At 49.1% G+C, this 70,534-nt stretch overlaps 1 protein-coding gene and 2 long non-coding RNA genes across 3 annotated transcripts; 1 reads left to right on the top strand and 2 right to left on the bottom strand.

The window, feature by feature from the left end:
* Positions 1–20,139: 20,139 nt before the first annotated feature.
* On the bottom strand, positions 20,140–28,233 carry CIMIP1 (ciliary microtubule inner protein 1). Its single transcript, XM_045883899.1, has 4 exons — positions 28,166–28,233; positions 26,160–26,241; positions 24,608–24,709; positions 20,140–20,690 (listed from the first exon to the last, which is right to left on the bottom strand). Exons 1-4 carry the CDS (start codon positions 28,231–28,233, stop codon positions 20,529–20,531), a joined length of 414 nt encoding a protein of 137 aa, XP_045739855.1. The 3' UTR covers positions 20,140–20,528.
* Positions 28,234–39,413: 11,180 nt separating this feature from the next.
* Positions 39,414–42,773, bottom strand: LOC135361698 (uncharacterized). Its single transcript, XR_010405380.1, has 3 exons — positions 42,549–42,773; positions 41,727–42,350; positions 39,414–41,581 (listed from the first exon to the last, which is right to left on the bottom strand). It is a non-coding gene; the product is annotated as an uncharacterized LOC135361698 (long non-coding RNA).
* Positions 42,774–56,878: 14,105 nt separating this feature from the next.
* LOC135361697 (uncharacterized) lies at positions 56,879–60,949 on the top strand. Its single transcript, XR_010405379.1, has 3 exons — positions 56,879–56,954; positions 59,869–59,994; positions 60,796–60,949. It is a non-coding gene; the product is annotated as an uncharacterized LOC135361697 (long non-coding RNA).
* Positions 60,950–70,534: the final 9,585 nt, after the last annotated feature.

The raw sequence follows: 70,534 nt of genomic DNA, 5'->3' as shown, positions 1-70,534 counted from the left end.
CGCGGGCCGCGCCTCTGCTCCTGCAACTCCGCGTCTGCCCAGCAGGGGGCGGCGTGGGCACGCGCATCCCCAGCCCGCGGCCGGGACACTTCCCTTCCCACTGGCACGGCGGTTCCCACTTCTTGCAAACAGCCCGACCAAGTGACAGCTGACAAGGCTGCTCTTTAACCCCTTGCTGACAGCTCCTACTCCGGGGGAGGGAGGAGGAGAGGGAGGAGGCTCCGAGTTCTGTTTTGGTAAGCAGCGCTCTTTTTTCTTTTTTTCTTCCCGGAATGGAACTGAAACAAGTTCACACGTTCACACATACAAAATATGTATGGATGTTTACTATGTGCCTGGTTCTTTACAGCCTGTCCCCGCTGACTCTGCTCAGCAGCCCTCAGAGGTGGTCAGTCCTGCAAGCCCCGCTCGGTAGAGCTGTGCACCCCTTGGCTCAGCGGAGGGTCCCCCTGGACAAGGGGCTGCGTGGACTACAGACTAGAGTCTCCCCTGCTCTGAGTGTGTCCTCCCTGTTGTCTGTCTTCCAAACAGTGGCCCATGGGGACCTGGTTCTGTGTGGTTTCCACTGAACTCTGAGGGGTTTGCCGACTCCCAACACCTGCCTGGCTTGTTGCATGAACATCGAGGGACGAGGACGTTCTGCCCTTGGCCACAAGGAGGTCTGGGAGCACGGTGGGGACCCGGATCATGAGTTGTCGGCGCGGCCCCCTGCCCGCACAGGTCATGGGCAACTGCTCCCTGCACTCCCTACTCCAGCCCAGGCCCAAGTGCCAGGGGGTTAATGTCCCCCTTGGAGTCAGGTCCTTGCCCCACCAGTGAGATGACCCGGTGGTGTTTGGCACCTCACCCCAGGTCCCATGTGGGCTTGAGCCTCAGGGGCCCAGGCTGGTGGTTGGCCTTGATAACACCTCCTCTGTCCCACTATCACCCCCACCAGGAATAACATTTATTGGTGCACTTATTGAGCACTTACTGTATGCCAGGCACTATGTGAAGGGCTTTGTGGTGTTTGAATCCTTCTGGAATCCTTATGGAATCCTGGCCCCATTTAACGGATGAGGAAGGGGGCCAGGGTCACAGGGCTGCTAGGATTCAGACCCAGGCCTGCTGGCCTGAGATAGTCGACTGGGTGACAGAGTGAAGAAATGAGAGAGCCAGGAGAAGATGAATGAATGGTGAGGCCTGTGCTCCTCCCAGCACAGGGGCTTGGGATGGCTCTAGGAAGGGTGACGTCATGGATGGGGGGGCGTGCTTACAGGAGGCGGGGGAGGGGGCAGGCACATCATAGCTCTCAGAGGCACCTGGGGAGCGGGGATTGACCTCCACCCCGGGCCAACGCTGGTGGTGGGGTCTTCTGTTCATCCATGTGCGTTTTATATTTTACTCATTTTCTGCTAAGGCAGTATGCATTGCTTTTCATGATGTGAAAAGAAAACCATAAAACACTAAGACTCTTAGATAAAAGCACATTTAGACATAAATTAACTGAGAAAATGTAGCTAAAGTGAGCTCTTAGCAGGATGCTTAGTCAAAAGTGGTTTCTGGGATGAAGACACGTAGATGGCTGGGTGGTTGAATCTGGTTGAGGAGGGTCTGTCCGCTGTCCCCTCCAGAAGGCCAGGGTGCGCTGTTCCTCCAAGGAGTCCGCCCTCAGGGACACAATCGCTACTACCCTTCATGTCGTGATGACCACGTGCCATCTCCACAGTAACCCCATGAGGTGGCTCTTGCTATTTTTACTAGCATTCCCATTTCCCGGGAAAACAGTGGCCCATGGAAGTTAAGTAAATTGCTAAAGGCCACACAGCACAGAAGATGTGGACCAGGATTCCAAACTCAGAGTTTGGCCCCAGAGTCAGCTCTCGACCCCTCAGGGATGCTGCCCCTCCTGACTCGCTGCCCCCCCGTCTGCCTCGGAATGGGACTCCAGCAGGTCTGTGCAAAATGCAGACGTTTCTAGAGCCAGTGGAGATTCACTCTAGACAAGTCAGAACCTTTGAGGTCCACAGAGAGTGTGGTATCCTCCCAAGAATGTGTTCAGGGTGAGCAGACCTGCATATGTGAGGCCCTACAGCCCACTCCTGCCTCTGCAAGCTCAGAGGGGGAAACTGAGGCACGGGGATGCCAAGACCCTGTCCACAGCCGGCCACCAAGGGAGCAGCCCTCCTGCATTTACTCGCTGTGGATGGTGCCTGCCCCTGGCCCCCCAGGTGAGTGGACCACGGCTGAGCTTTGAGGTCTTCCAGGTGCAATGGGTGGCACAGTGGCAGCCAGCAGGGGCCGGGGGGGCAGTGGTGGGGCACACGTCCTGCCTCTCTGGTTTCCTCTGACCCCACTCTCCCCTGCAGGGGTCTCCACCCGCTGCTCATCCCACTGCCAGACTTCACCACCCCCACACACTTGGCCAAATTCTTGGCTTAATGATGACCTTCTCGGGGTCCTTGCAAGATGTCCCCACGCTAGAGTAGGGCCCTGTCACCTCTTCTGCCTCAGAGAGCTGGTCAAAGTTTGCCATTCTCCCTTCGGGTCTGTGGCTGGTGGACTGACCAGTGATCACGAGGCCGTCAGCTCCAAGGGGGCCGGGGCACCCAGCCTTGCTTGGAGCATGGTCGGCACACAGTAGGCGCTCAGCCGTGCGCTGGGTGCGTGAATGACGGGACGAGCAAAGGAAGGGATGGACGCAGGTGCATGCTCCGGCTGGGAGGCGCTGCAGGGTGGCTGGCAGAGGGGCCCAGGGTCGCCAGCTGGGGCAACTCTTCTTTTCTCACTGAAGAAAACTGTGATAATCAAGGAAGGAGCCCTTGGTTCTTGCTCCCCAGGGAAAGCGGATACTCTTTTGCTGCTTGACTGTCCCAGCCCATACCTGGCAGGAGAGCTTTTCTCCCTCTGGCAGGTGGGGGGCCTTGCGTCCTGTCTTCCCCGGGGGTCCTGGACGCCTCCCAGCCCTGGGCCAGAGCCCCGGTGCACACGGCAGGATGGCGAGGTTCCTGACTGCGGTGGGGGCCGGACCGGGCGGGTGCGAGCTGTTCCGTTGCAGAGCCTGGAGTAGAGCCTGGCTGGGGAGGGGTCTGCTGGGGCTGTGCTTCACGAAGGGCTTCGTTCCCTGGGGCGTGGGGGGCTTGGGGCTCCTCCAGGTGCAGGAAAACACCCCAGGCAGCAAGGGAAGTTTCTGGGCCCAGGAGCCTCCTGGTCCTCCCACGGTGAGGACAGGGGCGTGAGCACCTCCCGCGGGGCCCTCCCTAGGCAGGAAGAAGGGGATGCCAGGTGTCGGGAAGGTGATGGTCTGGCTGGTGCCCTCAGGCTTGTGCTGGCTCAGCAGGCCAGAGAGGGGGAGCGGGAGGGGGCAGAGAAAGATGGGGAATGGCAGGGGCCTGCCGGGTTTTCTGTGGGCGTCTGGCTGGTGACCTTTTAGAGGAATGGATTCAGAAGTGACTGCTATTTGTCGAGGCCCCAGTTCAGAGACATCCTCTGCGTGAAATGTCAGGCCCCCACTGTCACCCAGGATGTGGGAAGTGCATCCCGGCAGGATTCAGGCTGCCTGAGATGTGACAGGCTCCAGAGCCCTCAGAAAACAAGCGTGTGGCCTCCAGGTTTATTGGAATATTAATTTTCGATGTGTTCTTGCTGTTTCCTTTCTATCTTTCCCAGAAGATAGCGGGACTTTGTTCCTGTCCTCCTTCAGGATTTTGGGACAAGGGGAGGAGCACAGAATTTGCTTAATGACAACTCCACTCTGGTTTTTACTTTTGAAAGGGGGATGATTTGGAAGGGCCACGGCTGGGGAAATGAGAGCCGGGGAGGGGTTTTCAGGGCTGGGGAACCCCAGGCCCAGCCCTTGCAGCCCCCGGGCAAGTGGTAGGATCTCGGCTGGCATGAGCTGGACCCTGGAAGCCGAGCCCCCGTGTCTCCAGACCCCTGTACCCCATATCTGGCCATTGCCCTCAACAGACTGCTAAGGTCTGTGTCAATCAACGGCAGGGTCCAGAGCCAAATCATCATGGTGTGAAGCACGCTCACCCCCTTTGCTGGGGCCTGTGGGCAAGCCCCTTGTGGGTTGGGACTGGGATAGTCACTCTCCCTGACTCCCTCACTTGCTCTTCTCCAGATCACCAGCTCCTAAGAGCTTTGGGGGGACCCTGCTTAAGACAGGTCAGGGACAAGGCCTGTGGTCCTCAGGGCAGGTAAGTGCATCCTTGGTCCCAGCGCTGGGATGGCTCTGAACTCTGCCAGCCTCACTGCCAACATGAAGGGTCCCCAGCCAATAGGTGCGTACTGTGTATCATTGACCCTCACCACAGCCTGAGGCCAAGTGCCCCCGTGGGGGCCCGTATCTCCCGACCTGATGGAAGGTGGGGCTTGAAACCAGGCCAGCCCCAGCTGGTGACCCAAGGGGGACAGCACACGTGGCCCGCCCAGGACGATTCTGCCTGAGACAAATGCTCAACTGGACAACGGTGTCATGGACTGTGCTTAGTGAGGGGGTGGCTGGTATTGGAAGTACGTGGCCCAGTGTGGCACCTGCTGTGTGTAGAAACGCCCTTCACCCCTCCCAGCACTTGCAGGGGTAACTTGACCAACTGGTCACCCAGAAGGCAGCTCATCTCTGGGATCGTGTGGTTCCCCGGACACAGAGCTGGGATTTAAACTCGTGCAGTCTGGTTCCAGGCTCATTGCCCAGTGCACACCACAGATGCTTCTCGGGAGCTGCCCCTTTCCTGGGAAATCAGACGCTCCCCTCCCGCTGGAAGTTCAAAAGAAGAAAAGTAAAGAAAGAAAACCAATCCATCCCTGTCTACCCCTTCCCTCTCCTCCTTCCTCCCTCCCCTCTCTCTGTCTCTCTGTCCCTCTATCCTCCTGTCCTTGGCATGTCTCCCTCTTTTTGTCTGCTTCTGTCTCTTGCTCCCTCCTGCCTAGTCTCTTTCTGTCTGTTTCTCCCTCTTTGTCTCTTTCTCTCTCCTTCTCCCCACTGCCAACCTGGGGTGGTGCTGGAGGTGGGGCTGTACCTGGGCTCTGTCCCATGATGGGGACTTGACCTCTTCTATTTTAAGGGGAAAGTACAGGGGTAATTAGCTTATAGGATCCTCTGTGTTTGGGCAGACGCTGACAGACTAAAAACAAGGTCTCCTGAGCTGATGCTGTTGGACCCATTCAAAGGGCCAGGGATGCTGGGCCTGGACTGGGGGCTGGGGGCTCTGGAAAGCCATTCTGGCCATTGTCATGGGCCTTTCCAGCCTTCCTGGGCTCCCCTCTAGGTGTCTGTGAGCCCAGGGAGGGAAGGTAGGGGCTAGCATCTTCTCCAAAGACTCAGTAACAGACGAGTGCATTCAGATTCTTTCCAAAAAGATTAGAGAAGTGTTTGCCCTCTGCAAGCCCATGTCTTTTTTCCTGCTCCCAAGCCTGAGAACAGTTTGGTCTGGGTTGGTAGCATCCTCTGTCCTCTGTTTTCTTTCCTGAGCTCTCAACGTCCACAGGAGCAGGTGTGGACCCTCTGCTCCCTGAGCTGGGTGGGTCTGCAGTGATACGCTGCGTGCATGCCCTGCTTTAGATCTTGGTGTCCAGAGGGGATCCTGAGACGGCAGGAAGGCTATTTCTGTGTGCATGAGATGGAAGCTGTAATGAGCCCTTGCAATCCACCTCCCGTGTGTTGGATTTCCTTCAGGGACGTCTTAACATCCCAGGGTAGGGAGGTTTGGATCCACAGACAGACTCACCCATCTGGCGGCTTGCAACCTGAAGCCAAGGCCTGGGTCTGCATTTCGAAGATTTGGCAGGAGATTAAATGTATCTGATGGATTTACGCATTTATGATTTATATTTAAACTTCTCTAAAACGGAAGTGCACACATCCCAAGTGTTTAGCTAATGCAGTTTCACAACTGAACATGCTCGGGTCACCGTCGTCCAGATTAAGCCACAGCCCATGCGCAGCTACCCCCTCCCTCCTGGGCCCCCCAGTCCCCATCCCCACAAAGACCCCGTCACCCTGACTTCTCTCTGCATCCTTCAGTTTGCCTACTTTTGCACTTTATGTAAATGGAATCACACAGCACATTCTCTTTTGTGTCTGGCTTCTTTGGACCAGCATGCCTAGGATTTATTTTTATCTCTGATCCCACCAGCGCAGTTTTCCAAAGCAGGGAAGGATTCCATGAAGCAGGTCCCCTGGGTGGTGGTGGCTTACAGAAATAGTGCCCAGGTGGCCAACACAGGTGATCAAGATCCAGGGTGGCAAACTGGAGGCTCAGGGGCCTGTCGTGTCCTCCGTCTGGTTTCATCTGACCTGTGTGGTGCGTAATAGATACTTTAGTATATATCTCCAAGTTGAAAAACTGTAAAAGAATAATTTCACGGGGCGCCTGGGTGGCTCAGTCGTTAAGCATCTGCCTTCGGCTCAGGTCATGATCCCAGGGTCCTGGGATCGAGCCCCACATCGGGCTCCCTGCGCTGCGGGAAGCCTGCTTCTCCCTCTCCCACTCCCCCTGCTTGTGTTCCTTCTCTCGCTATCTCTCTCTGTCAAATAAATAAATCTTAAAAAAAAAAAAAAAAGAATAATTTCACACACGATGCCCAGAGTTGACAACTTAAAAAAAATAAAACAACCTCTGGTCATCTTTGTTGTTGTTGTTATTGAGGTGAAACTCACATTACATAAAAAGAACCAGTTTAAAATGCACAATTCAGTACTGCTTAGCACATTCAAGATGTTGTGCAATCTTCCCCTCTCCTCCTAAACCGTTCTCATCCTCCAGAAGGAAATCCTGTCTCCACTGCCCATCGGCACCTGCCCCTGCTGCCTCCAGCATCTGCTAACCACGAACCAACCTGCTCTCTGTCTCCTCAGGTTTATCTCTTTGGGACCATACGTAATGCCCTCTGGGTCCATCCCTCTTGTTGCAAATGGCAAGATTTCATTCTTTTTGATGGCTGAGTAATATTCCATTGTGTATATACACCCCATCTCCTTTATCCATTCATCCGCCGATGGACACTTGGGTTGCTTCCGTATCTTGGCTATCGTAAACAATGCTGCAGTAAACAGAGTGCATAAACTTTTTTTGAATTAGTGTTTTCAGTTTCTTTGGTAAATACCCAGTAGAGAACTCCTGGATCCTATGGTAATTCTATTTTTATTTTTGCACACTGTTTTCCCTATGGTAGGTGTCTGGCCTTTCGTGTCTGACTTCTCTCACTTCGCATTATGTTTCTGAGGTTCACCCATCTTGTAGCGCCTGTCAATGCTTCCTGCACTTCATTTTTTTTTTTTTAATGACTTCTGGTCATTTTTGCTTCAAGCCTTTTTTTAAAACATGAAGATGACTGATAAGGTGGAAGAGTCCTCTTTTTTCCACAGAATATCTGTTCCCTGTTTTTCAGCTCCAGACATGAAATCAGCCCTGTACAGTTTTCTTTTTAAAGTGGGGACTGATGGGCAACCTGAGGTCTGTACTTCGGATCCTTTGGGGGAATCAGAAGTCTCGGCTACACTGGGCTCTGTGCTGGCGCTCACCCCGGGGGGCTCTGTGCCACTCACGACAGCCACGACAGCCACGGACTTCAGCTGGATGGCGCTGCCCCCCAGGCGGGCATGAGTTCTGCAGGCTGCCCCAGGCCCACCTGGCCCACTTCACTTTCCTGCTCCCCCCACAACGCCCGGCCACCATCCCAGCCTTGGAGTTTGTAGCCCCTGAAGGACATCTGTCTGTGTCCCATGGCACGTCTCTGCTGAGGTTTCTCTCTTCGCAGATCAATGAAGAAAATGAAGACATCACATCTTTTCCATCAAGGTTTGGTTTAAGAACGGGCCTCTATTTGGAGAGACTGTGTTTACTTTCTCAGTGTTAAATTGTTCTTTTATGAGATGATTGCGATAGTAAGTGCTGTTGTCCGGGGATGGGGAGACCTGTTCTGTCAAGGGCCAGAAAGTAGATATTTTCAGCTTTGCAGGATCTACAATGTCTGTCGCAACCGCCCCGCTTGGCCATGTAGCAGGAAAGCGGACCCATCAGTATGCAAACAAATGAGCCTGGCTGTGTCCCAATACAACTTCACTGACAAAAAGAGGTGGCAGGCCAGACCTGGCCAGCCCTCATTTAATAAATGGCGGTAAAGGTTATATATTTTCAGTATTCTTTACTCACGGGTGCCTGGGTGGCTCAGTCGGTGAAGCGTCTGCCTTCGGCTCAGGTCATGATCCCAGGGTCCTGGGATCGAGTCCCACATTGGGCTCCCTTCTCAGCGGGGAGTCTGCTTCTCCCTCTCCCTCTGCCCCTCCCCCAGTGCTCTCTCTCTTGCAAAAATAAATAAAATCTTAAAAGAAAAGTTCAGTAATTAAAAAAATATTCTTTACTTGCAAAACTAAAATTTAGCAGTGATAGAAGTTGCTAGTCCCTGCAGTGGACACTGTTACTGCTAATGAACATCCCCCCCGCCCCCCCCCCCCCCGCCTTCCAGTAGGGGTGGTTGGGAGACTTTAGGTAATGAGCCATGAACAGAAGTGACATGTGTCACCTCCAGGCCAGCACACAGTGACATTTGTCACAGGCCGCACCATCTACCACAACCATCACCCCCGCAAACGGTGTGATCACGGGCCACATGCCCATTCTGTCACCGAGGTGGTGGGGGCGGAAGGGGCAAGGCCCAAGGATCGCTGTCAGGAGCCGAGAGGAAGCCAGGGCTCGTGGCTGCAGCCGATTCTGGAATCAAGAATTTCATTTTTGGCATGTCAACTTCGAGATTCCTCTTAGACATCCAAATGCAGGTGTCAGAAAAGTACTGGGAAATACGGGTTTACTTTAGAAATTGCAAACTGGATTGCTGGCATATTTGGTTTCACGGGCAGAGAGTCCTTAACAGTAATTTAAACACAAAAAGCTAAAAAAAAAAAAAAAAAGATTTTAAAACCTGTAAACATTTGGGAGATTTCACATTTTTAAGATCCAGAGCGTCCCGCCTCCTTTGAGGAATGGGCAGATCCGGCCACGCTGGGCGCCAGCTCGCCAAGGTGGTGACCTGCGGGAGGGGCCACACTCTCTTCCCGCAGGACCCGGGATCTATAGGTGGCCACCGTCTCTGCCCTTCCCAGGAGGGTCCTGGATCCTGAGTTGGTCTGTCAGTTGCCGTTGATTGCTTCACTCAGGCTGCCCTGGTGGAGAGGAAGCTTAGCTATTTCTCCATACCCATATCTCTACTGGAACTGGGGAAACAACAGTGCAAGAGAGTCATGTTTGGAGGAAATTCGGAAGACGTATGCTTTTCTCTTCCACTTGGTGCATTTTCTCGTGTGTTGGAGGGTAACCTTGCTGTATCAGCCTGCAGATGAATTTCAGCTGCCACCTGCCTCCTGGTGAGCAGCCTGCATGCCCAAGATCAGGGTGGGTCCCGGCACCGTCTTTGTAGCTCCCTTAGCTTTTGTTGGTGCAAGTGTGTGAATATGCTCCTGCGTTTCAGTGTAATTCTTTTATAAAGACGAGCAGGAAACAGCGATCACTGAAACCAGGGATGGGAAGTGAAGGTCTCCCATTGCAAGTGACATGGGTCCTCCGGAACGATATCTCCAGTAAATATATATTCATTTGTTACGGGGAATTGGCTCATGCAGTTACGGAGGCTAAGAAGTCCCATGATCTGCCATCGGCAAGCTGGAGATCCAGGAAAGCTGGTGATGGAACTCCACTCTGAGTCTGGACGCCCGGGGGAGCCTGGGGAGCCGGCGGGGTAAATCCCTGTCTAGGGGCAGGAAAACATGAGAGGAGATGTTCTCGCTCAAGCAGGCAGACAGGAAGAAGGTGCGGCGAATCTCTCCTTCCTCCACCTGCTCTTCTCTTCTGGCCCTCTGTGGATTGGGTGAGCCCGCCCCCCATCGGGGAGGGCAATCTACTCTCCTGAGTCCACTGGTTCAGATGCTAATCTCATCCAGAAACACCCTCACACTCCCCCAGAAATAATGTCTCATCTGGGCACCTCTGGGGGCTGGTCCACTTGTACGAAATCCACCATCACGGAGCTGTTGGACAACGTGGTACACCCCTGGCCCAAGTGGGTGCTCACAGGAGGGAAGTGTGATGGTTTTTGTCTAGTTTTGAAAAAAACACCAACAAGAGTCACCTGTGGGGTTCTGGCATGGAATAGTATGGCTGAAGGCTAAGGGTGAGCAGGGACTTTGTGAAAATGTTTTCACTTTTTGAGAACAGAACCTTCCTAATGCCATGTAAAGTGAAAGCTAGGATTTTAAACATTAAACTTTCACACGTGTTTTTCGGAAAGCATTGCATTTGAACATCAGAGGTGACTGTATTTTATTATAAAGCTGCATCGTAAAGATTATATTGGACTGTGACTATCTCAAGGGCTGAGTGGCTCTGACTTCGTCACCAGCAGTACCTTTCTTCTTTCAACAAATATTAAACACCTATTGTGTGCCTAATTGTTCTGGACGCTGTGTGTAATGGTGAGAAAAGCCAGACATGATTCCTGGCTGACCAGGAATACCAAGCTGTTGGGGACTAAGATATGAGTCAGAATGTTGCTCAGATCAGTGGGGAATTGTTTCGTGATGAGCTGGTACAAAGGATGGTGTGTGTCAAGGACAGAGTGGGGCCACCAGCTGAAAGCTGAGCATGGTTTGCGGTTTAACGAGGACATGGGGAAGGAAGTCTTGTCAGCTCTGGGATTCCTTCGAGTTTACTCAGAGGCTACAAAATTAGCATGTCACTGATCCATGGATGCTGGCAGAAGACTCGGGTCTCTGGGGGTCAGAGATGAAGCACTTCACTGCATGAGCATCAGCTGACATGCCCTCAGGTGCCATAGGGCCAGTGTGGTGGGTGCGTGTCACCCTGAGCTGGGACACGCTGAGCTTGGGAACCAGCCATTTTATAGCAAGCAGTAAGGAGGCCTACATACCTATCCCGCAAGCATAACTGGACAAAGGGGCAGGCAAATAGCGCACCGGGACTTATGCTCTTGGCACACCCAGTGTATTAGCTTTTAGCTTTTTACTGCTGCTGTGATAAATCATCCCACATTTAAGGGTTTAAAACAGCACCCATTTATCATTTCCTAGCTCTGGTCAGAAATCCAGATGGGCGTTGCTGTTCTCTGCTTAGGGTCTCACGAGGCCAAAATCACGGTGTCGGCCAGTCTGAACTCTTCTCTGGAGTCCTGGGGGACAGTCCTCTTCTAGGCTAATTCAGAGTTTTGGCAGAATACAGTTCCACGTGACTAGAAGACTGGGGTCCCTGTTTTCTTGCTGGTTGTTGGCCGGGAGGGGTTTGTAGCTTCTAGAGGCTACTGCCTTCCTGCTCACGTGGCCTCCTCCATCCTGAAAGTGCCGGTGACGTGTTCAGTCTTCCTCGTGCTTCACATCTCCTGACTTCCCCTTCTGCCTCCAGCCAGAGAACTCTCTCCACTTTTCAGGGCTCAAGTGATTATGCTGGTCCCCTCAGGGTAGTCCAGATAATCCTCCTATCTCATGGTCAAAGGTGCCATGAAACAGGCACCTCTGTGTCCTCAGAGTCCCAGGTTCTGGGGAGGAGCGTTCGGAATCCTGGGGGCAGGGAGGGGATTTTTAGAATCCTAGCACTCGTGTGCTCTGGGCAGAGGGAACAGCTGTGTCCGGCAAGTAGTTCGCTCTCAGTGAGCTTGTGGAATGTTCCCAAAGTGGTTTTGTGGCATCTCTGGGGTCAGGCAGAGTGGGGCTTGCCATCTGGCTCCACGGCTGTGTGACCTTGGGCAAGTCACTTCACCTTGTAGAGCTTCTGTCTGTCTCCCTGTGCTAGGGGCTCAGGGGAGGACTGAGTGTGCGGGGCTGCTGACAAGAGGCAGTGAACGCAGCCCAGTACCAGGCTGGCCAGCCCACCGCCTTGCAGAGACAGGATGGACTCCCCCCAAACCAGCCCGACGTAGAGCCTGGTTGCTGTGCACACAGCAGAAGGCCAGGAAGACATTTATGACTTACATAATGAGGATTCCCAGGGAGAGAAAGGAGCTTCCTGAGCTGGTCTTGAAGTGGCAGGGGAGAATGCTGGCAGGGCAGACTCTTGGGGTTGTGGTGGTGGCCGGGGGTGGGGCAAGGCTGAGGGGTGCCATGCATGGTTTGAACATCCCACTGGTGCCAAAGGAGCAAGCACCCTGCTTTCTTTCCAGCGTGCCCAGATGTGGGCAGAGTAGGAGACAGATGGGCGAGCCGTCAAACGTCAAGCAGTGGGGTCAGACTATCACACTGACACTTAGTAGAGCCCCAGGAAATGCAATCCACATTAGCTTTGCTTTATGTCCCCACCCACTGGCTGTCCAGCCTCCCTTTCCCTGTAAGAGGCACCAGCCGGCTCAGCCCTGTCCGTGCACCCCTTTTCCAGGACACTCGGCACCCCAGCCTCCGGCTCTGGGGCTGACTCCGCTCCACTGCTCTGTGCTCACCATGCGGCATGAGCGGGTTTGTCTTCGCCCAGTGTACCCCGATCAACATTCCTTGTGTGTCCTTGTGGGAATGTTACAGTCAGACATCGAGAGGCAAGATTTATTTCCTAATTAAATGAGAGCGTCCTGCACGGCAAATCAATCAATCAGACCCACATACCAGCACAGAGACAACAATTGCTTACACCCGTGCCTAATTTCTCTGGGGGAGCCAGTGGCTCTCTCTGGGTGCCCGGGATTCCAAGGCTGCGGCTTATCCAGGGGTTACCATCGAATCACCAGAATCATTACCCACCCATGCAGAACACGGTTTATTAACCATACAATCATCTCCCCAAACCAAAGCCCAGTCAGGTCACCTCCAGGCAATGCAATTACACATAGCAAGTGTAAAATCCACAATTATTCTGGGCTCCATTTTTAAAGTTTGAATGAATGGCCCAGAAAGATATTAACATTTATTTTTTCATGGGGGTGTGGGGGGAGCTTAATTTATTTGTGGATTTTGGAAGGAGCACCCAGCTTTCCCTTGGGCCCTAGTAACCCCCAGGTCTTAAATGTGGTACGTGGTGAATAAATGTGGTGCACGGAATTGTAACACCTGGGGACAGCCGAACTTTGTGGAGGTAGGCTCATTCTAGTTTACAACAATGATAGCAGTGAGAGTACCGCCAGCCACCCTTGGCTGAATCCCTTGGCCAGTCTAGACGTCTTAACAGATGCTTTATCACCAGCATCTCATTTTATCTTTGCCCTGTTTCTAAAGAATCTATTCCTTTGCTTTGAGGGATTTGCAGGTGTATATCCTCTGCTAAGCCCTTTCTATCCTCATCCCTGTTGATCCTCACACCACCCCCGTGAGAGTGAGTTGTGTGTGCTCATTTCCCAGCTGAGGAAGCAGGGGTCTGGGAAGTCCCGACCACCTGCCCAAAGCCACATGGTCTGAAAGGAGAAGGTCTGGATTTGAACCCTGCTCTTCACCCAGCCCACTGCCCTGTGTCCTCACCTTTTGGCTGACTCAAGAGACGATACATCCAGCCCCTGTGGACCATTAAGGACAGTCTTTAAATGGTAATTTGAGGTTAGAGGGATTGTGAATTATTTTCCTGGCTTTGTCCCCCAGACTTGAAATGCCAGGTGTCATTTGGAATGCTAATCCAGCTCAGGCAATTTTAAGGAAGAGCTTCCTGAAGGAGATTCCCTGCAAAAGGGCTCTGCTCCTCATGGTGAAGCCCATGTGGCTCAGGGGAATGTTCCAGAATTCTGGAATTCTTCAGAGCCCGTGGGGATTCCCTGGGCTCTCCTGAACACGATGGCGATTGGGTGGGTTTGCTCTTTAGAAATAGCCCGTATTTGTTACCTATTACTGTGTAACAATTACCCAAACTGAGTGGCTTAAAATATCCTTTGTGATGTCACAACTTCTGTGGGTCAGGAATCCGGGTGCAGCTCAGTTGGGTCATCTGGGTCAGGGTCCCTCACACGGTGTTGCCATCTTAAGGCTTCACGGAGAAGGATCAGTGATTGCTGGTGGGATTCAGGTCCTTGTGGCCCGTTGGAGTAAAGCCTCCCTCGGGTCCTCATGAGCTGCTGGACAGAGGTTTCCCTCAGCTGCTTGTCATGTGGGCACCTCCACGGAGCATCTCATTAAGGGCAGCGGCCGCAGGCCTCGTGGAGAGGGAGGCGGGGGAGGGGAGTGAGGGGGAGAAGTGGGGGGATGGGAGGAGAAAGCTGTGAGAGGTGGAAGTCACAGCCCTTTTTACCTAATCTGGGGAGTTCTGACAACCTTTTAAGTCCAAAATCTCTTATCAATCCCTAACTCCAAAACACTCCCAAATCAAGAAATAGCAGCAGTAGTTTGTTTTATTTATTTATTTATTTTATATATATATATATATTTTTATTCTTATGTTAATCCCCTACATTACATCACTAGTTTTAGATGTAGTGTTCCATGATTCGTTGTTTGTGCATAACACCCATTGCTCCATGCAGAACGTGCCCTCCTCAATACCCATCACCAGGCTAACCCATCCTCCCACCCCCCTCCCCTCTAAAACCCTGTTTGTTTTTCAGAGTCCACCGTCTCTCATGGTTCGTCTACCCCTCCTATTTCCCCCGCTTCATTCTTTCCCTCCTGCTACCTTCTTCTTCTTCTTTTTTCTTTTTTCTTAACATATATTGCATTATTTGTTTCAGAGGTACAGATCCGAGATTCAACAGTCTTGCACAATTCACAGCGCTTACCAGAGCACATACCCTCCCCAGTGTCTATCACCCAGTCACCCCATCCCTCCCACCCCACACCCCACTCCAGCAACCCTCAGTTTGTTTCCTGCAATTAAGAATTCCTCGTATCAGTGAGATCATATGATACATGTCTTTCTCTGTTTGACTTATTTCACTCAGCGTAATACCCTCCAGTTCCATCCACGTCGTTGCAAATGGCAAGATCTCATTCCTTTTGATGGCTGCATAATATTCCATTGTATATATATACCACATCTTCTTTATCCATTCATCTGTCGATGGACATCTTGGCTCTTTCCACAGTTTGGCTATTGTGGACATTGCCAGCAGCAGTAGTTTGATAGCAAAGCTGATTTGGTGGCAAAAACCTTAACCTAACTGAGAACTGGCTCCTTAGAGTCTTGATTCCATGTGAGTATCCTTTTTAATTTTAATTTTAATTTTAATTTATTTATGTATTTTAGAGATAGAGCATGGGGAGGAGCAGAGGGAGAGGGACAAGCAGACTCTCCGCTAAATGTGGAGCCCGAGGTGGGGCTCGATCCCAGGACCCCGAGATCATGACCTGAGCCAAAACCAAGAGTTGGGTGCTTCACCGCCTGAGCCACCCAGGTGTGAATATTCCTAAGTTTTGCTACAAAAATATTCATGGGTTTAATTTTGTGGAGCTGCCCCAGGCCTTGCCAGAGGGGTTATGTGATACACAGTATATGCATTACCTGAAATCCACAAAGTCCTAAATTCTCAAACAGGCTTTGGTCCCAGGCTATGGACCTGGAAGCCCCGCGCACAGGGGTCGTTATACTCAGGTGTACTTGAACGTGTAACAACAAGAGCCGTGTTTCCTAGTAGTCCTATTTTATTTGATCATGCAATTCTCTTGTAACTCAAACGTTGGAGTTGCTAATTTGTCTTGGACTGAGATATGCTTGTGACAGAATCCATTCTGAGTCCCCAGCCCAGTTATGTTTTGCATCCTTCAGAGGCCACTCAGTTAGACCGAGGCCCATCTGGAGGTTCATTGCTGTGATGTATTCCAGCACTGTGGACACAAGTTCACCAGCCTCGCCTTGACCTTGGAAATGTTGTGGTATTTTACAGTGTGTGGTGACATTTATGAGCCCATTTGGACACCCACAGAGAGTTGATTTCCATAGATTAAATGTCAAGTTTGAAACCGTCCAGGGTAATTGAATTGTGGAGCGTTGTCCACTTAGATTCTCAAATGGGGCTGTTGACTGAACATTTGTGCTGTGGGATGAACCCACAAGAGCAGCCCCAATTGCTTAGGTCAGACAGAGGCCAGGGGGCGCGGTGGGAGTGGGGAGGGTCAGGCCAGTGGAGTCTGATACCCACTGAAATATTGCCCCTTTTTACTCCTTAAAATAAAACACACATGTGGTTAGTTGGTAAATAAATTATTGGAGGCAGAGAAAAACCCACCAACCGAGGTTTTCAAGGTGTTGTTCGTTTATAAAAGCTGTGTATTTTTCTTTTAAGATTTTATTTATTTATTTGACAGAGAGAGAGGTAGCAAGAGCAGGAACACAAGCAGGGAGAGTGGGAGAGGGAGGAGCAGGCTTCTGGCCGAGCAGGGAGCCCAAGGCGGGGCTCGATCCTGGGACCCCAGGATCATGACCCAAGCCGAAGGCAGACACCCAACGACTGAGCCACCCAGGTGCCCCAACCTGTCTGTGTACTGATACGTGAAAAGGATGAAGAAGAATTTGTACTTGGATACGTTAAGTAGAAGTAATTTAAGGGGCATTAAACACATGTCCATAAACTTGCAGTAAAGCTTCACTTAAATTAAGGAGTAACAAAAAGCATCAAATAGTTCCCTAGAAATGGAAATGTCTTTGTGTTCTCATTGTCCAGAGTGTGTGCGTCTTCAGACTTTGAGTCTCTCCCTCTTTTTCAGATTATTTATTTATTTATTTATTTGACAGAGAGAGACGCAGCAAGAGAGGGAACACAAGCAGGGGGAGCGGGAGAGGGAGAAGCAGGCTTCCTGCAGAGCAGGGAGCCTGATGCGGGACTCGATCCCAGGACCCCGGGATCATGACCTGAGCCGAAGGCAGATGCTTAACGACTAAGCCACCCAGACGCCCCCTCCCTCTTTTTTTTTTTTTTTTAAATATTTTATTTATTTATTTGAGACAGAGAGAATGAGAGAGAGAGAGCACATGAGAGGGGGGAGGGTCAGAGGCAGAAGCAGACTCCCTGCCGAGCAGGGAGCCCGATGCGGGACTCGATCCCGGGACTCCAGGATCATGACCTGAGCCGAAGGCAGTCGCTTAACCAACTGAGCCACCCAGGCGCCCTCTCCCTCTTTTTTAAAAGAAATTTTTAGAACTTCTAGTCACTGTGCTGTACATGACATCCCCATAATGTATTTATTTTATAACCGGAAGTTTATATGTTTTGACTCCCTTTACCCATTCTCTCCCTGACAACCACCAATCTGTTCTCTGTTTCAATGAGTTTAGTTCCTTTAGATTCCACATAGAATTGAGATCCTACAGTATTTGTCTTCCTCTGACTTATGTCACTTAGCGTGATGCCCTCAAGGTCCATCCATGTTGTTGCAAATGGCGTATATAAGTACACATCACATCTTCTTTATCCTTTCATCTGATGATGGACACTTAGGATGTTTCCACATCTCGGATATTATAATGTATACTACAATCAACATGGGGGTGCAGATATCTCTGAGATGGAGATTTTGTTTCCCTTGGCTTTATCGTCAGAAGTGGGGTTGCTGGGTCATACGGCAGTTCTATTTTTAAATTTCGAGGTACCTCCACACTGTTTCCACAGTGGCTGCACCAGTGGGCATTCCCATCCACCGTGCACAAGGGTTGATCTCTCAGATGTTTCTTCCTCCGAGAAACTGGAGTCGGGCGGATGTGACATGGGTAGGGATGTGCCCGTTGCTTCCACTAGTCCCCAGGGGACGTGAGAGGCAGGCCAGCCTTGAAAACCTTTCCAGCCCTGACTTCTGGTCTGTCTGGAGGTTCGACTGTCCATGTGGGGGGTTCGCCTGCTCAGCTCCGCCCGGGGCATTTTCTGTCGACAGTATCGGCTAACCGGTCTCGCTAAAGTCAGGCTGCCAGTCGACATAGACCAGCCGGTTAAAATCAGAATTAAAGTCACACCAGCAAGTTTCAGAGGAGTCGGATCGGGCGTGGTGAATCCCTGTCCAGGTGTGGTCGGGATGCCTGCAGGAGTCAAGACAGGTCAAGGGAGCCCGTCTTTTTTGCTGCCAAACAATTATGGGCGTGCACACAATGGAAGATGACTCTCAGATTCGCTTTATGAGGAGGAATTAGAACGTAAGGCAACACGTGGCCTCGGCAGCTCATCCCAGCCCACAGGTGTTTGCTGCCTCCTGCCTGGCAGTCAGACAGAGCCGCGATCCTGGTGGGCCGGGTGATTGCTCCGCTCAGCCATGGTCGTGGCATCTGATCCCAATAAACGACCTGGGTTTCTTCAAGAGCAGATGCGTTGCCTGCAGTGATCACCAAGATGCCAAAACATTAGGTTTGCAAAGGAATGGGCTTGGCCAAGCATCGCGTTGTTTAGTCTACACCAGGCTAAACATCTGGGTGACTGGAAACATCTTCAGAGTTGAATGGGCCACGTGACTCATTCTCATGGAGACACGGCCTGGGTCAAGACCAGTGAGAGAGACATACGCTCGGAGGAGGGTGTTTTCTGGGCAGGCGAGGAGGGGAGGGGGCACCATGTGCTCTGTACTGTTCTCATCTCCTGGCCTGCACACCAAAGGACCCAACCGGGTACCTTAGAGGAACAGAAGAGTCTGGAAGTCCACAGTCACGGTGTCAGCAGGGCTGTGCTCCCTCTGACACACGTAGGATAGAACTCTTCTTTGCCTCTTCCTGGCTTCTCGTGGTTTGCCAGCAATCCTTGCCCTTCTTGGTTTGTAGACACGTTACTCCAGTTTCTGTCCCTGTTACCTGGTGGCCTCTTTCCCTGCGTGTTTGTTCTTCACATGGTCATCCGTCTCCTCTTCCTATAAGGCCACCAATCATATTGGATTAAGGGCCCACCCTCCTCCAGGATGACCGCATTTCAATTCAACTTATTACATCTGCAATGACCCTATTTCTATTTTGGGTCACATTCACAGGTACAGGAAGTTAGGACTCGACATATCTTTTCTGGGGCGGGGGGGGGGACACAATTCAACCCCTAATACCTTGCTTCTCTTTTTCTCAGAAACTAAAGAGCTGTGACATTTCTCCTTCAAATGTGTGGTCTGTAGGTGGCAGGTGGGATCTGAGCCATGATGACTGTAGGATTTCTTGGTGGCCGTGGTGGCCCCTGTGGCAGGTGCTTAGTGTGGGCGCCCTGCTCAGAGGGACTAACAAGGCTTCCTGAGGTGGCTGCTTCTCTTGTGTTCTGGCTCTTCCAGGGGAAACCTGGGTTGGAGGAGGGCTGTGGGGGAACAGAGAGCCAACTAGGTGGCCGGGCGTAAGTTTTGCTACGTGGCTCCGTTCTTCGTACCTGAGTAGCCTGCTTTGAAGGCATCTGCAGCCAGCACGGTGCAGTAAGAAGGCTGCTCACTCAAATCACGTTCTGCAGACTTTACAGAGAATAACATCTCTGAACACGAGGGGCTCTTCTGCAGGGGGCTTCTAGGATTTAGAGGCTCTGAGCCCCCCTTGCAGGGGATAGCCCAGATTCAGTAGGATTTCTGTCCCCCTGGTATCTTGTGCCCTCAACATCATGGAATCCATGTAGAAGCCTGCTAGAGAGGGCAGTGCTCAGGGTTGGGGGAAGGTTCTAGATGAGGGATTCTTGGATTGTAAAGCACATCTATCCACACCTGGATAGGAAGGTGAATAGGAAAAGTTTGGGTGGATGGGCTTTGTGGGTGGATTGCACCCTACAGAAGTCCCCCTGGGCCCCAGTCAAGCAAACACAGGAAGGAACCCAGCCCGTGGGTCTGAAGAAGACATCGAGCTCTGCTACTGAGAAACCTACACAAACCAGCTTTCACAGCTTCTAGCAAACTCTCTGCTTTCTTGCTCCTTAGTCTGGATGGAGGGGCCTATGGGCATGCGGGCTTTCCCCCCTGGCACTCTCTCCAGTGGATGCTCCAGTTTCCACCCTCTTGTCTGTCCCTCATTTGTAGGACCTGGAACAAAACCTCAGGGTTAGTGTCAAATGTCTACGGCGGAAGGAAAATGGCCCAGCTTGGCGGCCATCTGTGCTGCGACAGGGCAGGTAAGGGGGGGGGGCAGGTTTTAACAGAGCCTGGGAGACCCATCCTCTCCTGGAAATCCATACTCAGTGGCAAATCTTGGGCTCATTTCTGCCTTTAAAGCTATTGACTTACTGCAAATATCCTGGGAAAGGAGAATTGAGGCATCCTTGAAGTGCTCTGTTCCTCCTGAAAAGCAGGCCCAGGAATGTCTGGGTGCAGAGACTCCTGGTCTACAATCTCATAAACAGGTGGTGAGAGGTACAGGATCGAAAGCAATATTAAAGACCTAGACAAAATTTTGTTTTTAAAATAAAATCACGTTGTTTTTTAAAAAGCCATACTTAGAATTCCCAAAGTATAAAAAAAAAAAAAATCAGAGCATCTATTTTGCCTTATTCATTACATTAACCAAGAATGAGTGTGTGATGAGAATGTTCTGGAAGGGAGGGCTGATGAACTGAAAAAGTCAAAGGGCTATTTCATGTTCTTTGCAACATCCACTGAGCAAATGTGGAGGGGAACCCCATCTGCTGGGGGAGTGCCCCCCTTCCTGGGCATGGACACTGGGTGCCTGGTGGTCGGGTCAACCCGCTCTTGCCCAGGGCCTGCAGTCTGTCTGGACTCAGTGGATGCCTTGCTTCGGCCAGCCTAGCTCTTTGGCATATGCCCCCTTGCAGCTTCTGATCTCATAATCGTGCTCCAGACACTTGTTCAGGCCAGGCACCCCGGATCTCCAGCCGATGAAGCCCTGGGTCGTCTTCGGGATTGGGGGGGATGGAAGGATCTGGAATGGAAAGGCATGGGGTTTAGCCACCTGGGGCCACAGTGACATGAGGCTTGTCCATGGAGGCATCAGGATCGGCATGGGAGACCTGATGGGGAAAAGACAGGAAAGAAAATATCCCTGATCAAGGTGCGCCCAAGGTAACCACGCTCCAATCGCCTGGACCCTGAGACTCACTTCTCCCTGCAAAAGTCATGAACACCGAATGTGTTTCTTTATCTGGTCATGCTTAACACGTTAATTCACAACCTTCAGTAAAATAATTTTCATTTGACAAAAGAGCAAAAAGGGAAAAAAGAGTAAGGTGTAGAAATATCAAATACTACAGTTCACACCACTCTTTATAAAATATAGAACAATATTGTCAGATGGTATCCTGGCACTTATAAATCTGCCGGTTTTGATGGGAAGGCTTTATGATATGTGTGTGTATACACACCCACGCACACCCCAGACTGTGGGGACCATGGGAATGAAAAGCAATGGAATTTAATTAAAAACCAAAGGGAAATGAGGTTCTGTCTGAGATGAAAAAAACACAGTTTCATTTGTCAATTCCTTGGACAGACTTGAAATATTTGGAAAATGAGGGCAAATGTTTAGGCTGTTTCTCCCCTTCCATTTGAAATGATGTTCTGTTCTGCTTTTACAGGGTGATTTGAATGACGACAACATGAGGAATATTTGTTCTAACAGGAGAACTGAGACAGAGCGGTTTCAGATGCGTGGGGTTATGCGTTCGGTGCTCAGCTCAAGGGATCTGTGCTCGAGGAGGTGGTGGTGGTGGCGGGGGGAGGGGTGAGGGTGGTCCTGGCGGGCTGGCTGCCCCTGCGCACAAGGCCCCCAAATGTATGTTCTCGATGAAGTGCTAAAATTAATCTCCTGAGAGGCCACATTCAGGGAAGGTCATTAACGGACGCTGGAGGGGCCTGCTCTTCCTTGCCTGTCCAGACGGGCCCTTGGGACACACAGACTAGCTTTCAAGTCCACCTCCAACTTGTAAGGAAGATGCAATCGAAAACCACCCTGGAATGCCACCTTTCATCCACCAGGTTGGCAGAGAGATGAAAACACCGCCGTTAACAAGGGCATTGCAGGAGAACAAGTGGGTTCATTGTCTGTGAAGGGTGACCAGAGAAACTATCTACCAAAAATGAAAATGCAAACATCCTTTGACCTGAAATGTACTCCTAGGCACTTGTCCTAAGACATTCTCATATCTGTGCGCATGCACACCAGTGTTGGTGTGGGGGTTCACTGCAGCCCTGGGGTAATAGCAAATCACTGGACACAGCCTGCAGGTCACCTGCAGGGGACTCGCTCAGTGGCGCACGATGGACTACAAGAGAATACTACACGACAGTCTAACACGGTGAGGCTGGCCTGTATGTTCTGAGACGGGACATGTTGAACATAAACCGCTAAGAGAAAAAAAGGTGCATAAAATAGATAAAATATGGCATAATTAGTGCAACAAGGGAAAAAAGACTAAAGATCCACACAACGTGCTTGCATGTGCCTATCTGGTCTCTGGAAGGGTGCCTGGGAAACTGAGAGTCAGAAGAGGAAAGAGGCTTTTCAGGGCATGCATTTTGGGGTATAGGACACCTGTTAAAAATAAATAGATTTTAAAAGGTTCTAGCCACCCAAAGAAGGGATGGGAAGGAGGAAGAAGGGGACCGTTTCTTCAGCAAGGAAGGACGTTCAGAAGGAAATGGGCCAAGTGCTTTTCTCACCTGGATCAAGGTCCTTGTCCCCCCAGGCCCTCTGCTTCAGTTTCCCCAAGGATGAAATGGGTTTGGCGGTGATTATGCCTACCTTCTAGGGTTGTGGTGAAAATAAGAGGACCATGTAAAGTACTGAGTATGGCGAGCAGCCAAGACACAATAAGAAGAACTAGCAATTTTTGGGGGGTGGTGGAGGCATAGCGAAACATCCAGAAGGAGCTCCCCAAAATGCTAACCACGGTCAGGGTATATATGGATATTTTAATTTATTATTATTATTATTATTTTTAAATATTTTATTTATTTATTTGACAGAGAGAGCAAGAGAGCACAAGCAGGGGGAGCAGCAGAGGGAGAGGGAGAAGCAGGTTCCCCGTCGAGCAGGAAGCCTGATGTGGGGCTCAATCCCAGGGCCCTGGGATCATGAACTGAGCTGAAGGCAGACACTTAACCGACTGAGCCACCCAGGCGCTCCTTATTTTATTATTTTGTTGTATTCCTAAAATATCAGTGAATCTATATTGCTGGATAATCAGGGGGAAAACACTTCAACATATCTCACTGGAGTGTATTCATTCATTCAGCCATCAGACGCACACCCGCTGAGCACTCACCACTGAGCACTCACCCACTGAGCACTCACCTTGTACCTGCTGCTCTGTCTGACCCCGAGAGCATCAGGAAAAGAAAATTCATAGAGCCTGACTCCTCCCACCCCTGGCTGCCTTCCGTGTGAGTTTACATCCCTTCTTGCATCAGGACACAGAGCTGCTTTCTCCGTAGCCTGGCAGAGGGCAAAATCCAGGACCAAAATGATGGACCCATGAAGGGAGGCCTGGGGATATACCCAGCTCGGCAGGTTCTAGAGGCATCTGACCCATGTCCACGGCTGACTGGTCTCAGGTGGAAAGACCATCTAAGTCTTCTCCCCTCTGGGATTGACCGTCGCTCACTCCGCAACCACAAGGATCTTTCAAAAAGGCAGTCCTCACCATGCCACCGCTCTGTTTCCCATTGCAGACTGGGCTCAACTCCTTCCTCTGGCCCCTGAGGTCCAGTGGGATCTGGCTGTGCCCACTTCTCCATCCACCTCACTTCCCTTCCCACTCTGACCCACCCCCAGCTCACTATATTCCAGCCTCACGGCATCCCTTGTTGTTCCTGAAATATACCAAAATTGTTCTGCCTCAGGGCCTTTGTACATGCTCCTCCCTTTGGCTGGAAAGCCTTTCCAGGGCTGGATCCCCCATCCCCTGTTACCCTCCAAAACCTCACCTGTCTCTTTTCTCCATGGCATCTAGCATAGCAAATAGCAATTTTGTTGGGGGGCACCTGGGTGGCTCAGTTGGTGAAGCATCTGCTTTTGGCTCAGGTCATGATCCTGGGGTCCTGGGATCAAGTCCCATGTTGGGCTCTCTGCTGAGCGGGGAGTCTACTTCTCCCTCTCCCTCTGACTCCCCCACTCGTGCTCTCTCTCTCTCTCGTGCACACACACGTGCTCTCTCTCTAAAATAAATAAATAAAATCTTAAAAAAAACACCCCCAATTTTGTTGAATTTCTTGTTTCACGGTGGCCTCCCCCTAATTCCCCACCCCCCAAACCAGACTTGTGGGCTGGAGTCTCCTCTTCTTGTTTGCCACTGTTTACCCAACCCAGCACCTGGTGCCTACTTACAGCTAGCCGTCCCTAGAGCTCTCTAAAAGTGCCAGGTAACATTCCAGATCCTTCACAGGCATTATCCCACGGAACCCTGACGCCACTCGCTGACGTAGGTGCTTTCGTGAGCCGCCACCATACAGGGGAAAAGGAGACATGGAGCGATCGAGTCATGTGCAAGACCACACAGAAGGTGAGCAGTCGAGCAGGATTTGGGTCTCAATGGTCTGACTCCAGAGCCTGGGCCTTTACCCGCCCAGTCCCTGTAAATATCTGCTGAATGACTGGACCAACCCCTTCATTCTCCTGGCTTCCCTCTGCTTCTGCAGGGCTGAACGCTGTGGCTCCTGCCTGTGTCGAGACCAGTAACCCGATGTGCTCCTTACCTGTGGGCTCAGGAAGGGTGTGGAAACTGGCCTCCCACCTGCCGGCTGCCACTATGTTCTTACCTTTGGTGGTTGGCTTTGTGCTCCTGGAGTGAACACACTTATTTCTTACTTAGGAAAACAAGTATTTGAAATGACTTTGCAAACCTTGATGTATTTCTCCACTGGGGTCACGGGCCGGATGCGGAACTGCTCGGGAAGCTCGATTTTGGGCTTTGGGGTGGGGGGGTTTTCTTCACCCTTGAGCAACTGCAACATAATCCCCAGAGATGGGAAGCGTCAGACTGAGGTTAGTGGGAGCCTTCCCTGCATTGTCCCCCCAGGACGCCGCATTTTGCAGAAGACCAAAGCCGCGCTGAGAAACGTTCGGGAGCGTGGTGCAATTACACAGTTAGGGGCCGTTCGGGGACTGGCTCTTCGGGCCGCTCAGCCTCTGGATACAGCGATCAACCGCCGTGTCCCCTACCACCTTTGGCAACCTGCTAATTTATACTCCCGAGTCATAATTTGAGAAAACTTCACAGGTTACAGACTCAAATAAATAATTGCCAACGAGGTTTCAGGGCCAATCTTTAAAATATTAGAGGAGAGCCCCCACTCCCCTTTTAATTTTTAAAACAATTTCGAACTCTTTGAAATTACAATTTAATTACATATAAGGAATATTAATATAGACTTTTTATGCATTTTATATTAATAAGGACTCATTTTATGCATAACATTTCAAGTTGTATAACTCTGTAAGTATTAAAAAAACTCATTAAGAATGGCATAATTTCAAAGCTAGCGGGATGGGGTGAATTACAAATGGGGTTACACTGCCTTGAATCATGAATGTTTTGAATTATGGGATTCTCACGTGGTTCTGCATCCCCCAAAGAAATGTGGCTTCTGGGTGTCCTGTCCTGGAGGTGGTTTGAAAGGCTGTAGTCTGCTGGCCACCATCCCACTGAAGCCCATATAGGCATTTGGTATCTGTACGGTGTTTTATACATCTGAGCCACTCTTCTAGACTCAGATCTCATTTAAACATGTGCATTTCTGGACTCTCTTGAACAATGGGAATATGGAGTTATCCTCTCTGCAAGCTCAGCCCTCGGCTGGGCTAAGGGGGGCTCCCCCTGCATGGGGCCGGGGGTTTCTGCGGACATCCCTACCACTCCCTATTGATTACACCTTTTCCCTGTTCTTGTTACCTAGCTGGCTTAGGAAAATACCGAGAGTATCTTCCCAGTAATCCCTCGTATATCCACCTGGCTTCTACTTCTCATCCCATCTGGACTTCCCCATCGCCCAGGGAGGCAGCTGAGGACTCTCATCCCTTTTACAGATGGGCAGTCTGAGGCCAAGAGGCTCTGGAATCAGACAGACCAGCTTCTCTCCTTGGTGCCTCCTTTTGTTAGCTGTATGACTTCGCAATTCTCTGAGCTCAATTTCCTAATTTACAAAATGGGCATAAAACAGCACCCTCCTCTGCGCAAGGGTCCTTGTGTGGATTAAATGAGCTGGTTCAGATGCAGCACCTGGAGGATACCTGGCACATAGTAGGTGCTCAATAAATTCATGAAAGAAAGGTTTCAGAGTTAGCGGTCTTCGTATGCAACACGAACTTTATTCTTGTGGAGTGTATGCTTCCTTCTCGTTTACTCCTTGAAATAATCAATTCTATCACTTCTGGGCTCATCAAATTTATACTTACCTCCTCGAGAGGGGTTGTTAAAAATCCCCAGTTCTGGGCCCAGTTTTGCCGTGCTTCAGTTTCAGCCTTTAGGCGGTATTTCCTGAAAAAGAAAGTTCCTAAGTGCTGGACGGTATTTGAAAAAGGTGAAAGTAGCAAACCCTAAAAGGATCCACTGGGGAACATTTTACATTTTTTTAATGCACATTGACTGAATGATGACTCCGTGCCAGGAAGGGAGCTGGGTGACAGAATAAGCTAGAGTCCCTGTCGCTGGGGACCGTGAGGGAGGCAGGTGTCGAAAGAACCAGAGGTCCTGGTTGGGTGGCACATTGGGGAGAAGACAGGACTGGAGGCCGGCTCTGCCTGAGGGGCCATCTAGGGATGAGATTCCTCATTTTGGTATGGTGAGTGAGGTGGGGAGAGTGAGGCTTCTGGGGCACAAAATTTAAGGGGCTGCTTCCTTCCAGGTTCCTGCAAGTGCAGAGCCTTCACTTGCATGAACTTGAGAAGGAGCCTTCCTTAAATATTGCCCACCAGGGGCTCCACTATCCCGCCCTAATCCTGGCCCTGCTTTTGCTCCACATTAAATATCATTTATATACAATGACCTACTAGTTGAGAGCTGGTGTGCCACATTTTGCAAACATCTAATTCAACATTTGTTCATTTTGATTTTCAAGTTTCTCTTCCTATTTTGGAATCAATATCTGCCCCCCACCCCCATCCCCCAGTGTCTCAACAGTTTTGGAGGCCCCCCTGAACAAGCTTTTTGCCCTGGGCACTGAGCATCTAAAGCAGAGTCTAGTCTAATGGAGATGTAATGTGAGCCTCAAATATGAGCCACGTACATAATTAACAATTTTCTAACGGCCACACTAAAAAAAAAAAAAAAGTGAAAGTAAGCAGGTGAAGTTAATTTTTAATATTACTTTTTGGGGGTGTGAAATCTTTGAAATCTTGTATGTATTTCACATTTACAGCTCATTCCAATTTGGACCAGTCATATTTTAAGGGCTCAATAGCCACTTTGGACATGGGACAGAAGAACAGTCTAAGGGTTGAACCAGCTCTCTTCATATAGGAGGGGCCATATGATTGGGTCTTGAAGGATGCATAGGAGTCATCTGGTGAAGAAGGGAGGAAGGGGCATTTTAAATGGGCAGAACATACCTGCTATGGTGATTTTGTAGGAGCCAAGTAGGAGGTACTTAGATAAAGACAAAGATTACAAAAATTAATAGTTGTGTATTTTATGCCAAATGATACTGGCTTTCCATTGACAAGAGTGATATAAAGTTTCCTATAAAAATAAATCTGAGTGAAACAAAGCCAGTTTAAAGAAAAATATGAAGAGATTAACACAGGTTTTACAAGGAAATGGCAAAAATCTGAGAGATGGCAAATAGGATAACTCAGTTTAAGAGGTAAGCTGTTATGCTTTATTGTTACTAAACTTTACTTACTTGCATCTAAATTAGTAACTTCCCATATTGGTTAAAACCTCAAAGAGATGGTGTATTTAGCAATTCAATAGAATGCCAAATAAAAACATCCATTACAAATGTCTGCTCAACATAAATCTTTTAGAAAACGGATTTTTTCATAAATCTTTTAGAAAAAGGATTTAAGTTAAAATTTCTTACTATTTAAAAAAGCAGGAGACTCAAGAGAGCATGTAAAGAGCATATTTATCTCTCGTTCAAATTGAACAAATATTAAGATTTTTGTTTTCCTTTTTATACATTTCGGTAAATCTTAAAAATAACATGTTGGCTCTCAACAAGCAAAGCTCTGCAGATGGTTGTAAAGCCAGATGTAATATCTTTCATCTTCAGTGGTGTGCCTGAGAGAAAAGGAAGAAAGGCTTTCTGGTTGAGCTCATTGCCCCGACCACCTCCAGCGCACGGTCCTCGCGCCCAGAGGTCGACCACCTGCAGGACTTGGAGGGGAAACGGAGGCCGCCAGGTGCGTGCACTTGAGGTGGGGAGGGCCCAGCCCATGGGGGACCGGATCCTGGACATTACCAGATCTCGTCCTGGGCCACGAGGTTCATGCGCTCGGCCGCAGCGGTGCTGAGAGGTTTCTGCGCCATGGGGCTCAGGTCTCAGGGGCGCCCGCCCGCACCAGCCCCGGGCTCAGCGTCTCGCGTCGCCAGGGAGACCGGTTGCCCAGCAACGCGGGACGCGGAGGCGGAGGCCTCGCTGCACCTGGCGCCAGGTGGGGCGGCGTCCGTGCGCCTGCTGCCCGCCTCCGAGCCCCCTCGCCCTCCTCCCTGCCCACCTGCCTGGCCCCCGAGGCAGTAGCCCCCCTCCTGTGCGGGAGACCCCGGGGAAACCTCAACGCCTAACACCCCGGTCCCTTTAAAATTTAGGCCTACATGTGAGACAAGTGTGCAAACGGACACGTGTACCATCCGAGGTGTACCAAGCTTCATGAGTTCTGTCACAGAGAACACACCCCTGCGGCCACCGCCTGGATTAGGAAATAATCACCGTTCGTCTCCACTCCCGAGGAGGATTCCATCCTGCCGCCGCCGGTTTGGGGCCCGAGATTTTGGCCACCGCGGTGCTGCTCTGAGTATTCCTGTCCGTGGCTTTGGGAGAACACATGCATGCCTGTCTGTTGGCATTCACTCTTTAGAACAATCCCCCAGTGAAACTCACCGATAAGATGGCCTGCAGACCCCACAGCCACACACTCCTTCCTGCCCATCAACACCGACCCCTCAAAACTGGGGCGCTCAGTCGTTTGTTGACTGACTTATTGACCCAAAGGCTTCCACCATTGCACATTGTCCTAGGCCTGGAACTGGAAAATGGGTCTACTGACTGAGTGGATGGACAGCACGGGGCAGGGGGACATTTTTCTGCCTGAGCAGCCATGAGATCCGCATGTGTGCAGAGCCTCCTGGGACTGAGTGAGGGGAGGCAGCATGCTTCTGCTGACCAATGGGTCATCTCCCAGATAATGACCAAGGCCACTCGGAGAGGGCACAGGTGTCCGTGATTCTCCCTGGCATGTCTCCCTACCTCCCTTTCCCTGACCTCCTTCCTCCCTTGTCAACAGATTTGGGCCTTTATGGGGCTATTTGGAGGCTGTATTTTCTTATAACAATGCTCCCCACACCCAAGGCATGTGATGCTTCTCTTGGCTGTTGGAGGTGCTGGGTAAAGGCCCCAAATTGGGGTGGTCACTTTTGTCCACTCAGCCAAAATAGTGAGGGGACAGGCAGGGGCTGGAAGGAGAGCGGACAGGTTGATTCATGAATACAGAACACACTATGCCCATGGCTGAGCAAGCTGGTGGGATGGCCAGTTTGGGACAGGATGGACAGGTGTCCAGGTGGGTCCAGGGTTTTCTTTCTGGCCTTTTCTGTGAGGTTGCCATTCTCCCAACAGTGGGTCAGTGACCTGGAAAGAAATGTGAATAGTGGATGGCCGGGGAGAGGAGGGTCCCTCATGCAGGAGGGGCAAAGACTGCTTCCCCCTTGGGAATCTTCCAAGATGATTCTGTTAAAATGATTAATTAAGAATAAATTCATTTACTGACTGTCTATATATGCTGAGCACTGAGGGTTCATTCATTCCATAAATGTTTGCTGAGCACCCCTGATGTGCCTGGGGATCCAGGAAGGAGGGATACCGGCTAAGTCATTGCCCCCACCCTGGGGGAGGGGCGGCGTGTCTGGAGGGAAGATAGACAAGGAAGCAAGTGAACAAATGCACACACATGCTCATGCCAGGGAGAGATACATGCCACAAAGCAGGTGACACCAGGAAGGAGGCTCAAGGTTGAACGGCATGGAAGGAACTAGTGTGAGTGGGTGGTCTGGAAAGACCTCTCCAGGGATGGGTCATTTGAGCACAGCTTGGATGAGGGAGGGGGGCCTGCAAGGTTCCAGGGAGGAGGGAAGTTCAGATCCTGAGCTGGAACGGGCCTGGGGTGTCCAGAGAACACTAAGGAGGCCGCTGCAGCTGGAGGTGCCCCTGGAAAGTGGGATGGGTACAGAAATGGAAAAGCAAGCACGATGCCTTCTGGGCAGTCCGTGGAGTAGGGACATGGATGTGGACGAGGTGATAGGGCCTCATTTTGTAGCGGTAGATGGAGTAAGAGTAGGATGCGGAGATGGAGAGCATGCCCCTGGCGGAGGCAGGGAGGCACAGAGCGGGTGAGGAGTGACTTGGGCTTGGAAGGATGAGGGAGAGTTCTCTGGTCCTGCCCACTCTCCTCAGAGATACCTACAGGGGGCACCAGGGGGGGGGGCAGGATGAGAAACTGGGAGAGTCTTGAGGTTGAAAGCACAAGCTTTGGGACTGGATGTAGCCTCAAGCCTTGCTCTGCTGTGTCCCATCTTGGGGACCTTGGGCAAGTTGGCTAACCTCTCTGAGCCGGTGTCCTCATCTGTCAAATGAACTTGTGGGGATCTTAGGAGGCTGGGGAGGTGGTGGGGGGGAGCAAACATAAAAAGCTCCACGTGGTGTCGGAGCTGTTGGCGCTCACCAGCAATGGAGAGTGTCGCCCGAGGGGTAGCCTGTCGGCTGTCTCAGCTCGAGACACAGAAGGTTTGGGGGACGGTGTGGGGAGATGGAAATGGGGCTTCGAGCGGAACTGGGGTTTGCTCCTTGAGGATGTCAGTTTTGAAGGAGAGGCTGTGGATCGCTGCTGGCCTGGCCTGGACGGCAGGATTCCTTCTTTCCCGAGAGGCAAGAGAGCACTCACCTGGGGTGGCTCCCTGGGCCATCCTGAGGCCTCAGAACCATCATGGCATCGGCCTTCGCCGGGCCCTGGCTGGGTGCCTGCCGACATTCTCTAATTTCTTGGAAGAGGGATTCCTTCGTGGCCGTTTTGCGGAAGGGAAAACTGGCTCCAACACTTGGTGGGTGAGAGAGGATTTGAAGCAAACTTGAAAGCCTCCCGTCTGAGCATGAACACTGGGTTTGGGGGGGCAGTCCTTCCTCCCCAGGGGCAGGGCCTGCAGGAGGATGGGGCGTCCACATGCCCTGGTCCTCTGCTCTCTTTGGACCCGTCACGACGCCCTTCTCTCTCTGGATGATTTTCAGGTGGCTGGGCTTGGCCGCAAGTGTCCAATCTAAGCAGCAAATAATAGTCGGGAAGAAGCCCAGCTCTGGCTTTTCCGAGGTGAGGAGTGGTCTTGCGAGGAAGTTTCTGGCCCTGCTGTGCCTCCACCTGAAACTGCTTTCAGGCAGCTGAAGCTGACAGAGGGCCCAGATGGTGTGAGGTCCTGAGCGGCCCCCCGCCTGGGCCTCCCGAACAACCTTCCTGAGCCATGGGCGCGGGACTCACTTCAGCCAGAGCCCGGGCTCCCTGTCCTATCAGGGTGCGAACGATCAGTCTTCAATCAGCACGGCCACCAGCATGGCCCACCAGGTCAGTAGGATTGCCAGGTTCAGCCAATACAGGATGTCCGGCGAAATCTGAACGTCCCCGAGCACACTTACACCAGCCCATACTTAGGCCAACAAATTACGTGTTGTTTCTCTGAAATTAAATCTTGCTGGGCGTCCTGCATCATATCTGACCATCCTTCCCTCAGTGAATTTCTTCGCTCGTATGCATACCATATTCAGCAAATGAGTACATTTGCATGTAGGAAATCCTGTTTATTTTTTATTTCCCGTGGTGGGGTTTTAATTTGTTTCATGGATATCCTTCCTCTCTTCTCCTGGTTCTGGGGGTGGAAGCCTCCTCCCTATGATATTTGAAACAAGACATTCACGGACCTCTGACGGACATGATTTTCTCCGCCTACTACTTGAGTTTTATTCTTCCAGAAAACGTGTTATTCAGCATAGATTTCACACAGGAAGAGCGGAGAGAGAAAAGGGACAGCCATCCTTCCTGATTGGACGTGGGGGACGAAGGAAATATTTGCAGCTTGCGGAAGGTTTGCCGTGTTCCTGCATATTAATATTTTTGGCCCTCTCTCAGCATTCTGGGACAGTTTATTTTTTATTTTTTTTAATCTTGCTGTTGCTTTATAAAACATTTCAACAACTGGAGCCAACTGCTTCTTTTTACTTTTTAAGCTTAAACAGTTTTCTTTTTTATTGCATGATTTTTTTTTTTTTAACCAAAGAATGCTTTGTGCAGCCAACGTCCCCGCCAGCCGGCGTGCCTTTCTTGCAGTGCGGGTGATTATTACCCCTACTGCACAACAAAGACGTGAAGGCTTGAGCTGCAAGTGCCAATTTGCAGGGAAGGTATTTGATGGCTTCACGGAGTTTAAGAAACTCAAGAGTTCTAGTCTTTACAGCCCCATTATGCTAGCTCTGGTCACAGCCAAAGGACTCTTCTCCTACCTTACAAATTGTCTACACCCCACACACCTAAAGTAACAATTAACATCATTCCATGGGGCTTATTGAGGAAGAACAAAGCTGAATCCCTCCCACGGCGCCCCAACCTCCCGATCAGCTTGTTCTCCACTGGGCCTGATTATCAAGCTCCCCGCCCCCAGGTTGAGGGTGCATTTTGTTCCCCTCTTTCCCTCTGTCCTGCCCCTCCCTTTCCAGCTTCTCTTGTGCCAACTCAGGCTGAGAGAAAAGCCCAAGCCCTGTGTGAAAAGTCCGTTTGAATGCCAGGGAAAAGAACCAGCTTCGATTTCCAGGTGTGGCGAACGCACGCTGTCTTTGCAATTTAAGGCGGTCAAGTGCCCAGGAGCCCTCCTTGGGTGGCTGCAGAATCGAGAGGGAGGGTGTCCGCGGGCTTTCCCACGGTGCCGCTGCCGTGAGGGCTCCGTGCTCCAGGAGGAATCTGCTTAGCTGTGCGTATGCTCGGAGAACTCAGGTGTCTCCCCGGTGGCTTTAAGTCCCAGGTAGGTACCCGACTGAACTCATGTGGGGTCGTCACCTGTGACCTGCTCTCCCAGAGACATTTCATCCTGCTGGCACACGCGGAGAGGGCTTTGCTGTCCGGGGAGGACCCACTGCCCTGGGTTCTGCCAACAGAGGGCTGGGTGGAAGGTTTTGAAGGAAAACCGGACCTTTGGTTGGGGAGGGGAGGCAGGCGATGGCTTCAATGTTCTGTTCCGTAAGGTTATGGCGGTCGTCTGTTTACTTACCTGGGGGCACTTGGCAGACTTCTCCATTCTCCATTGGCTGAGGCCTAAGGCAGTCTACAGTTTTGAATGGCCATGCATTTACTCATTCATTCAACCAACACAGTTACTGAGTCTCTTCTATGTGCTGGGCACTGTGCCAGGCACTGGGGACCCATCAGGGGCAAGACGGGACTGGTTCCAGCCTCAGGAAGCTTCCAGTTCCGTAAGCAAATAAACCAGGAGACTCTCTGATGGGGACGCGTGTTAAACATATAAGGGGTGGTGTGGGATGAGGGAGTTTTCTCAGTAGGATCGCCTGGGAAGGTGGCATTTGAGCAGGGACACAAGTGATGCGTGGAGGCCATCCCTGGAAACAGCACAGGACGCCCGTGGGGGCTGGGCCCTCCAGCAGGCCTTGCAGGTGGGCGTGGGGAATTTAGACTTTCTTCCAAGTTCAGTGGGAGGTGCTTAGTGCATTTGGGTAGCTCTGTCCAGTCCAACCCACAGGCTTTGTGGCCTTGGGCATGGTGTTGGACCCCCTGGGTCCCCACAGTCCCCCAGACAATATTCTCTGATGTTCTCTTTGCTGCTTTTTAGGGTTGGTTCAAGGCTGAGACCTCACAAGAGAGAGGAGGAAGGCTGTGTCCTGGAATCTTTTGCAGACTATCCCCCTCCATGCTTGGAGTGATTCTGGGATAGCAGCTAATTATACTGTCCTCCAACCTGGCTCGGTCTGCTGATCAGCAGGTGGCATTTTCCTGGCCAGACAGGAGGACATGTGACTGGAGCAGGGCCAATCAGAGTCTTTCCCTGGGAGTTTATGAACAGACACCAGGCTGGGATGACAAAAGTCTCTTTTTGTGCCTGGGCTAGGATACGGAAAGCTTAGAGCTGCCTATGGCTGATCCCCTCTCTTCCCACCCCTACTCATGCTGTTTACCAGGCTGTATGGATGGAAGAAGTCTAAATGCCACAGGGAGGTCTGAGGCCCGTGTGCAGAGAGTGGAGAGGGGAGGGGAGGGGAGGAGAGGGAGAGAAAATCTGGTGACCGTTTGAATGTCTGCCGCTCCCTGAGGCCAGCTCTGCCCCTGGGTTTCCCAGTTACTTGAACCAATTAAAGCCCACTTCAATTTTAGTTGTGATGGGTTTCTATCACTTACAGCAAAACACATTTCAGACCGTTTCACTCCAGAACCTCATCGAACTCTTCTGCCCTGGGGAAAGTCGTGTGGCTAACCAACTGAGTATCCTAACACCCGTCCAGTCACATGTTCTCCGTCTTCTTTTGCTTAATTGTACCACCCCAGCCCCTGGTGGCCCCAGGTGCTTCGAGGGCTGGGTCTGGTGTAGCAAGCCCTTGCTGAGTGCCAGGGCCTGTGTTAGGTCCTAGGGACGCCCTGTGGGTGAGGCACACGCCCAGTCCCCCGTGGCTGGGAGACAGAGTCACTTCTAGAGGGATAAGGAAGCAGCACGGAGGGCCTGCAGGGGTGGCTCAGGGACCAGCATGTTAATCTTGGAGCTCTGGGGACACCCTCGTGTCTCCCCATGACTCCAGTTAGCACCCAGAGGGGCTCTGTGGCTATTCCTTTCGAGAGTTTACTTTCTCTGCTGGGCTGGGAGTAGGGCCTCCTGAAGTGTGTACCGCTTAGCTGTCCCTTTCATGATTACGATGACAAAGAAGAGTTGAAGCTTATTTAGCACTTATGTAGTAAGTACTTCCCAAGCATGGCTGCCTTTCAGCCTCCCAGCAGCCCCATGATGTGGGAGTGATGAACATTCTTATTCTGTAGAGGTAGACACAGAATCAGAGAAGTCAAGGCACTTGTCCATGGTCACACAGCTTTAGAGCTAGAAAGACAAGATGCAGATGCACTTAGTCATCAACGAGGCAAATAGCAAGGAGAAGGATCACCTGGAATGTCCAGGTAGGCCTCTGAGATGGAAAATAGGCAGCAGTATGCTGACCCCACCACACACCCCCCCAAGCTTGAGTGGGTATCTGTTGGGTATCTGTGAAGGACCTACTGCGTGCGGGGCTCCAGGTGTGGGTGGTCTAGGGACTAAGTGTCATTCTGTGCTCCAGACCCAGCCAGCGGTCAGTGTCGTGTGCGCAGTAGGCTCTTTACAGAAGCCTGTTTGATGGAAGGAAGGCTGTTCCAGCCATCCTGCGGCTGGACGCCTCACCTGGGGCATGACACGGCACCACGGGGGGCTAAGAAACGTGGTCCCCATCTCTGTGTCAGGCAGAGGCCTCTCCCTGTCATGGACGTGGAGAGAGGACTGGCTGGGACTCTGCATATTTGATCTAAGAGGCAAATTGATTTTGTGGATTCATCTCCTTCAGCGTCCTCGAATCGGTGTCTGGGGAGGCATCTCTTTGAGGCTCCTATTGTTCACTTTCAGATGACTTCATATCAAATGGATTTTAAATGAAATCTTGGGGGCTCTACAAAATGCAGAAGGCTAAGTGGGGAATGTGTTATTTCAGAGATTTGCAAGTGCTGCGATGACCGAGGAGCCACGTCCGGGCTGGGGTCTCTCAGAACCAGTGAGGATTGCGGTGGCTCTCAGCTCCGGACTGTCTGCCCAGTTGTCGGACTGACTTGAGAGGGGGTGGTGGACAGGGACTGGGGGCACTGTCAGGACTCTGCTGAGGGGACCGCTGTCTGTGGTCAACCACACTGTCCTTCATTTTCTTTCTCGTGACTGGGGGAAGGAGAGGGAGAGCCGAGGCTGTGTTCAGAAAACACCTGCCAGCCGCTGATGCTGTGGAGATGAGGTCCTGGCTCCAAGATATGGGGTCTCCCAGACTCGCCGGGGAGCTGCTGGTCCTCCTGGATGGGAGGGAGCTTGGAACTTCCAAGGAGATTGGGAAGCCCGCTGCTGGAGACCCCCAATGTCCTGCTGACAACCAGAAGACCCCCAAATGCCCTGTGGTCAGCTTGCACTTTGCCCTCACTGGGGAGCCTTTGAAAGTTTGGAGGGAAGGGGTTACCAGGCCCATTTTGTTTAGGTTGCTCTAGCCTGGAGAATGGACCATGGAGGGACTGGAGTCCAGGGGACCAGCTGAGGAGCTGTTAATGATACCTGGACAGGTAGTAACAGGGCCTGGGCCCAGAGGAGTGGCATCTGGGGTGGAGAGAAGGAGATATGGTGGCGTATGGAAGAAATTAGCCAGGACTCTTCCTTGAAAGTGTTAGATATACCCCTCAAATCAGCGTGAATAACAAAAGGGAGATGTGTAGCTCCTGTTTGTGGAAAATTCTAAGGCTTCAGGTAAGGCTGTATCCAGAAGTTCCTCAGGACTGGTGTCCTCCACCCCTTGGCTTTGTGCAACTCCCGGCTGGCTCATCTCAGGCAGGTTCTCTCTGGCCGTAGCAGCTCCAGCCTCCAGGTTGGGTGGAGGGTCTTCTTACCCCATTGCTCTCCACAAATCTCTGGATTCTCTCTGACTAGACTGGGCTGCCACAGGTCATGTGCCATCTGTGTGACAGGATCACCATGGCCAGTGACAGAAGGAGCTGATTGATGGGCTGGGGCCATGTGTCCACTCCAACACCTGGATGGACAGGAAGGCACGTTGGTTTCAGGAGAGACGGTCAAGGTGCGGGCAGGCAAATCTGGCAATTAACCACCACGCGGGGTGGGTGGGCCCAGGGGGTGTGGGGGAGGAGTGGATGCTACAGGTGACTCTGAGCATCACGCTGGGATGTGGGGTGCCGTGAGCGAGCCTGCCGACAAGGGGGTGTGAGGCAATGACATTTGGACAAAATGAAACCAGAATAACCGTCTGGCTCTGCCCGAGGTCGGTGTTCCTGATTTATAGATTTGTGATGATCTGGCCTTTGTTTGCCTATAACTCAGCTGTCATTTCCACTTTATCTCTTACTTAAGATCTTGTCACACTGCTGTGTGTTCACTGCTCCTCGTTCAGGGAAAAAGGATGAGCCAGAGCAATTTTGCTTTTTATCTCCTGGAACAATCGGCTTATCACACTGATGATAATCAGGATGGGTTTTACAGGAAAACAACTTTTTTTTTTTTCTTTTCCCAATGAAGCAAACGTCTTGCTGGTAAGTTTGTTGTGTGGAGGAACGTCAGAGCCTGAGCTCAGGGGCATGTTTGGGTGTGTCGGGGCAGCTCAAGCCATATGGTTAAACTGTGAGTCTCCCTCACCACCCAGCGTCGGGGGCTCCAACCCACCTGTAGCCTTTTGCTGGGTTTTCTAACAAAAAGGTGTCTTCCCATCCACAGGTTCTACACCCTTTAAGACTCACATCAAGTCCTTTGGGATTGTAGGGTCTCCACTTGTCCTTGAGGTCCCTGTGCTTGTGGTCAGTCCCCGTCTCGCAGAGGCTCCCCCATTTTGTCTGTGGTTCAAAAGCAGTGAAGGGCATGGGCTCAAAGGATGTCTGGATACTATTGCTCCTGAACTCTGGTCTCTAATGATAATCACCCAACAACCACACAGGAGCCACAAGTGGGAACCCTTCCACGGAGCCAGCCAGGGGTTATGCATCTCTATGCACGATCTGTGTGGACTCACGGGGGATGATACCATGGTTGCCACATACCCATGGTAGAGCATGTCCACCACTCAGAGACCACCGGTGACTTGGCTATTGGTGACGTGGTTTTGTGAAACAACTCTGGATCTTACCTGGATGCATCCAGGACAAGAGAGGGACACACATGGGTCTGCAGGGTTGTGTGGGGGGTCAGATGTTCTCAGGTGGCTCCGACAACTTGGCAGTCTCCTAGAACATTGACTTTTAAACAGAAAAGTGTCAGAAATCCTTGCTGTCATCAATTCTGGAAGCTTAAGGCTCATGACACCTGATGGCTCTATTTTAGTTCAGTTAACACTGAAATTCATTCATTCAACAAATGTTTATGAGCGTCCCAGGTGCACGTGGGTAGGTGAGCAAGGCTTGTGTGGTCCCTGCCTTCGGGAGCCTTTCTGTAAGTCCCAGTTGGTGGGAGGTCCATGGTGGACAGTGGCATACAGTGGGAGTAAGCCTCCAAGAGCTCCCGGGCTGTGGGGTGGCTGGACATGTCCAGTTGCATGTGGGCAGTGAAGGAGGGAGTGCAGTGTTTCATCAAGGACCCACCTTGTCCCAGCACAACTTGGTCGAGGGCACAGCCTGTTGCAGCTAAGTCACAAAATCTGAGCAGTGGGGAGCAGTGGGGAGCAGGCCGAGAGAACTGGTGACACAGCTCTGGGCTGGGAAATAGCATGCCCATGGCCCCTGACCTTGTTCGCCTCCCATCCCGCCTGATGAGCCCCCACCTGACCCCTTTCACTGCTCCCCATGGGCGGCCAGAGTGGGCTCGGCAGTCACATTCTGGAGCGTGTACCCTCCCTAAACACCCCCAGTGGCCCTTCCTTGTCCTCAGGAGTGATGCTGTGGGAAGAACACTGGGCTGCTGAGCCAGGCTCCCTGGGTTTGAATCCTCCCCTGTTTACCAGCCCATGCCCAGTTGGGAAGATGCTTCCTCGCCTGTAAAATGGGGATCATGGTAACACCCACCTCGACAGTTGTCATGAGGACAGAATGACTTACTGCCCTATATGACAGCCATTTGCACCCTGCCTAGCACGTGTTAAAGACAAGGGAAGTGTCAAGTGGAGGCTGCCCATGGTGGACATAGGCCCTGCCTGCGCTGACCCGTTCACCTCGACCTCACCTCCAACTGCTCATGGTCTGAGCTCCTGCCACGCTGGTTGGGTTCCATCTAGGAACCACTTCAGGCATATTCCTGCCTCCGGGCCTTTGCACTTGCCTTCTCTATGCCTGGAATGCATGCTGCTTTTCTTCCTCTTCCCTTAGAAAGTAACTCTGCTGTCACTTCCTCTAGGAAGGCTTCCCAGACCAGGCCAGAGGCCCTCCCCACAGTTTGGTAGCACTTGTAAGAATGTTCTTTCCCTTATAGTGTGTTTCATAGTGAATTTTCACAGGTGAATTTTGCTCAACACTGAACTCTCAGAGTCCAGGACAATGATGGCTCTTGGTCGGCACTCAGTAAATAGTTGTCGAATGCACGGATGAGGTGATGTTGAGAGAATGTTAGCCTGCTTTTTTTTTTTTTTTAATTTTTTATTTATTTATTTTGAGAGAAAGCGAGAGAGCACAAACAGGGGGAGCAGAGGGAGAAGCAGACTCCCCGCTGAGCAGGGAGCCCGACACTGGGCTCGATCCCAGGACCCTGAGATCATGATCTGAGCCGAAGGCAGACGCCCAACCGACTGAGCCACCCAGGCTCCCACAGCCTGCTCTTCTTACCACACGCTCATCCAAATGGCTGCTGATCACTGTGCTGAACGTTCGCGGGGGTGTTCGCAGAGCTCGGGACAAGGCAGGAACAGCACAAGACTGTCTTTCCACCTCTGTCTTCCTCCCTCCCCTGGGGTTTCTAGCTCTCAGGGGCGCGTGGTGCAGACCAAGGGAAGGTGCACGCCCCAGCTGGGCCCTCCCAGTCCCCTGCCGAACGCCGATGACTGGGCTGGGCACATTAAGGCAGAAGTAAAAAGATGAAACTTTGAGTTCTTTGGCTCCTTTTGGGTTTAAATCAAACTCTTAGTGTAATTTCAAACTACTTTTTTTTTTTTTTGGTGGATATATTTTATACAGAGCATGTTTCAAATCAAAGAGAGAGAACATTTTCCCCCCTTCTTCCCGTGAAAGGCAGGGAGTCTAAGACATTTTAATAGCTTTCATATTCCTCGCTCCAAATATATTATTTCAACACAATAGTTTCTTTGCGGGAGAATTGCTTAAATGATTCAAAATGGATTTAAAAATATATTTCAAGTTTTAATTTTATGCACAGAACATTAATAAGCAGAGTGCCTTAGAGACTGCCTGTCAGTTTAACATATTCACAATATTCTCAACACAGATGTTATTCCATCTAAATCCTTTTAGAGGGAAGAAACCAGTAATTTTTTTCTTGGAGGATGTCAGAAAATATATTATTTTTGAAATTGTATTTTGATCCCAGAATTCTGCACAAAATATCGTTGTTAGGGTCTGGGTGTGCTGAGTCACTTGGACACCAAACTTTTATAAAAGTCCAGGAAAGAGAAGCAGCCGAACACTTTATCCATTTCATGTTCTTCGTGTTCTCTCGCGAGGACTCTGAGCTTCGACAAGTGGAAGGGGGAGATAATGAAGACTTCACCGCTCTGTGCATCAGCAGGGTCAGTCTTAGTGGTTAGGGTCAGAGGTCAGGGTCAGGCTTAGGGGTTAGGGTCAGGGTAAGGGGTAGGGTCAGGGTAAGGGGTAGGGTCAGAGTTAGGGTTTAGGGTAAAGATTAGGGTTAGGGGTTAGGTTAGGAATTAGGTTTAGGGTTAGGGTTAAGGATTAGAGTTATGGTTAGGTCTTAGGGTTAGGGTTATTGGTTAGGGTTAAGGTTGGGCATATTTCAAACAACAGTGATGGGTGAACACATACTAGATTTGATGTGGGAACATGTTGAAAGAATGACTGTCATTATTTTGTTTCGTCCATTGAATGCTGCTGGCTCCTGGCATCAATGGAATTATATCTCCTTTGCTTCTAGGACGGCAAGTCAGTCTCAGCCAGTTTTGTTCTTATATATATGCTGGCAGTCAGTGCCTTTGTTCATAAATGTCCACATAGTCAGGGAGGAGCCCAGGGACGTTGCATGTTTTCTTCCAGGGTGCTGCCAGCCCTCATGGCTTTGGTCCTGCACAGAGCAGTGGTCTGGGTGTGGAGCAGCGTTCAGCCCAATTGCTCTGGAGCCTTGTGGATGTGGATGAGAGTGAAGCTTTCTAGAGGCTTCTCCATGAAATGGGGGATGTGGTTAGTGTGCAGCATCTGGCATAGGACACTGTGTGGCCCCGTGAGCACTCAGGGGCCTTGACCCCCTATTTTTATCCATGTAGTGGATGTTTTCCTCGCTGTCCATGCGTTCTGTTGGCTGGGGGCCTCCCAAGCCCTGCAGACCCTCGGAGAGAGAACACATGCTCCATCCTGGGCTCTCTGCAGTTGGAGCTGCGGTCAGAGCTGATTCATGTTCAAGGCAGTGCCCTGTCCACAGGCTTCTAGCAAGGGTACCCAGCTCCCAGCCAGGAACGGGGTTGTAAAGTTCTGGGTCACAATCCTGCTCCCGCACAATGTGTTAGCTTGTCTGAAGGCGACTTTGCAGGAGGGGACTGGGCGCCAGATGTGGGGCTTCTGGAGTCTGGGGCTCCATCCTCCCATCCCCTGCCTTCCCGGTGAAGGAAGTTCAGGGAAAGCCCCCGGAGGGGGGGTTGGGGGACCAGGGCCTCGTTCCAGATGAACCCGCAGCCACGTTCTGTTTCAAATGCTGGCATATCTTCATTCTTGGTGTATAAGAAAGAGCACTCCTTTCCCTGTTTTCATAATGAAAGAAATTTTATTTTGAAAAATTATTAAATTGATGCATAAAAACATGATCTCAGAGTTCATATGGAGGAATAAATGACCCCCAAAATGGCTAGGGAGATGTGAAAAATGAAGACACTGATGGGGACTTACCCCTCCAGATACTAGTACGTGCTCTAAGGACCCCATAAAGTCAGTATTGGTGGGAGAACAGGCACCTTGATGCGTGAAGTGGTACGTGCTGGTGTAACTCAGGGGCCATCTCCACAGACAGCCGGTGTGCTGGTTCACTTTCGAGGAGGAAGGATGGATCCATTGACAAATGCAAGAGAAATGGAACCAATCATCCCGCATATACAGAAATAAACTCTGGAAGGATTAAAGTCTTACAAGTAATAAAACAATAGCAATAGTCTTGCAAGAAATTTATGATACTGCACATACAATCTAGGGGCTGAGAACTTCCTAATCAGGATTGCAAACCCAAAAGCTATAAAGAAAAGATTGATTTTTTTTTTTTTACTCTGTGAAATAAAAAACTTTTCCATGCCAAAGATGTCACAAAGGCAGTACATACATGACTAAAGGAGGGAAAATATAACTTATATGTCAGACAAAGGGTTAATTTCTATGCAACACAGACATTCAAATAATCCAGGTGGGTTTGAAGTAAAAAGTGAATGTTTTCCCCCCAGCCCGCAAGCCCCTTCCCTAGGGGGGAATCGCTTTTAGTGGTTTGGTGAATTTCCTTCCGGACGCTCTTTCTTCTTCATCACCCTGCAAAAGGAATTAATTTTGGTTTTCTTTTGAGCTACAGCATAGGGAAAGCAGGAGAACCCACTTGGATTTTATTCCTGTTGATGGTCCTCATTCCCAAACCTGCCATTCATATCCCCCCTACCACATCTCTGTTATTATTAATCTTTTTTGTACATTTACACACCTTCACTTAAAAAGGAAACTTTAAATCCTTACCATAAATGGAAAACCAGTACCATTTGCTGTATGTAGAAGGTGGTTGGAAAAGTAATGGACACCAAGGTGGTGAAGGTCTAGTTCGATGTTGTAGCCGCTTGCACTCTTTATTAAAAGCGGGGTTCGCAGCATTAGGGATTGGTTGTAAGTAGGGTAGCCCCTACTTATAGGGATGCTCTTTGGCCGACTCGGGGGATTACGGAGGAATAACTCTGTCAGCGTGTTTCCACACTGTGTGAGCCTCTTGCACTTCTAGAACCACCTCTGACCTCCCTTTTGGGACCTGTCCCCTTCCAAGAACTGCTGTTTTGACGTCACTGGATGGAAGGAGAAGATAGTGCTCCTCAAGGTCAGCACAGTTTGCAACCAGCTCTTCAGTCTTGCAAATACCACGATTTATCTTCAGAATGAACATGTCCTCCGAGGAGGACCCCACCAAGAAGGAAACTTGCATCTCCCTAACCGGACATTTTTCAAAACTCCCACAGCACTTTTTTTTATTACTTCAATTTGTCGATGTGGTATTTTGAGAAGCCCTGGATTATTTAGACAAATTTGGTTGTTACTAATGACAACTAAATGCCCTTGCTTTTTTTTTTTTTTTAAGTAAAGGAAAAAGTGATCGTTTGGTGAAGTTTTCAGAGTGCTTGCCAGTCACTGCTGGGAAAGATGTTTGTTTCTCGCAACTTGGGAAAAAATGAAGACTCTGATCTTGTGATTCTTTTTTTCTTCTTTTTTCATCTCACCACTTTTTCCCCTGACACTGAAAGGTTTGTCTTTTTGACAAGTTGAGGTAGAAAGCAGCACATCTGTGACCCGCGGAGAAACAGGAAAATATGTCTAATCCCAGGGAGTTCAGAGACTGTAGCTTTGGTGTGAATTTTAGAAGAGATCTCGCCGAAATACGCCTCTTCTGAGTGTCCTGTGACCAGCTCAGGGCTGGGCATCGGGGAACACCGGTTACTGCCTGTGAATGAAAGGAATATTTGAGCCCTCCATTGACCATGCTGGGGAAAGGATTTGATTTCAAAGAGACTATTTCATAAAGCATCACGTTTGGTTTTAAGGTGTGCTCAAACTCACCATCTTCTAAAGGACTCCGGAGACAAGGAAATCTTTCAAAGTGTTATTTCTCGGTGGCATTCTGCCATCCTGTAATTACGTGTTTCTACATGTTACTATTTGTTACTGTCTGTGTTCCCCGCTGCTCTGTAATAAACTGGCTCATCTCGTGCCCCTGGTAACTAGCTCACTGCCTGGCACACATGGCAGAGCTAAAGAAAATGGAAATGCAGGTTTATGTCCCAAGGTATAAATAGACACAACAAGTGAGTGTGTTTCCAGTGATTAGCTCCATAATTGCAGGCAGAGAGCGTCAGACTTTCTGCTGGTCTCCTGAGGAGTGTTCAGTATCTAAAAATCTCCCAGCATTGTCAAAAGCAAGTGCCCTAATTAAGTTAATTCAACGGAGGCAAAGAGGGGGGAAAAAAAATAAGACGCTTGCAGTTTGTGGCAAAGAACCAGGGAGGATGAAAATAAGAAAAGAATTCAGCAGAGGAACAAAACTGCAACCCTGTCTGAGTGCGGTTCTCATTTTCCCACACAGGCTGCCCCCTGAGAGGCCAAGGTCAAAGTCATCAGCAAAATGATGACTCAGCATCCGCTTGACAGACTGGTGGGGGCAAGGGGGGTGGGTGAGGAGAGGAGGAGGGAGGGAAGGAAACTGACAGTAGGGTCCCCTTACTCACTCACTCACTCTATTCAAGTCCAGAAGGGGTTGGTTTCCTGATATGAAGCCACAGAGGGAAAAAGTTTGAAGTCTCCCAAAATGTTTAGAGACTTCTTTAAGGCTGAATTTTTTAAATTGTTCTTTATTTTCATAAAATATGATACTTTATAGTGTCTGTCTGTGCCACGCGTTCTCTCTGCTTCCAGGCGGGCTTCCTGCAGACCCCAGCTTGAACTCGCCTTCACCTGTTACTTAGCAGTGGCATGATCCCGGCTGCGCTCTCCCACTCTTCTGGGCCTCAGTGTGCTCAGCTGTAAAATGGGCATGATGAGAGCCCTGGCTCTGAGCCTGGGGCATGCCCTTCCTCAAATGGGACTACTGCAGCCTGTAACCTCCGGTGACTGGTCACAACACCAGTCTCCTCAAAGAAGTTGTTGAGGAGGCGGGACTCCAGAGGAGACACAGACCAAACAAAAATGTGAAAATACTTGTTTTTGGTAAGTAATAGAACTAATAGGCCTCGGATTACGAAGTGCTGTAACCCATTATATCTTGGGCATGAGTGTGGTGTGTGCATGTGTGTGCAATCATTCCCATTTTATCCACCAGGACACCCAAGCTCAGTTAAGTTACTTGCCGGGGCCCCACAGCTAGTGAACGAAAGCATTACCCAGGCCCAGCTTTCCTGGCTCTTACTCCTGTAGACCCTAGGCCATTCGTTATGATGGTGAGGACCCCATTTCCTGAAGATAGGGGCTCAGAGGGAGATTTAGTTTGCTTTAAAGGAAAACAAAAGGAACCTGACAGTTTGGGAACCCAGAGTTTGTGGCTGTAGATTTATATTTGGTGCATAAGCCTTAGACAACTGGCTTACAAACCCAGGGAGGATTTATGGATGACCCACAGAGGGACAGGCGTGTCAGTCCTTGTCCCCTGGAGCTCTGTGTGGTTGTAGGGAAGGGAAGGGTGTGATCGTGGAGGAAATAGGGGAGCCCTTGAGTACCACCAGCTGAGCCCATCTGATGCTGCTGGGAGGTGATAAATTCTAGCGTAAACCCGGGGGCGGGGGGCAGCCCCTCTACAGCTGGGGGGGTGGGTGAGTGGTGTGGGGGGAGGCGCAGGGCTGGGGGAGGGCGAGGGGAGGGGTGGGGCATCTCTGCGTGGGTCGCAGTCTATCCACTGTGCGCGGTTGGCTGACGAAGTCCCACGACAACCTTCTATGTTTGCTACCAACCCCTGCGAGGAGGCGGAAAGGCTTAAGGAGCTCTTGGCTCCATGAGACCCTTATTAACAGCTTAAAAGTCAAAACTGGAGTTTGAGAGGGGCTGCAGGGAAGAGCTGCAGTTTTAAACGCATTTGTACTCACCCTGAATTTCCCTCGATGCTTGGGATGCGGAGGCAGTTGGGACAATTCTGACCCGACATGTGGAGAAACAAGCCTGCCTGTCGGTCACAGGCATCCACAACAGTGGGGTCGGAGCTCCGGAAGAGGGGCGATTCTGACAACAGCTGTGATGGAGTGGAATGGTTTTTTTGTTGGAATCCATGACTTTTTTGTTACTGCCAGTTAAATGGGAAACAAAAAGTTGGAGCAGGTTCCAATCTTCAGCTTACTGTAGCTGCTCCCTGCATGCACAGGGATACTCGAGGCTGGAGTCATTCTGCCGCGACAGAGTGGTGTTTGGGGGTGCTTGGGTGTTCCAGTTTTTAAAGATAAGAATGATCTCATGACAGCTGGTCTGGCCTGGTGTTTCTAGAGGTGACGGTGGCCTGGAATTGGGTCTGTTTCATTTCTTTTTTTTTTAATTTCTTTTTTATTTTAAAAAAAGATTTTATTTATTTGAGAGAGAGAGCAGAGTGGGAAGAGGGAGAAGCAGGCTCCCTGCTCTGCTGGGCTCCATCCCAGGACTCCAGGATCATGACCTGAGCCAAAGGCAGAGGCTTAACCGACTGAGCCACCCAGGCGCCCCTGTTTGGGCGTTTCTAATCATTGACCACACCTGGTCAATGTGCCTGGAGTGACATGTGCCTGCCCAGGAAGTGGGTATGTGTGGAAGGTAGAGACTCACGGAAGGAGAGGGTGCACACACGAGAGGGGGCAGGTGCTAAAATGCAAGGTACGGAGGCTGAAGGCATGTGTGCACAGCCAAGCAAGGTGCAGATGTGGCCATGGGGTGACCGGAATGAGATGGGTCTCTAGCGTGTGCTCACTTACAGGGACTACGCTGAAGCAAGTGGACACCATGAGGGACCTAGGTCTGGCCGTGCCTTGGTTAAACCAGCTGATGCCAGTTTCTACTACAGTGGACCCAGTGGCCCTGTGGTCACCCCCCAAAAGGATGCTTCTGGATGACCATTTCTGTGAGGCAGGGCATGGGCACTGCTCCTCTTACTGGGCTTGAGGTCTTTGAGAAGGCTTCTGCCAAATGCTTTGCCTAAAAGACCCTAGCCAGATGTAACCCTTCTCTCCCCTACTCCCTCGCTTCCTACTTCCCTTCTTCCCTCCCACCACGTGTGTAACCAGGGTACCGGGTGGCATAAGCAAAGTCTTATTAGAGTGGACTCCTTTGGGGTGGCAACTGTGTCTTATTTATCAGCCTATACCCCTCTGTGTAGGGTCTGTTCCACTCATCTCTTCACCTACCCATCATCCATCCATCTCTCCACACACCCACCCATCCACCCATCCATCCATCCATCATCTGTCCATCTGTCCCTCCTCCATCCACCCATTCATCCATCCAATGACCACGAACAGAACACCTGCCACATGCCAGACCCTGGGCTTGGCATTTGGAGTAAAACAACAGGAAGGGTTCCTGTTGGAACCCCAGTGCTTGGTATACAGTAGTTTCTCATGTTATGTTTGTTGAATAAATGTAAGACAAAACAAATGATATGATGCTCAGAAGACATCTACACATCCTCATGCTATGGCTTATGAAGACTCGGCCACAGCAGGCTTTAGAATTCTGGAGGGGGGGTGGAGGAGTTACGTGTCCAGCTCACGGGAACTGGCCAGAAGAGGCCCCTCCCTCGGTGCATGCTGCCCCTCCGAGGCTGTGATCAAGTTCTGTGAAACAACAGAGCCAGCAGTGAGGCATTTCCTTCCCCACCCGCCCAGCTGCCAGTGTGCGGCTGAGACTCTGGGGTTTACGGTAATGAATTCCATTCTGACTGCTGGTGACAGAACAGAGGTAGGGGTTTCAGGAAGGCACATGTGAGGGCTGAGGGTGGAGGTGGGTAGATTGCCAGGGGTGGGTGAGACAAAAGAGAGGTCTGCTCGAGGGGGTGTCTTTTGGGGGAAATGAATAACATCCTTGGCGGGGATTAGCTAACCACAAGTGGGGAGGAAAAGGAGTGGGGAGGTCTTCTGCCTGCAGGCAGAGTAGGGCTACTCATTTTCCACCTGTGGTGAGCCCAGTACATTGTCCTCAGAGCCAGGAAAAAGCTGGAAGGTTTCCCTAATGAATATTTCTGGGCTGCATGCATATATGGCTTGAGTGTGTGCACGTTTACGTCCTTGACTCTGCATGTGTGAGCATGTGCCTACATGCATGTGTGGGGCAGTGTGGCAACACACGTGGAGTTAAATGCCTATGTCTTGGGGTATGTGTGTGGGGGTGTGAGCATATGATATGTATTTGTGTCACAGTAATGCGTGCAATGCATCTCAAGCAGTAATGTGGGGTAGCGGCTGAAAGCTCAACAAACCTGGGTTCAAGCTCAAATCTCACACTTAGCAGCTCTTACCAGGTCTCTCAGCATGTGATGAAACCACTCTTTGCCTTTGCTTCCACCTCTGTAAAGTACAGCTAAAACTAGTACCAACTCCACTGAGTTGCAGGTTGAAATGAGATACTCTATGTCAGGTGCTTCGAAGAGTGCCTGGCACGTAGAATAGCAAACATCTTTGTGCCCTGACTTATAACCTCTTGCTTTCCCTGTAATTTCAGCTGTGTCTGTTGTGGGTTCCTGGAGCTTTCGCTCACCTCACCATTGGAGCCTCCAGCCTCCAGGTGTGGCATGCGTAGCTTTAATTAACGCCCCTGCCCTGGAGATTCTTTGATGCTGCACCCACTGCTGGGAACCTGCTCGCCCATCACACGCTTTCCGCCTGAAAGTGCAGGGAAGTTAACGCCCCAGGGGAAACCCTCAAGCAATGGGGAATGGGAGTGTCTGATTAAATAATTCTCTAGGTAGATCCTTGGGTAGACAATTCTGAGAGGTGTTCTCTTCCAGCACTTTAAAGATGTCATTCCATCGTCTTCTAACCACCATTGTTTTTAAAGGAAATGTCAGGATGATTCTTCCTCTCATCCCCCTATATATAAAGTGTTTCTTTTCTTTGGTTGCTTTCAAATTTTTTTCTTTGTCTTTGGTTTTCAGCAGTTTAACTATGATGTGCCAAAGTGGATTTTTCTTTGTATTCTTCTTTTTTTTTTTTCTCCTTTGGATCTATCTTATTTGGGCTTTTCGGAGCTGCTTGGATATGTAAGTCTATGTTTTCCACCAAATTGGGGGAGTTTTTAGCCATTATTTATTCAAATATATTTTCTGCTCCTGTCTCGCTTTCTCCTCTTTTAGAGATACTCAATACACATACATTAAACTATGTGACGTTGTGCCACAGAACCCTGAGGTCTACTCATTTTCTTCAATCCCATTTGTCTCTGTTCTTCAGGTTAGATCATTTCTATTCATCTGTCTTCAAGTTCACCAACTCTTTTGCCATGTTCAATGCAGTGTTAAGTACCCTAGAAAATTTTAGATTTCACTTATTGCAATTTCAGTTTTACTATTTTTATTTGGTTCTTTTTTTTTATGTTTTAGGTTTTTATTTAAATTCGAATTGGTTAACATATAGTGTAATATTAGTTTCAGGGATAGAATTTAGTGATTCATCACTTACATATAACACCCAGTGCTCATCACAAGTGCCCTCCTTAAAGCTTATCACCCATTTAACCCATCCCCCTGCCCACCTCCCCTCCAGCAACCCTCAGTTTGTTCTCTATATTGAAGAGTCTCTATGGTTTGCCTCCCTCTCCTTTTTTTTCTTTCCTCTATGCTCATCTGTTTTGTTTCTTAAATTCCACACATGAGTGAAATCATATGGTATTTGTCTTTCTCTGACTGACTTACTTTGCTTAGCATAATATACTCTAGCTCCATCCACGTTGTTGCAAATGGCAAGATTTCATTCTTTTTTTTTATGGCTGAGAAATATTCCATTGTGTATATTTACCACATCTTCTTTATCCATTCATCAGTCAATGGACATTTGGGCTCTTTCCATAATTTGGCTATTGTTGATAATGCTGCTTTAAACATCAGGGTGTATGTGCCCCTTTGAATCAGTATTTTTGTGTCCTTTGGTTAATACCTAGTAGTGTGATTGCTGAGTCATAGAGTAGTTCTATTTTTAACTTTTTGAGGGAACTCCATATTGTTTTCCAGAGTGGCTGCACCGGTTTGCATTCCCACCAACAGTGTAAGAGGGTTCCCCTTTCTCCACATCCTCACCAACATCTGTTGTTTCCTGTGTTATTAATTTTAGCCATTCTGACAGGTGTGAGGTGGTATCTCATTGTGGTTTTGATTTGTATTTCCCTGATGACGAATGATGTCAAACATCTTTTTATGTATCTGTTAGCCATCTGTATGTCTTCTTTGGGAAAATGTCTATTCATGTCTTCTGCCCATTTCTTAACTGGATTATTTGTTTTTTGGGTGTTGAGTTTGATAGGTTCTTTATAAATTTTGGGTACTAACCCTTCATCAGATATATCATTTGCAAATATCTTCTCCCATTCTGAAGTTTGCTTTTTAGTTTTGTTTATTGTTTCCTTCACTGTGCAGAAGATTTGTATCTTGATGAAGTCCCAATAGTTCACTTTTGCTGTTGTTACCCTTGCCTCTGGAGACGTGTCTGGTAAGAAATTACTACAGTCGATGTCAAAGAGGTTGTTGCCTGTGTTCTCCTCTTGGATTTTCATGGTTTCCTGCCTCACATTGAGGTCTTTCATCCATTTTGAGTTTATTTTTGTGTATGGTGTAAAAAAGTAGCCCAGTTTCATTCTTCTGCATGTTGCTGTCCAGTTTTCCCAACACCATTTGTTAAAGAGACTGTCTTTTTTCCATTGGATATTCTTTCTTGCTTTGTCAAAGATTAGTTGGCCATACAGTTGTAGGTCCATTTCTGGGTTTTCTATTCTGTTCCATTGGTCTATGTGTCTGTTTTTGTTCCATTACCATACTGTCTTGATGACTACAGCTTTGTAGTATAGCTTGAAGTCTGGAATTATGATGCCTCCAGCTTTGCTTTTCTTTTTCAAGATTGCCTTGGCTATTTGGGGTCATTTGTGGTTCCATACAAATTTTAGGATTGTTTGTTCTAGCTCTGTGAAAAATGCTGGTGGTATTTTAATAAGAATTGCATTGAATGTGTGGATTGCTTTGGGTAGTATAGGCATTTAAAAAATATTTGTTCTTCCAATCCATGAGCATGGAATATTTTTCCAATTCTTTGTGTTATCTTCAATTTCTTTCATGAGCATTCTATAGTTTTCAGAGTACAGATCTTTTACCTCTTTGGTTAGGTTTATTTCTAGGTATCTTATGGCTTTTGGTGCAGTTGTAAATGGGATTAATTCCTTGATTTCTCTGCTGCTTCATTATTGGTGTAGAGACATGCAACAGATTTCTGTATGTTTATTTTGTATCTTGTGATTTTACTGAATTCATGTATCAGTTCTAGTATTTTTTTTTTTTTTTTTTGGTTTAGTCTTTTGGGTTTTCTACATACACTATCATGTCATCTGCAAATAGTGTAAGTTTGACTTCTTCCTTGCCTATTTGGATGACTTTTATTTCTTTTTGTTGTCTGATTGCTGAGGCTAGGACTTCCAGTACTATATTAAATAACATTGGTGAGAGTAGATATCCCTGCCTTGTTCCTGACTGTGGAGGAAAAGCTCTTAGTTTTTCCCCATTGAGGATGATATTAGCTGTGGGGTTTTCATATATGGCCTTGGTTCTTTTTTTATAATTTTCATTTTGCTGCTGAAGAAATTCCCTACTTGAACAATCATTAAGACCATATTTTCCTTGAATTATTTTAACATATTTATAAAAGCTGCTTTAACATCTTTGCTAAGTCCAACATCTGGACCACCTTGTTTCAGTTTCTATTGAGTAATTTTCATTTTTTTTTTTTTTTACTATGAACAATATTTTCCTCTTTCTTTGTAGGTCTATTATTTTTTATTTATTTATTGAATCTCAGAGATATGGAAACTATATTGTAGAGACTCTGGATTCTGTTATCTTCCTCTGAAGAGTGTTCTTCTTTGTTTTATCAAGCTATTCAGTTGCTGGCTGTTTTTCTTGAAATTATTTTGTAGGTTTGGTTTCATGCTTTCCTCCTGTGAGTCTGTATAAAACATAGGGGCATCCCAAGCTTCTAACTTAGTGAGCCTTAACCTCTAAGCACTGCAGCCCCCTGCAGATCATATGAGAGCTTGATTATAGGCTTTGTTAGGGAAGTTCTAAAGTAGGCTCTACTCTATGATGTTCTTCTTACTCTTAAGGATAATGTGGTATCTCAGCTGGGTGTCAGGCATGTTAATGAGCTGTTAGTAAACTCTCTTCACTGGTGAGGGTCAGAACCTCTAGTATGCCTCTACTCTCATTCACACAACAGCCACTACCTGGTAGACCTCAGATGGTTCAGAACCTATCTTTAATTAAGGAGGGGGTCCCCACATGGACCTCTGGGGTCCTTTGCACAAGCTTCCACATTTCTGATGCCCCAAATCTATAGGTTGCAGCTGCTTCAGTTGCCTTGAGCTCTGTTCTCTGCCTCCTCAGCTCAGTGGACCTAACAAATCCTACATGGGCTCCTCTTGCACCAGCCTAAGAATTGTCACTAGTTACACACTGGCATTGGTTGCATTCACTTCATGGGTTTCCTTTATTAGGGACTGTAGTCTTGTACTGCCTGTTGTCCATTGCCTGGAAAATGTTCTTTCATATATCTTGTCCAATTTTATATTATGATAGGAGGATTAGCACAATACTGATTCATCTGTCACGATGAGAAACAGAAGCCTGAGAGGCGTTTTATATACCTTTGGAAGGCTAGGGGCAGGACTGAACACAATTATCCTCTGGGAGACCTTAACAATGTGTCCCTGTGGTGTCATTTCCTCCTTGTTTCCTATTCCCACATTCCTGCTCCCTGGGATTGCCTCCCAAATGAATCATTTATACACAGATCCTTCTCTCAGGCTCTGTTTTTTTTTTGGGAGGGGGCACGAAACTAAGATATAGAGTAAGTGTTGTATAAATCTTAGCTATCATTACAAGAGCAGTGTATTTGTATAGGCATGAAGAATGTGTGCCTGCAAACTCTCTGTGTTTGTGTGTGTTATGTCTGAGTGTGTCCCCAATCAGCACATGTGCATTTAGTTCACCCTACATGTCTTTATGTAGATCTGTATTTCTCTGTGTGAATACACAACACACACTTGCAAATCTAGACTGGGAAGGCACTGCAGGTGACAGATCCTGAGAGGCCATAGTTTTTGTGAAGTCTAACTTGTCTATTTTTATTTTGCTGTTTTTGTCTTGGGTGTCCTACCCAAGAAATCATTGCCAAATCCAACATCATGATGCTTTTGTCCTGTTTTGTTTTGTTTTGTTTTTTCCCCTAAGAGTTTTATTGTTCCTAAAGACTTATCTTTAGGTCTTTGAGTCATTTTGAGTTGATTTTTGTATATGGGGCTAATTAAGGGTCAAAATTCATTGTCCTGCATGTGCCTATCCAGTTTCCCAGCACTATTTGTTGGGTGGGGATAGGTACCTGCTATTGTGCTAAGAGCTGAAACTGACTGAAGTTAACCAAAATTTACTGTCCAAGCCTTCCTTTGGAAGTTGCAAACCTTCAGTAGATCCCAGAGTTCCCAAATAGTTATATTAGACAGATTCTGCCAGAGCAATTGTTGTCTAGGTGGAGAGACAGATTCCTGATGCTTCCTGCTCTACCAGCTTCCCAGAATGCTATCTGGTACCCCTTCACTTTTTAACCCATCAGAGTCTTTATGCTTAAAGTGTATTTCTAGTATACAACATACACTGGGTCTCATTTTGAGGTACTCTGACAACGTCCATCTTTTAATTGTTGTATTAGACATTCACATTTAAATTGATCATTGATATAATTTTATTAACATCAACCACTGATATAATTTTATTAATAGAACTGGTTTCTATTCCATTACCAAAAGCTTTCTGCCTTCTCTGGTTTTAATCGACCATGATATAATTCCATTTTATCTCCTCTCAGTGTCAATTTTACTTCTTTTAAAAACATTTCTTTTTTTTTGTGGTTGCCCTAGAGTTCTCAGGATACATGTTTAACTATTATAAGTCCACCTTCAAATATTTCTGTAAAGCTTTATGTGTAATGCAGATGTTTCATTATGCAGTATTCTCAATTCCTCCCTCCTATTCCCTCTTCCACTGCTGTCATATCTTTCACTTATCCACATGCTATAATCACCCAATACAATGTTACTGTTTTCTCTGTACAGAATTATGTCCCCCCCTCCTCCACAATTCATATGTTGAAGCCCTAACACCCAATATGACAGAATTTGAAGACAAGGCTTAGAAGGAGGTATTTAAAGTTAAATGAGGGGAACCCTGGTTGGCTCAGTTGGTTGAGCATCTGCCTTCGGCTCAGGTCATGATCCCAGGACCCTGTGAGATCCAGTCCCACATCAGGCTTTCTGCTCAGTGGGGAGCCTGCTTCTCCCTCTGCCTGCTGCTCCCCCTGCTTGTGTGCACTCTCTCTCTCTCTGACATATAAATAAATAAAATCTTAAAAAAATTAAAGTTAAATGAAGTCATAAGGGTGGGGCCCTGATCCCACAGGATTAGTGTTGCGATAAGAAGAGACATCAGAGAGCTTGTTCTTGCTCTATCTCTATGTGAATGATCCAGGGAAAGGCCATGTGAGGACAAAATGGCCATCTGAGAGCAAGGAGAAGGATGCTTGCCTGAAAACAAGTCAACTGGAGCCTTGATCTTGAACTTTCCAGCCTACAGAACTGTGAGAAAACAAATGTCTTTTGGTTAAGCCCCTCCTTTCCCCCCGAGTCTGGCAGCCCGAGCTGACTAAGAAACTATTGTTAATTTACATGGTTATCTTTTAGATTAAATACAAATAAGAAAAATAAAGGATTTTATTTTCATTTATGTCTTCTCTAACACCCTTTCTTTTTCTTTTTTTAATGTAGATGAGCTGGGTGTTATATGAAAACAATGAATCGTGGATCACTACATCAAAAACTAAAGATGTATTTTATGGTGACTAACATAACATAATAAAATAAAATTAAAAAAAAAATGTAGATCCAAGTTTCTAACCTCTAGCATTTTCTTTTTGCCTGAAGAAAATCTCTTAACATTTCTCAGAGAGCATGAACCCTGGCAACACATTCCCTTAGTATTTGTGTGTATGAGAAATTATTTCTCTAGTGGTTTTGGAGGATAAACTTATGGGAATATAGAATTCTAAATTGGTCTTTTTTTTTTTAAATTCAACATTTTAAATATTTTACTCTGCTCTTTCTTGCTTGCATGGTTTCTCATATAATTCTTGTCTTTGTTCCTTCAGAGATAAGGTTTTTCCACCCTACCCCTGCTTCATTCAAAATTTTCTTTTTGTCTTTGGTTTTCTGCAGTTTGATTATAATCTGCTTAGGTGTGTAGCTTCTCGGCATCCTCTGAGTTTCGTGGATCTTCCTGGATCTATGCTTTGGGATCTGTCATTAACTTGGAATGTTCTCAGCCACTACTTCAAATATCACTCTTTGTTCTTTTTCTTCTGTTTTTGGCCTTCTAATTACATACATGTTACATCTTTTGAAAATTTCCCACACTCCTTGGGTATTCTGTTCCATGTTTATCCTTTCCTCTCTTCGTGTTTCAGTTTGGGAAGTTTCTACTGATGTATCTTCAAGATCACTAACTCCTTCCTCAGCCGTGTCCAGTCTATTGAGCGCAGGAGAGACATTCTTCATTTCAGCTAGAGTGGTTTTGATCTTGAGCATTTTTTTGATTATTTCTTAGAATTTCTGTTTCTCTAGCTGTATTATCCATTTGTATTGCATAATTGTCTATTTTTTTCCATCAGGGTTCTTAATTTACGAATCATAGTTAGTGAGATTTCTCTGTCTGCTGATTTCAACAACTGTGTCATATCTGAGTCCGGTTCTGATGCCTGCTTTATCTCTTCAGGCTGTTTTTTTTTTCTTTTTCTTTTTCTTTTGGTGTGCCTTGTAATTTTGTGTCACAAGCCAGAAATGTTGTATCAAGTAATGGATATTGAGGCAAATGGGCCTTTAGTGTGAGGATTTATTTTAATCTAGCTCAGGGGTGCCTGGGTGGCTCAGTTGGTTAAGCACCTGCCTTCAGCTCAGGTCATGATCTCAGGGTCCTGGGATGGAGCCCCTGAGTTGGGCTCCCTGCTCAGCGGGGAGCCTGCTTCTCCTTCTCCCTGTGCCATTCCCCCTGTTTGTGCTCTCTCTCTCTCAAATAAATAAATAAATAAAATCTTTGAAAAAAAAAATCTGGCTCAGAGTTCACTATGTTTCATGTTTGCTGTAGCTGTAGGTGCCAGAGGCTTCACATTCTTCTGGACTCTTTGTTTTTTAATTCCTTCCTGACTTTGAACTTCCCTAACTTCTCCCCTAGAGATCCTGTGTCCTAGAGCCTTCAGTTGTAATCCCTGCTGTTATACTTACTGGAGCCCCTTTGGTGTGGTGCTAAGGAGTGGGGGATGGGCGTGTTCTATAATTTTCAGGTAAATCTGTCTTCCCGTGGGCCTGTGTGTCTAGCGTGTGACCCTCACAAGTGTGTCTCCCCAACACACCCATCCTTGGGTGAGACAGGGAGGTTGGAGGGGGTTGAAGATGAAGCTCTCCCCTGCTGGGAAAAGGCTGTGGCAAAGTCCTTTCCCTGGAGAGTAGGTTTTCCTTATGGAGAAGGCTCTAGAGTGTAATTAATGGGGATTACTCTTTCCTTCCCCTGCCAGAGCCAGGAGAGGATCTTTTTGGGATTTTCACAGTAAGAACCTGGTGGAGTTCCTGGTAAAAAAAAAAAAAAAGCTTATAAAATTGTGGGCCCCTCCCCAAGCCTGCAGCAACCCTCCCCACTGCCCCGGGATTCTTCACTCTCACCAGTTTATACTCAGCCTTTAGCAACTCAGGAGAATTAGCACTTAACTCTTCCTACTGCTTATGGCTCCAGCACTTTTTGCTTCAGGTAAGCACAGTTCAGCTGTGGCTCAGGATCCATCCATCTGTCCAGAGTTCAGAGCAGCAGTTTATCTCAGAAGCCCAGTTCTCTGGTGGGTCCAAGAAAAGTCATCAATTTTTCAGTTTGTTCAGCTTTTTATTTATGTGTTGTTATTGTTGTAAGGGTGGGAGTGATGACTCCCAGGCTCCTTACATGGAGGAGTCAAAACTGGAGCCTGTTGCAGTTCTCACGGCTTAGAAAAAATGTGCTCATTTGGTACGTGTTCTTTTTTGACAGACCACAAAGACAAACTTTGGAAGGAGGGCACCAACAAGTTTCGTTCAGCAGCAGAGCATCCAATCCTTTGCAGAGTAGGTGCCATTTATTTCACTTGTCCTGACGACCCTGTGCCAAAGGGACGGATACCTCAATTTCCAGCAGAGAGCTCAGTGAGGTTTGGTCAACAGTCCAAAGTCACACGGCCTGCTGGGTACAAAGTTGGGTTTCAAACACGGCTTCCATGCCAGGGTCTTTCCCAAGAATCCAAGCCACAAGACCCTCTCAATGTTGTCATTGGTTGAGATGTAACTGCATGCCTAAAAATGGCTATCTTTCTAGTTGCTTCCCGCATCCATCCTAATAGTCAGGTTTTGGGGTTTTTCAACATCAACTGTGAAATTGAGCAAGACTCCAAAGATAAAGGTTTTATTCCCTCAGTCGAGTGTCGGCAAACTTGCTGTAAGGGACATATAGCAAAATTTTCCGATTTACAGGTCACATGTCTCTGTGGCCATTTACTCAACTCTGCTCTTCTGCTCACAGCAGAGACTATACATAAGTAAATGGGCATGGCTGGGTCTCAATGAAACTATTTGTAAATATTGAAATTTGAATTTCATTGAATTCCCACACGTCGCAAAATAATATTCTTCTTTTGATCTTTATCTGTCCATTAACAAATGTAAAAGCTATTATTTAGTTCAACAGGTGCACAAAACCAGGTGGCCAGCAGGGTCTGGCCCACCAGCTGTGGTTTGCTCTAAGTCCCACAGACAATGGTACCCATTCTTAACAAGGCTGCATTTGAAAGGGTGACACGAGCTTGGAAGGTATCCGATGTCATAGTTACAGAGAGGTGATAATGGTGATAATAGTGGGTATTTATGAGCAGAATTGAAACAAGTCGTGCTAAGTCCTTTGTGTAGAGATCTTCCTCGCTTCCCTCCACAGCCCTCAGGAGGACCTATAATGGATGCGCCCATTTAACAGATGAGAAACTGGAAGCCGAGTCACACACTCGGTTTCAGTGGCTCCTGTCAGTTCCGCTTTGGGGGAGTGGTGGGGGTGGGCTGGGGTACAATGAGTATGTGAAATCTGCCATCTGGGACAGATTCTCTATCACACATTAAAAGGATGGGAAGAAAGGCGTCTCTCTGGATTCAGAAGCCGGGACACCCCTGCTTTTCAGCTTTCACGGACTCATTCTCCTTTTTCCTGGTGACTCTAGCACTGTATGTGATTCACTGTCCCCAAGACCGTCTGCTTTCTCTGAGCGGCCAGCCCAGAGCCCACCATGTAGGATGTTACCCCTAGACCTGTGTTACCCCTAGACCTGTGTTAGGCAAATCGCTGAGCGTCCGAACATTGTTGTGAGCTTTGGCATAATGTGTCTTATTACTGTGAATCGGTGCTTAAGCCACCGGGGCTAGTGAGCGGCTAATTTAACATAGACTATAACTTAATGAAAGCCTGCATCCTGGCCCCTTAGCCTGTTCCTGCCTTTGTACAATGCACTTTGCACATTAAAGTAATTGCAAAAACTTATGAGGACGCCAGGAAAGTTGACTCTTCCTCTTTATGAAGAAAACAAATGTGTTTTTCTGCAGACTGCCAAGGCTCCGTTGTAATGATTTAGCAGATGGAGCCAGCACATGGGAGCCTGCCGGGCGCAGCTGTCTGCTTTTTCCAGTCTGAGGGGTTTGTGACTGCACGCATAGCACAGACGTGGGCAAAACATTCTCTCTCCCTGCAGCCCACTCTGTGAGCCCGCGATGTCACTCCAGGTGGGGGCGGGGGACCTGTTGGGAGACGGGCTGAGAACCAGCCCAAAGCATCGGCGCCTGAGAAAGCTGACTGCAGGTTCTCTACGTTGTTTTACTCACATTTGGGTTGAAGCCCCTCCAAAGTGCCCTGTCACTGTAGGAGGGGGGTGCCCCGGCTGGCCCATGACCTAGGTGGGAGGTCAAGGCCGAGCTGCTACTCTTCTCCGACATCCCTCCTGCTGCGCTCCAGAAATAAACCATTTGAGGGCAAGGGGCCAGCAAAGAGAAAGGGTAGGGCATCTGCTTTTGAAGATTCACCTGGCTGTGAGATTTTGGTTCTATCTGTTAAGTGCTTTTTCTTTTGAATTCAGCCAGAATTCAAAACTTAGGTGCTTTTTTTTCTTTTTTAACTGACCCGTCTTTAGTATGAATAGTTTAGGGGGAAAAGAAAACAAGGAACAAGTTTAGGGTCTGGGCTTATGAACAACCCACTATGCAAAGTTATATTTGTGTTCGAACAAATGAAGACAAACTTAGTGGCTTAAAACAGCATAAATTTATTCCAGCTCTGGAGGTCAAAATCAAGGTGTTAGCAGGGCTGCACTCCTTCTGGGGGCCCCGGGTGGTGGGGTGTATGCTTTCTTGCCTTTTACAGCTGCTGGAGACTGGCTGCACCCATCGGCTTGGGGCCCCTTCCTTCGTCTTCAAAGCCGACAACATAGCATCTTGTAATCTTTCCATCTCTGCCTCTCCTGCTTCCCTCTTTCTCTTATAAGACCTTTGTGATCACACTGGGCATACCTAGATAATCAAAATAATTCAGAATAATCTTCCCATCTCAAAACTCTTAACTTAATCACATCTCAAAGTCTCTTTTAGCCACAGCAGGTGGCAAATGCACATGTCTCGAGGATTAGGATGTGGGCGTCTTTGGGAGGTGATTATCCTGTCTACCACAAAAGCATTTTGTATTAAATTTCCCTTTCCTGATGGGCTAAGGACTTTCCCAGGAAGAAGGTCTCCTGGTAACGGTTGGAATCACAAGACCAAATTATACGGCGAAGGCTTTTTTGGTTGTAAGTAACAGAAACCCACTTGACTAGCTTAAGAAAAAGAGGGGGTTTGTTATTGCTGAGGTCTGAAGACCAGGAAGTAGAGTCAGACCCCATGAAGGCTCAGAACCAGGACCTGGAAAAATTCTTCTCCATGGAACACATGACTCTCATTTCTGCTTTACCTTTAGGCTCCTCTTCCCCACTGGCCGGTTATAAGAGCTCAGGCTGTCATAATGAAGGACCACAGACTGGGAAGCTGGAACAAGAGAAATTAATGGTATCCCAGTTCTGGAGGCCGGAAGACCAAGATCAAGGTATCAGCAGGGTTGGTTTCTTCTGAGGCTTCTCTCCTTGGCTTGCAGGTGGCTGTCTTCTTCTCTGTGTCCTCACGTGGTCTTCCCTCTGTGCATGTCTGTGTCCTAGTCTCTTCTTATAAGGACATCAGCCATTTTGGATTAGGGCCCACCCTGGTGACCTCATTTTCACTTACTCACCTATATAAAAGACTCACCTGTCTCCCAATACAGTTACATTCTGAGGTACTGGGGTTAGCATTTCAACGTATGAATTGGGGGGTATCACAGCCCCTAATACCAGCTTTCTCCTCTCCTCTGAGCATCTGACCACCCCAAGGTGCCTGCTTGAACTTATCTGCCAATAGAGACCACTTAGGCTCCTGAGTACCAAAGCCGAATTCTTTGGGGGAGGTAATTCAGTGTGTCTAACTTGGGTAGGGCAGTCACTCACGTGCCAGGTGCTGCTGGCCAAAAAAAGTAGGGATTACCTAGCCTGTCGGTCTAAGTGGGCCAAATGCTGGGCAAATAGCCCCTCGATCTCAGTGGCTTCACATCATCCAAATTTGACCTCTATCCATGGCACAGTCCCCATTGCTGACCACCATGGTTCCCCAAAGGGTCTTTTCCTCTTCAAGCTAATGAGCTCCCAAGCAGCCACCCACTGGCTCACCACGCGCCTCTTTGTTAGGGTGACCAACTGTTTTTCTGGGCCCAAGAAGGACCCTGGCACGCAGGGACTTTCAATTTTAAAACTGGGACAGTCCTAGAGAACCCAGAATGAGTGGGTCACTCTCATGTTTGTTCAAACACATTTTTCAGTAACAGAGAAAACTCGCTTCGCCACCCTGGAATTAATGAGAACCCAAGAGAAGCTGACATGCAACCATATGAGCCACCCTGCTGGCAAATGTCTGTTCCCCAAATCTCATGGATCAAACTCTCTGCTTAACATCTGGCCTGAGGGCAGAATCCATCTGAGGCTCCCTGGGTCAAGCACCTGGACATTAAAAAAAAAAAAAAAAATGTGACTAGGTCTCATCCTTGGGCGATCTGAATTAATACAGTTATCTCACTACTACTGAAAAACCAAGAGGTCGGGTACCAGGCTGTGTTCTCCACAAGGCAGCATCGTCTGGAGCTGTGTGCAGGGTCCTCTGGGCTGGGGACTGGGGGGTTCAGTCCCCCCTGGTGTCACCAATCTCTTTTCTCTCCTGTCTAGCTCACTGACCGTGACATCCCTGGCTGGCCACCGAGGCAGTTGGGTTGGTCAGAGGTGGTGTTCGCTTCCAGACTTTGACCCAGTCAATCTTGGAAGAAGAAATCTCAGTGTGGATTTCTTCTCATGAAACACTCATCTTTTCGGGGCAGTTGTAAACTCCATCCCCCCACACCCCATCCAATCTCAGTTTTCAGGCTCTATATTACCTTCACGGGGAGAAAGAGGTCAGGGAAAAGGCAGCTAGGTGGGCAGAACCCGGTTTCCTGGTGATTTTGAGTGGCTCAAGCCGTCAGCCTGCTCCACCAGCGTCGTAATACCCAGACAGGTAGCCCACCCTGGGGGCCTCCGGGTTCCGGGGGCTCAAAGCAGAGTCCTCACCTGTCATTTTTCTTAGCAACGGGGCCTCCACTGTCTCCACGGCTTGTCTTGCAGTGTCAGGAGTTTCTATTTACCAGCCAAAAAGGAGGCTGAAGGGTTTGATGCTTGCTTTGAAATCAGCACCTGGGGTTTGGATTGTGTTCTCTGTCTCCTGGTGGGCTCGTGTTCCTCTCCGAATCAAAAGCAAAAGGAAAAGAGACAGACTGGGGTAAAAATATTGGAGAAACTTGAAGAAAATGCTGTCCTAGTTTATCTTCAGAGGATATTCACCCAGCCCTTCTGATGGTGCAGGAATTCGCTGCAACTCTTTCTGACTCCCACTGACCCTTAAAAAATTAAGGGACAATGACAGTAAAAGAGGCTTTGTGACATGTTAATTTACTGAGTGTGGGTGGTGGGCTATGTAATGATGGGGGTTTCATGCATGGGGTCAAAGTGTCTTTCTTGAAATATTTATTTACTTGACAAATGTCTGAGAGTGTCTATCATGTTTCTGGCACCAAAGTGGGAAGCCTAGGGTTACGATGGCATCCCAGGGCAGGTCTTCTCCCAAGTAGACTGTATTAGGGTTCCCCTGAGAAAACCAAGAAGGAATATATATATGTGTGTGTGTGTGTGTGTATATATATATATATATGCATGTATATGTATATATATATGTATGTGTCTATATATATATACATATATATATATAAAATTTATTATAAGGAATTGGCTCATGCTATTATGGAGGCTGAGAAGTCCCATGATCTGCTATTTGCAAGCTGGAGCTAGAGACCCAGTAGAGCTGGCAAGCTTATTTGCTGGCCCGAGAGTAGGAGGACCCCCGGTATTGATTTCAGCCTGAGTCTGAAGGCCTGAGAACCAGGAACCTTGAGGGCAGGGGAAGAGCTAAGTCCCCACTCAGTCAGGCAGAGAGCCAACTCAACCTTCCTCTGCCTTTTTATTCTATTTGAGCTCTGAATAGATTGGCTGAGACACACCCACACTGGGGAGGGCAATCTATGTACTTTGTCTATGGATTCAAATGTTAGTCTTACCCAAAAACATCCTCCCAGACGCACCCAAAATCATTCTTGACCAAATGCCTGGGCAACCTATGATCCAGCCACACTGACACATAAATTTACCCATCACAGATGGGGCGGGTGCGTCCCCATCTCAGCCCAAGAAGGCCAGGAATCTTTTACCAGAGGGAAAAAGGTATAGGGCAAGCAAAACCAGAAGATGTCCTTCACATCACTACAAGGTTTCCAGGGTGGGAGGGACTGCTTCATTTGTACTTTTCTCAGGCTGAGTCTGTGATCCCAGCCTTTTCCAGACCAGCAGCAGGTGCCCCTTGGGTTGGCCATGCATCTTGACGGCAGGTGCACCAACTCAGTCCATTCTTGTTGCTGGTTCCGAATGACTGGATTGGTCCCGGCCCCTCCCTCTGTGACTCCGAGTCCTCTGTTCACCCTTGTCCCAGCTCCCCACCTTGCAGCCTGGGACGATGGTGCAAGTCTGGTGTCGCAAAAACCTCTGGGTAAGTGTCACCATAATTTATGCAATGCTGTGGGCCCCACACACAGAGTCACAGCTAGATCTCTGCTGCTTGCGAAACGTCATTTATTTCCACGTTTGTTACTTCCATCTTGCAGCCTGTGGGCAAGCTTTCTCTAAAGCAATTATAACGGGGCGGGGGGTGGGGAGATCCTTGGACCTGAGTTGGGCAGCTGTTGACGTCGCGCTGGGTAATGTCATAAGTGCGATCAGCCTGCCCGAGGATTGAGCGACTGCAGGCATTTTGCGAGGTGATGACCATGCACTGAGATTCTGGAGCCAAATAGCTTCTAGTCTTGCCTCCCGCCCGCCCTTGGTCAACCCACCCTGCACACTCCGGCTTTGTTCTGAAACTGGCCGAGGTCCTCTGGAGCTTGGAGCGTGACTGGGCCAGACAGAGTGGCCTTTGGACGCATCAAATGCAGGGGCTCTTGAAGTGCACACCTGTTGTTGCCTGGGCGCAGAGGTGTGGCTGCACACGGCCGGGAACCACAAACGGAGCAACCGTCGCTTTTCTGTTCTTTTAAACAGCTCTCACCGCTTCAAGGGGAAAGTCTCGGTGGGGTGCAAATCTGCTCTTCCTACTTCCCTCGCCTTCCAGCAAAGAGAGAGTGGGACGCAGGCGCAGAAACTTCAGGTGGGGCTCCGTGGCCAGAGAAACATCACAGTTAGAGAATTCCACTGTATTTATGTTCGTGGGTAGTTTTTATTTGTGGGAAGTGATGCCTGTTTTTCCTTTAAGACAGTTTTTTAAGGGCGCCTGGGTGGCTCAGATGGTTAAGGGTCTGCCTTCGGCTCAGGTCATGATCCCAGCGTCCTGGGATCGAGTCCCGCATCGGGCTCCTTCTCCTTGGGAGCCTGCTTCTCCCTCTGCCTCTCTCTGTCTCTCTGTCTCTCATGAATAAATAAATAAAATCTTTAAAAAAAAAAAAAAAAGACAGTTTTTTAAAAGTTACTTGTAAATACACTTAGGACACAAAAGTGAGAATTCAAGCAAGATCCCAGGTTTGGGGGGTGGCAGGGGATGCGCCGTGAGCCCCACCCTTGGCTACGGCCTGCCACACGTTGTTGCGCAAATGCCTGGCTCCCGGCTCTGCAGTGTGTTTCAGGCTGGTGCATGGGCGTCACCTGGGAGCCGGTGAGGGATGCAGGAGGCTGGGCCAACCCCAGGCCGGCTGAACAAGAAGCACGTTAACAGGAATCCTGGGGTTTTGTGTGCAGGTTAAAATTCGAGGTGTCTTGATCCAACACCTAGATATGTACATCCTATCTCCTGGTAGACTCCTTGAGGTTAGGCACCCCACTCCATAAGACCCAGAGGCACCACTATCTTATTTAGCAAAACAGACAGAATAATTTTTGTGTCACCAGACTGTGCCACCTCATTACTGAGCTACCAGTCGTGGAAAGAATGGAGATATCGCTGCAGCCAGAAGCAATGAAGGAATGAGTGAATGAATGGACATACAATTCTTACCAAGTACCCACCATTTCCCAAACAGATGCTAAGCTAGGAGGTGTAGAGAAGATTAAAACAAAGAGCTTGCCCTCAGGGAAGTCAAGTCTCCTAGAGGAAACTGAGGCACGAACACATAATTACCACCCAGTGGATTGCATGAGGCAATAGCACTGTATGCAGGGACTCCTGGGAACCAAAGAATAGGAATATTGTCTAGTGCAGGCCAGAAGTTAGGGAGGGCTTCTTGGAGGAGGAGGCTCTTCTTGCTGTATTTGAAAAGATGAGAAGGATTTGAGCAAAGAGGGGAAGGGAGGAATTCCAGGCACTGGGGGTGGCACAAAGAGAGGCAAGGAGTCAGGAATAACAGGGTCTGGCCCTGGGCTGGTTTGGAGAGGGAGGCAGCACCAGATCACAGAAGGTTCCAGAAGCTATGGTGTAGAAGCTGAGCTCGTTGAAGGGTTTTCAGCAGGGGAAAAAAGAGGTCAGCATGGTCATATGTCTTAGCAGGGGACACCCTGGCTCAGGGTGGAAAATGAGGGGGCGGCGTGTAGCGCAAAGCTGACCCATGTGGGGGCTGCTGTTCTGGTCCAGGTGGGAGGTGAGGGAGTCTGGAACTGGGGCAGGGGCAGGGCGGGGACAATGCCGAGAAATACCTTTTCCTCTCTGGGTTCCAGACTGTGGGAGATGCTCCTGCTCTCTGCTTCAGCAGGGATGATGAAGAGAGGAGGCATCCTTTTCTTTCTTTCTTTTTTTTTTTAAGATTTTATTTATTTATTTGACAGAGAGAGAGAGCACAAGCAGGGGGAGCAGATAGAGGGGGAGGGAGAAGCAGGCTCTCTGCTGAGCAGGAAGCCCGATGCGGGGCTCAATCCCAGGACCCCGGGATCATGACCTGAGCCGAAGGCAGATGCTTAACCGACTGAGCCACCCAGGCGCCCCAAGGCATCCCTTTCTTTGTTCAGCCTGCAGCCAACCCCAAATTTCATGGGCACCTGCTTGTGGCAGCCACCTTGAGATGAGTTTTTCTTGATGGAACATTTGTGGGAAATAATTCCCATCCCTGCCTTGAACTCCTGCTTTCCCACTGTGATTTAGGTTAAAAATTGTCCACTGCTCTGAAGTTTGTGTTGGTGGTGTGTGTGTGGGGGAGTCCTCCAGTTGATTCCCCACCAGACACAGGCTCTCATAGACACAGTTCATTTGGAACATGAACCCGGGAACCTCCATACGGGTGTAAGTAGACAGGAAAGGGAAGGAAGCCAGGTGTCATCAAGCCAAGGATCACTGAGGGCACCTGGAGCTTGTGCGGCTGGGGAATTCTGGAAGCCAGTGTGGAGGACTTGACTGAGTCATCCCAACTGATGTGCTTCTACCTCTTACCAGCGAGGGGCACCCATGTGCTCAGCTCTCCCCAACTCTGCGTGCGCCCAGTGACATCGCATTGGTTGCTTGAGATGGGCCGTGCGTGGTAGGAGTGTTCACGGGGCTGTGGGTGCAGGGGGCTGCCTTCACGGGTCCAGGCTTCAGAACCATCACTGGGTCCTTCTCTTCATTCCTCCTGTACCTTTGGGGATGTGACAAGAAGTGAACGGGGTCAGGCACATGGCCGTGCTAACTGATTTTAGATGTCGTCGCAAAGGCTCTCTGAATCAATGACTGGGACAAGGCTCCCTATAGGGGAGGGCCGCCCGGTGCCTTGGGGAGGGCTGAGGACTGGCCCCAGACATCGCGCAGTGGAAAGCAGGAAATGACCAAGAACAGGGTTTGGTTGGGTACATGTCTAGTAGCCGCACAAGGAAACGCCATGCGACCAGTGATCACCGTGGAAAATAAGCCAGCTAGAAACAAGTATTTGCAATAGGATCCTGTTTTGGTAAGAGAGGCAATCTGGGTGGTTATTGCACTAAAATGCAGCATTGGTTTGAGAGGCTAATTTTAGCTTACTTGTCATTTTTACAATGAGCTATGGAATTAAATGCTGTGTCTGTTCTTCAAGGACAGGGTGTCCATCAGTGTCAGCTCAGTGCTTTCTCCACGGTTACCCGGATCTTCGATGAATCAGCTGTGAGCCTCGGTTTCCTCAGCTGTAAGGCAAGGATAAAAGCAGTACCTGGCTTAAAGGCTCAAGCCAGGGACATGCAATAAAAGTGCTTTTAAAATATAAGATTCGGTATAAACGCTACTTATTAATTTATCCCAGGGATGGTGGCCCAGTTTCTGCTGCGATGAAGGAAGACATGGAGACCCAGAGAGAAAGAGCAGCTGGAAAAGCCACTGGGCACTGGCAGGGCTGTGCTGAAACCAGCCTTTGGCCAAAATCCATCCGGTTCCACAGTCGTGTGGCTGCGCAGCCCCAGGACTCTGTAAAGGAAAGAACAGTGGATGAGTTTCCTGAAAGGAATACTCCCCGAGCCCGTTTCCCTAGGACAGCGTGTCTTTTCTTGTCTTTTCTTTTTTAATGTTTTATTTATTTATTCATGAGAGTCAGAGAGACAGAGAAGCAGAGGCAGAGGGAGAAGCAGGCTCCCCGCGGAGCAGGGAGCCCGATGTGGGACTCGATCCCAGGATCCTGGGATCATGACCTGAGCCGAACGCAGACGCTTAACCATCTGAGCCACCCAGGTGCCCCAGCGTGTCTTTTCTGAGGCTGTTTTGAAATGATAACAACTGGAAAGGCAGCGATTCCTCTGGGAGCACCCCCTACCCCCCAACTCTAAGGAGCCCCTAGAAGGGGCTCTGGCCAGCAGCATCCTCTGGGGTAGACACAGCAGTGACCCCACAGAAGAGCTGGAACTTTCTCTGCAGATGCAACGTGTCTTTGTTCCAGGGTAGGATGAGGTCGGGAGGGAAGGGGAGGGAAGGGCTGCCCTGGAAACCCAGACCCCCAGCAGCCCCACTGCTGGCCTTGGATTCAAAGGGCACTAGCTACAGACCGCCTCCAGAAAGAATGAAGATGCCAAGATGATAGTCTCTTTTCCTGTGAAGTCGCCTGGCCCCAGTGCTCTGATGCTCTCCGGAAGGTTCCCTCTGGCAGGAAGAGAATGTGAAAATCCCTGGAAGGGGAGGAGGGGCTGGAAAGAAATGGAGGAGTGGGCACCAGTAAAAAGCCCGTCTGTTTCTATGAAGACCTGAGGCTGGAGTTCCTCGCTTGTGGCTGCAGCTGTTTCAGAGGGATGGAGGGACAGAGGCACCTGGACAGTGAGGACAGTGACAGTGACTGGGGTGGCAACACCAGCAGGGGCAAATGCCCTCCTAGGGTGCCCTGGGTGGTGACAGGTGTGCAAGGCTGAAGGTGGGGGCCGGACTGTGGCTTAGGAGCCTTGGTCTGGATGCCCCACCATCCTGCTGCTAAGACACTCATTCTTAGGAAAAAGCCAGTTCCATGGAAGATTATCCTCAGGAAACTAAGAAAAAGTGGGTCCCCATTCAACCACAGAAGGGCCATGTGATCTGGGCGGGTTGTGCACATAGATCACATTTCTGGTTGAAGACAGCAGACATCTGCATGTGCCCTCCTCCCTCCCTCCTTCCTCCCCTCTTCCTCCTGCCTTTCTCCCCTCTCCTTCCTTCCCTCCCTCCTCCCTCCATCCCCTGCTTCTCACCTCCCTCCTTCCTCCCTCTTCCTTCACTTCCTCTTTTCCTTCAGTCCACAAACACTTGTCAAGCACCTACTGGCCCCCACGCTCTGTGTTGGGTACAGAGTAATTCCAAGGGGAAGAAGACATGGTCCATTTTCTTGCAGGAGTCATGGGCTGTCAGGGAGATGGACTTGACCCCAATAAAGGCCAAGCCACATACTCTAAAAGAGAGATGCGTGCACTGCCTGGCGTGCAGATCAGCACCTGCCTCTTATTATTTGCTGCCTGCCTGGCAGGTTGGCTTCCAAATGACACTGTGTGCATACTCATCTCCCTTGAACATTCGATCTGTTCCAATAAAATCCTATTCATCTGAATGCCAGTTGATGAAAATTCGTAAATTAAGCAGATTCAGATGGAGCACCTCGCAGTTTTGGCCACAGGTTGAGGCGTCCTCTGCCACCTTCTAGGGTGAGAGCTCATTCTGTCCCTCTCCCGATGTACCCCACCGCTAGCCAGCTGGGTGCCATGCTTCAGAGGAACGTGCCTCCGTCTTATGCTCAGAAACAGTCCTCTACATGCTTTGAACAATGCCTTCATTGTCTGGGCATTAGCCGGGGCTGCTCGGGGCTTCCTTAGCACCCTTGGGTGCATCTGAGAACTTTCCTGCTGTCCCTGGCAGGAAGGGCATCTGCTGTGGTCATGGCAGATGAAGATGGCAAATGGGCTCTTCCACTTTGGGTCCAGGTGGGCTCTTGTCACTGTCCATGTGGGCTGCCCATGGGGTGAGGGCCGTGGGCGCAAGAGGCTGCCTTCATGGAAGGACCATTGTGTGGCTGAGTGGGTCATTAGGGCAGCCTTACCCGAATGTCTCTGAATTTTTGCTTCTAAATGAATCTCAGTGAAAGGTGACCTGTCCCAAGGCCTGAGGCCTCGCCTTGCATTTCTCTTCTGGGGGAAGTAAACTCTGATGGCCGTTTTCTCCTATAATTCACACCTGTCTTGTTTGCCTGCCCCCAAACACACCTGGATTCTCCTCGGAGCCCCGCTGGCCCGAGTGGAGTTGGCACCACCCATTTCAGGGACAGCAGGAGACCCTGGTCTCAACCCATCAGCCGGTTCCATCCCCCTGCCCACTGTGATTGGCTCAGGGGTGTGCTTGTGACCAAGTTCTGGCCAATGAGGGCTTAGAACCTGGACTTTTGCAGGGACTGACAGGGAAGAAATAGTTCTTTTCTCTGGGGACTGGACCCTAGAACATTCTTTTCACTCCAAGCATCTGGGAATTCATATTTCAGACCTTTGAATGTGTCTACCAAGTATAGATTAAAAAAACCTCCTTGGCATTTCGTGTTTTCAGTAATTTCTAGTCATTCGATGGTTTCCATTCTTGATTGTGAAAGCTTTAGCTCTTCCAACCTGTTCTCCTTGGCAGGAACCATGTTGCTCAATTATTTTGGTCTCCATTTGCAAAACGTGTAGTGATCTGGGCATCTTCAATGTCTTTGCTTCTTCCCCTGGTACAGATGGCTTCAGTCCAGCAGCGACAGACCCTGGTCCCCACTGGTCTAGCTGACGTTCTCCTTCTTTCCTGGCTGGGGGGCATGCCCGAGCTCCGGGCACACACCGGCAAGGATTGATGTGCCCTAAAGTCAGTTGATTTTGCAAGGGTCACACTCCCTTCTTTGCTTTGGGTCTGCCCCCAACTTTCATGGTTTTCTTTCTTCTCCTTGGCCCCGTAGCAAGAGCGATAGCGTCACACCTTGAATTAGGACTCAGACACCTGCACCACATTTTAAATCTTCGGCATAATTTCAAGTGGGGTGGGGCAGGGAAAGGATGCTGGCCTCATCCGGTAGAAGGACTGCGGGGGGTCAGAGCATTTTTTTGTGGGGTGGCCGGCTGGCTGGGAGGAGGCGGGAGGGACAGAGTGCGGGGTGCCCAGGACCACGTCCACTCCTTCCTCCATGGTTGCTCTGCGCCACAGCCGTCGAGGCCCCCCCACTATTTGTTTATCCAGCTTCCTTCATTTTATTTTCCAAAGCTGGCTTTGTTTTTCTCATGCCTTTGTTTTCCTAGGAAAATGGGATACCCACTTTCTAAACCCTCTCTGACCCCGAAACCCCCTTGTGATTGGAATTACATTAAATTCACTTATTAATTCAGGAAACACTGGTATGTTTACAAATATTGAGTCTCCCCATTCAAACACACTGTATCTCTGTGTATTGGGGTCTTCTAGAATGTTCTTTAATAAGATGTTGTGGGATTTTTCCTATCGATTTTGCAGTTATTTCTTAGTTTACTCCTAGATATTTTATAATTAATAAAAAAGCAGTTGTGAAGAGACCATATCTATCTGTTTATATGTTGAACTTTCAA

This window comes from Mirounga angustirostris, unplaced genomic scaffold (assembly GCF_029215605.1).
Source record: "Mirounga angustirostris isolate CCGP_5_RB_7025 unplaced genomic scaffold, mMirAng1.0.hap1 SCAF_10, whole genome shotgun sequence".
Lineage (NCBI taxonomy): Eukaryota > Metazoa > Chordata > Mammalia > Carnivora > Phocidae > Mirounga > Mirounga angustirostris.
Note: the sequence above shows the minus strand (reverse complement) of the source record. Positions and strands in the feature narration are given on the sequence as shown.

Excerpts from the sequence above, each read along its gene's own strand:
- CIMIP1 (XM_045883899.1), bottom strand. The coding sequence starts at position 28,233 with ATGGCGCAGAAACCTCTCAGCACCGCTGCGGCCGAGCGCATGAACCTC. Across the intron at positions 24,710-26,159 it reads TAACAACCCCTCTCGAGGAG|TTGCTCAAGGGTGAAGAAAA; the intron begins GTAAGTATAAAT and ends ATTATGTTGCAG. Across the intron at positions 20,691-24,607 it reads CAGTGGAGAAATACATCAAG|ATCCTTCCATCCCCCCCAAT; the intron begins GTTTGCAAAGTC and ends TTTCCATTCCAG.